Source organism: Podarcis cretensis (genome assembly GCF_951804945.1).
Source record: "Podarcis cretensis genome assembly, chromosome: 4".
NCBI lineage: Eukaryota > Metazoa > Chordata > Lepidosauria > Squamata > Lacertidae > Podarcis > Podarcis cretensis.
Genome location: NC_137173.1, coordinates 104909941 through 104982029, shown reverse-complemented (window position 1 = coordinate 104982029; position 72089 = coordinate 104909941). Strand labels below are relative to the sequence as shown.

General features: G+C 42.3%; 1 protein-coding gene across 5 annotated transcripts; it reads right to left on the bottom strand.

Annotated features, from left to right (window-relative positions):
- Positions 1 to 20497: 20497 nt before the first annotated feature.
- Positions 20498 to 67889, bottom strand: LOC307214292 (uncharacterized protein). Of its 5 annotated transcripts, XR_013837876.1 has the most exons (5): positions 67388 to 67889; positions 64215 to 64422; positions 24369 to 24510; positions 22496 to 22660; positions 20498 to 21048 (listed from the first exon to the last, which is right to left on the bottom strand). XR_013837876.1 is itself a non-coding variant. In XM_079973115.1 (4 exons), the coding sequence occupies exons 1-4, from the start codon at positions 67534 to 67536 to the stop codon at positions 21011 to 21013; spliced, it is 537 nt and encodes a 178-aa protein (XP_079829241.1). In that variant the 5' UTR covers positions 67537 to 67889; the 3' UTR covers positions 20498 to 21010. The 5 variants fall into 5 exon arrangements, 1 of the variants encoding a protein (XP_079829241.1); XM_079973115.1 differs by lacking the exon at positions 22496 to 22660; XR_013837877.1 differs by lacking the exons at positions 20498 to 21048; positions 22496 to 22660; positions 24369 to 24510 and adding an exon at positions 39825 to 40247.
- Between the last annotated feature and the right edge of the window lie 4200 nt (positions 67890 to 72089).

The following is a 72089-nucleotide window of genomic DNA, read 5'->3' as shown; positions in this document are numbered from 1 at the left end:
TTCACCTCAAAATGCATATAGCAGAGTTGGAAAAGGTTCAGACAAGGGCAACCAAAATGGTCAAGCGATGGAACAAGTTTCCTATCAGGACTTAGTTTAGAGAACAAGTGTGTAAGAGGCAGCATGACAAAAGTTTACAAAATTATCACTGGCATAGAAGAAGTGGATAGAGAAAAGTCCCAACCCCCCTCATAACACCAGAACACCGTGACATCCAGTGAAGCTGACTTGTGAAAGCTTCAGGACTGATAAAAGAAAGTACTTTTTACACAGCATACCCTCCAACATTTCCCCAATGAAAATAGGTATGTCCTAAGGAAAAGCAGGATGTTCTGGCATCAGATCAGAAACCAGGGGGCTTCTCTAAATCTGGGGTCATCCCTGGAAAATAGAGATGCTTGGAGGGTGACATAGCACCTAGTTAAACTATGGAACTCACTCCCACTGGAGGTAGTGATGGTCACCAACTTAGATGACTTTAAAAGAGGAGCAGACAAATGAATGGAGAAGGTGTCAAGAAAGGCATGAGACTCTGCCTCCATGGTTGAAGGCAGTAGAGCTTCTGAACACTAGCTGCTGGAAATTCTCCTTATGTCCCTATGTTCAGTGCCCAAAGTGAGGAGGAATGGGGTAGGGTGCCATCCCACATCTTTGCAGGCAGCTCTATAAATATCCAACTTCTTTTCAGAAGGCCAGAACAGGCCCAAGTCTCCCATCCCCGCCCCCCAGTTAGATATGGGAGGTGCCCTTTATAGTCAATTTTCTCCTTGCAGGCCTCTTTTACACCTGTGCTTTGGAAAGACTTACCTCAGATTGCAAGAGATGTATTCTAGAAAGACTGAGTTGTTTACCTATGTGAAAGTTTGTATTGGCCTTTTTTGGAGGGGAAGGCGACAACTTTTTGCTGTTTGTAAAACTAATTTCAGTCATTTTAACAAGTCTGGAAGGGAATAACATGAAGAGGAATTTAAAGCAGAAAATGTACAAACCTAGTACATACCTCTTCCTTAAGCTCCCTTGGAAGACTTGTTGTGTGTGGTTGAAGAGGAAAGAAATGTCTTTCCTCCAACTAGTGTAACTGTTCTGGGAGAATTCAAAACCCTTTTCTGTGCTAAGAAATGAACAATGGTGATGTCATCATCAAAGATGATATCCTAATCTAACAAAACTGAAAAGAAATGCACCAGGAATGCCAAGGATCAAGATGAAAAAACGAGGGTGTATTTCAAATCCTGTGGCCTTGGAGCAGAGGTTGAGTTTGGCAAAGAGGAGGTCGGGTCCTGGAGAACTCTTAAAAGGAGTTGTCAGAGGAATGGACCGAATCAATAAATCCCCTCAAGAGGGAAACAAAAGAAACGTCTATTAAACTGGGTAACGTTAACAAAACAGTGGATACAGCTCTAAAATGGGGACGAGACACTGTGTCGGGATCAAGGTCTGCAGGAAAATTACACTAGAGCTCCAGTTCTGCGTGTTAGACTAGGAGGATAGAAACTGTCTCTGAATTCTGAGGATCCCAAGGTGTGTGTGTTCCTGAATCTTCAGGGAGCCAGGACTTACCCTGCCTTCCTGGTGAAGTGGCTTAAGGATATGTTCCTGGAAGAGACACACTGAGCACTTGCACCAGACCCTACACAAGGCCCACGTCACAGGGGAAAATATTCTCTAGATAGCCTGTAAAAGAAGCAGCTATGCAAAGAGCAAGAGCATCACTGAATGAGGGAAAGTCTATACCCATTTTTCAGCACCACACTTACAGCAACCACACACCCAGAAGCATGCAAGCCCTTGACAAGCCTGGATTCACAACTGGTAGGGAGAATACAGCTACAGATGAATCCAGCATCAATAGAGGGAGAAATCAACCTGATGACCTGTGTGATTAGAGACAGTCTCTCCATCTTCAGCACGGGGAGAACTCAGTTGAAAAGCACAGTGAAATGTTCAGTACTTGAATATAATGGCTCTGCAACATTATGGGTTGAAATTACATATATCCAGGGTTAAGACAGCTACTGTTCATGCTAGCTCTGTCTTGAGTCTAGGCTGCAAGTGGAGCTGTCCTCTGCATACAGTAAAAAAAAATGGTGGTAAGGAAAGCAAGAAGTTATATGTTATAGGGGAGCAGGCATGCCAGGTTCTGCCCCACATTGTGGGTGCCTGAAATACTCAGGTACTTTATAGCTCTTGGTTCATCTTGTCATGAATTCTGCTCAATATTGAACCAGAGCAGACTCCAATGTATAGTTAGCAGAGTAAAAACATAAACACGTTGCAGGAATTCCAAAAATAGATTAAGAGGCAATTAGATTCATCTAGACTACGACTTGCCAATCAGAAGGTTGGCGGTTCGAATCCCCACAACGGGGTGAGCTCCCATTGCTCAGTCCCTGCTCCTGCCAACCTAGCAGTTCAAAGTGCAAGAAGATAAATAGGTACCGCTCCGGCGGGAAGGTAAACAGCGTTTCTGTGTGCTGCTCTGGTTCGCCAGAAGCGGCTTGTCATGCTGGCCACATGACCCTCAGCCAATAAAGTGAGATGAGCGCCGCAACCCCAGAGTCGGTCACGACTGGACCTAATGGTCAGGGGTCCCTTTACCTTTACCTAGCAGAGCTTTAGTACTACTGAAGGCAAATGAGCATATCGGTCACAACTTGGATACATTTTCAGGATTGGCACAGTCCATAAGAAATCCAGTTGCAGCAGAGTTAACTTAAACTTACAGTAGGACTAAAACCTTAACACTTAAACATACTATGTACAGAACACCACACCAGATGAAGAGAGAGACAGAAAGTGAAACTCAGGTTCCTTCTGTCCTATTATTATAGACAGCATTACCTTGAAAGAAAGAGATAACAGAACCTGTTTGAACCACCTGTTCAGCTTCTCTGAAAGAATAACCCAAACACCAGGGACCTTCTGCTTGTTTCCAGGCATAATAGAAGCTTGCTTGTTAGCTAGAAACTTCTAGCTTGTATCACACAGAGAGAAGCTTCCAGAATACTCTTGAATCAAATAGAATAGGAAAGATCTCTACACTTTAGATCAGGAGTCCTCAAACTACAGCCCGTGGGCCAGATCTGGTCTGCCAGGGTCCTGAACCCGGCCTGCCTGGCAATTGCAGAACCTGCTGCTGTCTAAGATGAAAGGAAGTATGGCGTTGCTTGCGCAAGTGTGACCTTAAGCCTTATTGCAAGCAATATCAGCAACATGGGAGCAGTTGCGAAGCATGAAGCAGCGGAGGTGGTGGGAGAGTGCAGGACTGTTAATTGTGCGCCTCGCCAGGCTGTGCAAAGGTGGCCCCGGGGGTCTCCGATGACCCGGCTCCAATCGCAAGTATGGTGAAGGCACGGGAGCCAAAGCAATCAGCCCATGCGGTGGCAACGACCTGCCCCAGCCTGGGGCTACACCTGCTTGCGTTCAGCTGCCCGTGGGAATCCGCTACCACTGCCACCCCTGCCGTGGGCAACTCTAGGAGCAAGGAGCGCCATCCCGCCCTGTGGGTGAGGGGGCGGGAGTTGGTGGTGGTGGCAGCAGATTCCCTCCCAGCACCTATCTGTGGGCAGCTGCCCCTCCCACCTAAATCAAGTAAATCAATCAAAATATTTAACTGAGGTCCTGCCCCCCCCAACATGAAGCCTGCCCTCCCTTCCATAAATCCTGGCTATGCCCATGTAGCTATCCCTCCCTTGAAAAAACCATTTCCTCCTGTTCAGTCCATCCCTATAGCAATGATGTTCATGATATAAAATATCATATGTGCAGTGTGCATAGGAATTCATTCATATTTTTTTCAAACTATAGTCCGACCATCAACAGTGTCTGAGGGACTGTGAACTGGCCCCAAAAAATGCAACTGACACTTCTAAGGTGATAGGAGGCGGATAGTTCATTAAAGGGATAATTTGGGATGTCAGAATCACAAATGGTTCCTTGCATAGCTGAAACAAAGATGATTTCTTTCTTTTTCTTTTTTATAATATGCAGTCCAGAGTCTGAAAGGTTTTGATGGGAGGATATGAACTGGGTCAGAGGCCCAAAGTTGAAGGACCCATGACCGTGAAGGGTTAAGTTTGAGTGATATGCTACTAAAAGGAGAATTGGTTGGTGCTTGGAAGGAAGCTAATCCAAAGGTGGGCTTTACATTTTTCTCCAGGATAACATGTACCAAGTATGTGCCAAGTTCTATTGTCTGGCTTGTAAATACTTGTCCCTCATATATTGGTCTATTAAGGGTTCCATACCATGTCCCTGTCAATACAATACTAAAATTACAAAAGGCCTGATAAATTAATTACATGGAGATTAAACCCTATACTGTTACAAAGAATGTCCACAGTGGATAAAATTAAAGAGGAATCCCTAATTACTATTCCCGTCATGACTCAGATGAGCACTCTGAAGCCCTCACATGGGACACAGAGATGGCAGCAGTAAGGAGGGAGCTGGCAAAGTGTTATATGACGAGAAAGATAATGGTGGTTTGTCAGTACCAAATGTTAAAGTGCACTATATTGCTAGTTGTGTTAATTCTTTAACAGAAAGGATAGTAAAATATAATATGAAACAGATAGTTAAGAAACCATTACATAAGGTTCTTTGGTGGACCACAACTAATCAAACTAAGAATAATAAAGCTAAGAATAATTTTCTGGCATCTAATTGTTTACAAAAATAGGATTCTTATAAACTATTAGTAAGTCCAGAAGCCTCTCATCGTCATCTAGCCATAGATGAAATCCAGCAGGACTATGGTTTAAATATTGGGGGTGGGGGAGAGATGCATTCAGTTACAGCACTGATTAAAAACGGAACAATGATTCAATTTTCAGTGGTCAAAGAAGAATTGAGGAATGCTAAGATACATTGGTATGAATATTTACAAGTCCAAAATATAGTATTAAATTTTATAAGGGAGAATGTGGTACTGATAGAACTAACAGAATTTGAAAACATACTCATGAAGAAAGATAAACACCAATTATTTCTGATCTATCACCTGTTGTTAAAGTATGATTGTGAACAGGAACAAATGAAAGATTATATGATAAGGTGGACTCGGGAAGAACATAAGCATGGAGATGTGGGAGAAACTATGGAGAGAAGATCATAAATTTTCTCTGAATAAAAATGTAATAGAGAATTCTCTCAAGGTTATCTCTGAGAGGCTACTGAGGCTAGCAGAATTAGAAATATGCTGCACTAAATTAGAAATGCTTTGCATAAGAACACCCCATAACCTACAAGTCAACTAAAGCAAGGGCTAGGCTTCAAAATCTGCCCCAACTTCTTAAAGCATCTGGGAGTTATGGAACAGAAAAACTTTAAACTTTCAAAACTACATTTTGGATGTCTACTTAAATCTCAAATAGGACCGGACCTACGAAACTGGACCAGATCCATTTGGCATGGCTTGGCACGATAGCAGCAGTAAAAACGTTGATTACTTCCAAATTCTCATTTTTATTTCAGGTGATGACTATGTAATTAAAGATTAAGTTAAAGATTAAAATCCTACAGAAATTGCAAAAAAACCACACCTTTTAAACAGCTATATCCACCGAGCAAACATCAAGGCTTAGAGCAGCCATCAAGAAGTGGTTCAAGGAGGGCTGGACCCACCTAACCTCAAGAGGTATTTTGATGCTCTGTGCTTGAAAAGCACATTGTTATTGATGCAGAATTCATCTCAAGGCCCCTGAGTACGGAATGTGATCCTTTTGAGAGAAACAAGACACAAATCCTCTTTGACCCATCAAACCAAGGTGCTAGAGAGCCTTCTCGCAACCCATGTGCTCAAGCAAACCTGAGGATAGGGAATAGCTCCCTGCTCCTGCTCCCTGCTGTTCGTGTTTCTGCACCACTCCTTTATTTTTATTTTTTTAAAGGACACACTGGATTTTGTAGTCTGGGAGCAGAAAGGATTTTTTGTTTGTTTGTTTGTTTAGAGACTTGCATATAGGGGTTAAACCTATGATGGGGGTTCAGATAAACTGGGGACTGTTCTTCTTAATTAGCTACAACTTCATCAAGTAATAAATTTCACTTCAAATATGACAGGGAAGGGCCAGGCTGTCAGACCTCCCTGGTCCTAAGCATCACATATGCCTAAACAAACCAAGAACACAATCCTCTCAATGGTTTATAATCCTTTATACAAAGAAATGATGGGTAATTTGGAAGCACTGGGAAACTAATATTGGTTGTAAAATTAATCAGGAAGCATGGAAAAAGGTATGGATCAATTTGGGCTAAGATAAGGGAAAATAAAGATTCTTCATAGATGGTCACTCACACCCCACATACGCCATAAAGTTAATCTGCAAATAAGGTCCTATTGCTGGAGTGGGTGTGACCCAGGTGGTGCATTTTATCATATGTGGTGCGGTTCAGTGGTGTCCAAACTTTTTTCAAAGAGGGCCAGATTTGATGAAGTGAAGGGCCGTGAGGGCCGACCAAAGTTGACCCTTTTTTAGGATTTTACCCCAAAGTTGTTGAGCTTTCTTTAAAATTAAGGTTGTATTGTGGTTGTTGAGCTTTCTTTAGGATTAAACTTCCAGAGGGGGGCTGGATTAAACCAACCAGCAGACCCCAAAACAGACTTGTGACATGCCTGGGTTAGAAGGTTTTGCATTTTTAGCATTCATTTTTTTTTTTTTTATAATAATTTTTATTCATTTTTCAAACAGATAACAAAAATACCACAAAACAACATAATTTCCAACTGATCGTTTCATACCCTTCTTTCTTTTGACTTCCCCATACCTCCCCATCCCTGCATTCTTGTTTGGTGATTCTTTAGCAACCCTTAGGTCCATTATCTTAATTCCCTTTCATAAAAGTTCCTTTAGTTTTTTTGATTACTGCTGCAATTTCTTTACCTCTTACCCCCTGACATCTTAACATTCGTCAATTTTACAATTGTTCTTGAGATATATTTTAAATTTCTTCCAGTCCTCTTCCACTGTCTCTTTCCCCTGGTCACGGATTCTGCCCGTCATCTCGGCCAGTCCCATAAAGTCAATCACCTTTGTTTGCCATTCTTCCAGAGTAGGTAGTTCTTGCGTCTTCCAATACTTTGCCAGTAGAATTCTTGCTGCTGTGGTGGCATACATAAAGAAAATCCTATCCTTCTTTAACACCAATTGGCCAACCATGCCCAAGAGAAAAGCCTCTGGTTTCTTAGGAAAAGTCCACCTAAGGACCTTCTTAATTTCATTATAGATCATTTCCCAGAAAGCTTTAATCTTTGGGCAGGTCCACCAAAGGTGGTAAAAAGTGCCTTCAGTCTCATTACATTTCCAACACTTATTGTTAGGCAAATGATAAATTTTTGCAAGCTTGACTGGGGTCATGTACCACCGATAGATCATTTTCATAATATTTTCTTTTAAAGCATTACATGCAGTAAATTTGATACCGGTGGTCCATAACTGTTCCCAGTCAGCAAACATAATATCATGACCGATATCTTGTGCCCATTTAATCATAGCTGATTTCACCGTTTCATCCTGTGTATTCCATTTCAACAGCAAGTTATACATTTTTGATAGATTCTTAGTATTGGGTTCCAACAGTTCTGTTTCTAATTTTGACTTCTCTTTCTGAAATCCTATTTTTCTGTCCTGTTTAAATGTCTCATTTATCTGATGATAATGCAACCAATCTCGAACCTTAGGCTTTAGTTTCTCATAACTCTGAAGTTTCACCCTTTCACCATCATATTCTAAAATTTCATGATATTTTGGCCATTTAGAGTCCATATTAAGCTTTTTTACTTCCCTAGCTTCCATTGGTGACACCCACCTAGGGGTTTTACTTTCCAGCAGATCTTTATATCTAATCCAAACGTTATACAATGCTTTCCTCACAATATGGTTTTTAAAACTTTTATACACCTTTACCTTGTCATACCATAAATATGCATGCCAACCAAAACTATTGTCGTACCCTGCCAGGTCCAAAATGTCAGTGTTCTCAAGAAGTAGCCAGTGTTTCAACCAGCAGAAAGCTGCCGATTCATAGTAAAGTCTTAAGTCCGGCAGGGCAAACCCCCCTCTATCCTTTGCATCAGTTAAAATCTTAAATTTAATTCTGGGCTTTTTGCCCTGCCAGACAAATTTTGATATGTCTTTCTGCCACTTCTTGAAACAATCCATCCTGTCCAAAATCTGTAACGTCTGAAATAAAAACAGCATTCTAGGCAATACATTCATCTTAATAGTAGCAATTCGGCCTAACAAGGAAAGTTTCAACCTTGACCATATTTCCAGATCTTTCTTAACCTCTGCCCAAGTTTTTTCATAATTATCCTTAAATAAATTCACATTCTTGGATGTTAAGTTTAACCCCAGGTATTTTACCCTTTTTGTTATTTCCAGGCCTGTTTCATTCTGAAAACTCTCTCTTTCTTCCATTGTTAAGTTTTTTTCCAACACTTTCGTTTTTTGTTTGTTCAATTTAAAACCTGCTACTCGACCAAATATTTCAATTAATTCTAATACTCTTTTAGTACTAGTGTCTGGCTGTTGCAAGGTCAATACTAGGTCATCTGCAAATGCTCTTAACTTGTAATGTCTAACTCCGACCTGAACTCCTTTAACCAACTGGTCCTTTCTAATCATGTTTAACAAAACCTCCAGGACTGATATAAAAAGCAAAGGGGATATTGGGCATCCCTGCCGTGTACCTTTTTCTATGGGTATTTCTTCTGTAACCACATTGTTTACAATTAGCTTGGCTTTTTGTTGAGAATATATTGCACCTATACCGTTTTCAAAACCTTGGCCTACCCCCATCCCTTGGAGATTTTTTTTCATAAAAGTCCAGCAGATATTGTCAAAGGCTTTCTCCGCGTCTACAAAAATCAGGACTGCTTTCCTGTTAATGTCAACATCTAGCAATTCTAAAATGTCTATAATGTTCCTCACATTGTCTGACATATATCTCCCTGGGAGAAAGCCTGTTTGGTCCTTATGAATCTCCTCTATCAACACTCTTTTCAATCTTTTTGCCAAAATGTCTGCAAAAATTTTGTAATCCACATTAAGCAAAGATATAGGGCGGTAGTTTCTAACCTGATTCTTCTCAGCTTCTGTCTTCGGTATAAGTGAGATAAAAGCCTCTTTCCACGATTCAGGTGCCTTTTTCCCCTTCAGGATTTCATTGCAAACTTCCTTCAATGGTTGTATTAAACATTCTTTCAGCATCTTGTAGTATTTAGCCGTCAGGCCATCTGGTCCTGGTGATTTTCCCAATTTCATATTCTGAATGGCACCCTCTATTTCTTGTTCTGTTATTTCCTCATTTAGGGTCCTTTTACTTTGTTCTGGAATTTTTGGTAAGCCGTATTTTCTGGTGAATTCTTCTATTTCTTGTTCATTAATTGGCCCTTGTGCATACAATTTCTTAAAGAAGCTTTGAAAGCAATTGTTTATCTCATTAGGTTTGTGGATAATTTTCCCATCCATTTCTAAACTGGTTACCGTGTTCATTTTCTGCCTTTTCTTCAATTGCCATGACAGAAGTTTCCCACACTTGTCCGCTGATTCGAAGGTTCTTTGTCTCATTTGCTTTATCTTCCATTCCATTTGTTGGTTCATGAGCTCCATGTACTGCATCTGATAAAACTTTATTTCTCTCAGAATCTCATGAGACTTTGGTTTGGACCTCAATTTCTTCTCTCCTTCTTTTATTTTTTCTAGGATTTTTTCCTTCCTCTCATTTTGTTGCTTCCTCTTTATAGAGTTCTGTTGAATTAGGAAACCTCGCATCACGGCTTTGCTTGCGTCCCAAATTATTCTTTTCTCCACATCTGTTTTCCTGTTAATCTCGAAATAATCTTTTAATGTTTTGAGGGCCTTCTTATGGATCTCTTCATCCTTAAATAGGGTGTCATTCATTCTCCATCTAAAGGATCCAGTTGTTGTTAGTTTCATCTCCATCTTCACCGCATTATGGTCGGAGCAAGTTTTTGGGCATATTTCTACTTTTTTTGTTCTTGACGCCAGACTACTAGAAATCCAAATTTGGTCTATTCTTGTCCATGTGCATTTTTAGCATTCAGTTGGGGGGGGGGGAGGAGGGATGGGATAATCACAGAACAAACTGTTCCCTATAACCCTCAGCTGAAATTACAATATTTTCTAATTACTGAGTCCTTCTCCTTCAGTTAACATTTTATTCAATAAATAAGGAGCATAAATGGAATCCTCCAAAAACTCATAAAAATCTGGGGCGGGGGGGGGGGGAGATCCCTTGGGATAAGACGAAGACAGGGCAATCACTTTGAGTAGTGGGGATTTTATTCCTCTTTCTGTTTTGCTGGTACATTGAAGTTTACTTTGTATCCTCTGTTCCTTGTTTTCAAAGCTTAAATAAAACTGTTGTTGTTGTTGTTGTTGTTGTTGTTGTTGTTGTTGCCAGCCTTTCCAGAAGTAAATCAATGGCAAATTGTTTACATGAAAGCAATTTGGGTAGATTTACATTTCAGTAACCTACAAACCAATTCAGAATTGCTTAAGCAAACAGCACTCTGCTGTTTCACTGTGTTTGAGCTTTTTCCATTTAATAAATATCACTTAGGAGAAAAATGCCATTCATGGATTATCATGTGAGTGACAAAGACATTAAACTGACAAGATCTGCTTGGGAGGCCCACAGTGAAATTGCATAACTCTTTTTGTTGTTGTTAGCTTTCTCACTCATAATTTTATGAAGCTTAGAGTAATTAACACAGTTCATGGGGTTTAGTTTGTTGTTTCTCTGTAAGAATGCAAATCTGAGACTGATATGTATCTCTGCAGAAGACAGCACCAACTGTTCACTGAGTCTTAACTTGCACATTGCCTCCCTATTCTACAAAGAGGTGACAGACAAAGGGAATCTCTGATTTTATTAGGAGCTAAGCATATGCTTTGTAACCGTTTCATACAGTAAAACCTGATTTATAATTAAATTAACAAAAAGTAAAAAGTAAATTATATACCAAACCCTAATCTGTGCTGCTGAGTGTGTGTGCGTGCATTTGGATGTGGTGGAGAACATATTGATGGTAGAAAAAAGTAAGTTGGTAAAGCCCCACTTCTCTCATTGAAGCTTTGGATATGAACAGTTCACAGAATCATAGAATTGTAGAGTTGAAAGGGTCTCAGTGGGTCATCTTGTCCAACCCCTGCAATGCAGGAATGTCAACCAGATCTTCCATGACAGATGGCCATCCAACATCTGCTTAAAAACCTCCAAGGAAGGAGAGTCCACCACCTTCCAAGGAAGTCTGTTCCACTGTTGACAAAAAGTTGTTCCTGATGTTTAGTTAGAATCTCATCTCTTGTAACTTGAAGCCATTGGTTCAGGCCCTACCCTCCAGAGCAGGAGAAAACAAGCTTGCTCCAACTTCCATGTGACAGTCCTTTAGATATTTGAAACTGGCTATCATAACTCCTCTCAGTCTCCCATCATCCAGGCTAAACATACCCAACTCCCTTAACTGTTCCTCATAAGGCTTGTTTCCCAGACCCTTGATCATCTTGGTCACCCTCAGCTGCACACTTTCCAGTTTGTCAGAATCCTTCATAACTTGTGCATGCAGTGATACACTGAATATAAACTGGTTTTCAGGGAGTGAGCCTGAACCTGCTGCCGGTTGACTAACCTGTTGTGATGTCACTGAAACTCAGAGGAGATGTGCAGGACTGGAACAAAGCTGTTGGGCAGATGACCTTTGTGATGCCTTCCAACTCTACAATTCTATTATTCTGTGATTCTGTGAAAGGAAACTGTGGGGCTGAATGTCATTTTATGCTAGGGACCTGAGGGAGAATGGATAGAGAAGTTAGGGTCAAAGATGATTGGAGCATTCAGGGTCTTTAGAGAAAAGGGGCCTGGGGGCTAACAGGGTAAAAATCGTCATCGTCCCCCCTCAACACTGGGGCCCTGTTTCATACCATAGTTGTGTATAAAATTAATGTGGAGGAAAGGAATAGGATTGTGTCATCAAATGTCTTCTTTAAACTCCATATGTTCATTTGAAGGTATGCAAAGACTGAACCTATGGTTGTGCATGCGAGGGAGAATCTCTGTGCCACAGAGTCCATGGGAGTTAGAGCTCTGCTTTTTTAACCCAGTGTTATCTGAACAACCATTATGGTGTCATACAATGTGTCTGTGGGAAATTAAGAACAGGGCCCGGACCCAGGAGAAGATGTGAGCTCTTGGGGAGTCAGTTGTGAAATACTAAGGAGGGCTGGATTTTATATGAATATTCTACAATAGAAAATTCTCTCCCATCACAATTTATATAACAATTGATTTTTCCTGATCTTTATTTGCTGTTTACTTTTGCTAAACTCACATTTGTATGTGAGTGTCTGAGGGCCCTGCTCCTTCCTGCCACTCACCATCTGGCCTGGGGCGGGGCCTGAAGCCTCATAAGGACTGCGTGGTGCTTGCTGCCTGCTGCCCAGGAGGACTCTCCTGTGTGGGTGTCTGAGGGCCCTGCTCCTTCCTGCCACTCACCATCTGGCCTGGGGCGGGGCCTGAAGCCTCATAAGGACTGCTGGACTCTGCTGCCCAGGAGGACTCTCCTGTGTGGGTGTCTGAGGGCCCTGCTCCTTCCTGCCACTCACCATCTGGCCTGGGGTGGGGCCTGAAGCCTCATAAAGGACTGCTGGACTCTGCTGCCCAGGAGGACTCTCCTGTATGTGAGTGTCTGAGGGCCCTGCTCCTTCCTGCCACTCACCATCTGGCCTGGGGCGGGGCCTGAAGCCTCATAAGGACTGCTGGACTCTGCTGCCCAGGAGGACTCTCCTGTATGTGAGTGTCTGAGGGCCCTGCTCCTTCCTGCCACTCACCATCTGGCCTGGGGCGGGGCCTGACGGGCCTCACTAGGACAGTTGCTGTTACTGCTGGAGGGGTGCAGAGTGCTTTTAAAATGTTTTAAAAAATTTTATTTTGAATTTTTTGTATGTGGGGTGGGGTGGGGTGGGGTGGATGTTTATTGGGCCTGGGAATTTGTTTGATTTTATGTTTTTGTAATTTTTATAATTTTTATTGTTTTTTGTTTGTATTGTTTTATTTGTGTTGTTGCTTTTTTTGTTGTTGTTTTTTAAAGGGGTTATTTTGTTCTTAAGGGGAGGGGTCAGGGCTGCCGGGGAGTGGGCCCCAGCCCACAAAATGGCTGGGGCATGTTCCACAGGGGGGGATGCGTTGGGACAACCGATCTCAGTGATCACGGGTAGGAGGAGGAGTTACGCTAAGACCAGACCATGTCATTACAGAGGAGGCAGGTTTAGTCGTTGTCTGAGGACTATCCCTGCCTCCGGGTCTGGTCCTGACCGGATGAATACTAGAATCAGCAAGGGATACCCACATGACCTGAAAGTGTTGCTGTGCAATGCCAGGTCAATGATTCATAAGACCACTGCCATCCATGACTTGATCATGGATGGAGGACTTGACCTGGCATGTGTAACAGAGACTTGGTTGGATGAAGCAGATGGGCCTGTCCTTGCCGCTGCTTGTCCACCAGGTTTCTCTTACGCACAGCAACCCAGGTCATGTGGGCGGGGAGGGGGGGTTGCAGTGATTTTTAGGAAGTCATTAGTTTGCACCAGGCGTCCTATTGGGAAGACCCAGTTTTCTGAGTGCATGTTCTGGAAGTTGGGCAATAGGGGCAGTACAGGATTCCTTTTGGTGTACCGACCTCCCCGCTGCACCAAGGATTCCCTGCCCGAGCTGCTTCAGGTCGTGGCGGATGTTCTCCTGGAGACACCTAGCTTGGTCGTCCTAGGGGATTTTAACATCCATGCCGACACGACCTTACAAGGGGCCGCTCGGGACTTCGTGGAAAGCATGGCCTCCATGGGGCTGTCCCTGAATAAGTCTGGCCCAACCCATAGCCGCGGACATGCCTTGGACCTGGTGTTTACCTCTACGGATGTTGGTGATCTGACACTAAGTAAAAGTGAAACGAAAGAAGTGCCATGGTCAGATCACTTCCTGGTGCAACTGGACTTCTCTGCGACCCATCCCCTCTGCAGGGAGGTGGGACCGATTCGGATGGTCCGCCCCCGCCACTTAATGGATCCAAATGGTTTCCAGAGAGTGGTAGGGGATGCTTTATCCCATGTTGATGGCCTTTCAGCCGATTCCCTGGTGGCCCGCTGGAATGCGGAATTAACCAGGGCTATTGACTGTTTGGCTCCGAAGCGCCCTCTCCGATTGCATGGAGCCCGGAGAGCCCCGTGGTTTTCCACGGATCTGAGGGCAATGAAACAATCGTTGAGACGGCTAGAGCGCCGGTGGCGGATAACCCATTCTGAATCTGACCGGACACAGGTTAGAGCTCAACGTCGAGCCTACCAAGTGGCGATAGCGACGGCGAAGAAGACTTTCTTCACCGCCTCTATTGCATCTGCAGAAAACAGCAGCAGGAGACTCTTTCAGGTGGTTCACAATTTAGCGGAACCACCTGTAACATCGGGGCCCAGTACGGGCCACATGTTCTCCTGCAATGATTTTGCAAATTTTTTTGCAGATAAAATCGCTCAGATTCGGGAAGAAGTAGACTCCACCGTGGGAGCAGGGCCGGGGCGGGAGAGTGCTAGAGTCCTGTCTGGTCAAGTTGTGTGGGATCAATTCCAAGCTGTTACCTCCGAGGATGTGGACAGGCTGCTCGGACGAGTGAAGTCAACCACCTGTCTCCTGGATCCTTGCCCATCCTGGCTTATAAAAGCTAGCCGGGAAGGACTGGGCGATGGGCTTCGTGGGGTGGTGAATGCTTCCCTCCGTGAGGGAGCCTTCCCAGACCCGCTGAAAGAGGCGGTTATTAAACCGCTTCTTAAAAAACCATCTCTAGATGCGGCCACGATGGCCAATTATCGCCCAGTCTCAAACCTTCCATTCTTGGGCAAGGTGATTGAGCGAGTGGTTGCTGAACAACTCCAGGCACGCCTGGAAGAAGCGGACCATTTGGATCCCTTCCAGTCGGGATTCAGGCCTCATCATGGGACTGAAACTGCCTTGGTCGCACTGGTTGATGACCTCCGGCGGGCTAGGGACAAAGGTGAGAGCTGTTTCCTAGTTCTGCTGGATCTCTCAGCGGCGTTTGATACCATCGACCATGACATCCTTCTGGACCGTCTTGAGGGGCTGGGAGCTGGGGGCACTGTCATACAGTGGTTCCGCTCCTTCCTCCTGGGCCGTGTTCAGAAAGTGGTGGTGGGGGATGAGTGTTCAGACCCCTGGGCTCTCACTTGTGGGGTGCCTCAGGGTTCTGTCCTCTCCCCCATGCTTTTCAACATCTACATGCAGCCGCTGGGAGGGATCATCAGGAGGTTTGGGCTGGGTGTTCATCAGTATGCAGATGATACCCAGCTCTACCTCTCTTTTAAATCAGAACCAGTGAAGGCGGTGAAGGTCCTGTGTGAGTGCCTGGAGGCGGTTGGAGGATGGATGGCGGCTAACAGATTGAGGTTGAATCCTGACAAGACAGAAGTACTGTTTTTGGGGGACAGGAGGCGGGCAGGTGTGGAGGATTCCCTGGTCCTGAATGGGGTAACTGTGCCCCTGAAGGACCAGGTGCGCAGCCTGGGAGTCATTTTGGACTCACAGCTGTCCATGGAGGCACAGGTCAAATCTGTATCCAGGGCAGCTGTTTACCAGCTCCATCTGGTACGTAGGCTGAGACCCTATCTGCCTGCAGACTGTCTCGCCAGAGTGGTACATGCTCTGGTTATCTCCCGCTTGGACTACTGCAATGCGCTCTACGTGGGGCTACCTTTGAAGGTGACCCGGAAACTACAACTAATCCAGAATGCGGCAGCTAGACTGGTGACTGGGAGCGGCCGCCGAGACCATATAACACCGGTCTTGAAAGACCTACATTGGCTCCCAGTACGTTTCCGAGCACAATTCAAAGTGTTGGTGCTGACCTTTAAAGCCCTAAATGGCCTCGGTCCAGTATATCTGAAGGAGCGTCTCCTCCCCCATCGGTCTGCCCGGACACTGAGGTCCAGCTCCGAGGGCCTTCTGGCGGTTCCCTCCCTGCGAGAAGCAAAGCTACAGGGAACCAGGCAGAGGGCCTTCTCGGTGGTGGCGCCCGCCCTGTGGAATGCCCTCCCATCGGATGTCAAGGCGATGGACAACTACCTGACATTCAGAAAACATCTGAAGGCAGCCCTGTTCAGGGAAGTTTTTAATATGTGATATTTTAGTGTATTTTTCATCTCTGTTGGAAGCCGCCCAGAGTGGCTGGGGAAACCCAGCCAGATGGGCGGGGTACAAATAATAAATTATTATTATTATTATTATTATTATTATAATCATTAATACTGTATTTAACTTTTAACTTTGATGGTTGATATTACTTCTGTAATAGACGTGGGACGCGCTGTGGGTAAAACCTCAGTGCCTAGGACTTGCCGATCGCATGGTCGGCGGTTCGAATCCCCGCGGCGGGGTGATCTCCCGTCTTTCGGTCCCAGCTCCTGCCCACCTAGCAGTTCAAAAGCACCCCTAAGTGCAAGTAGATAAATAGGTACCGCTTTATAGCGGGAAGGTAAACGGCGTTTCTGTGTGCTGCGTTGGTGCTGGCTCACCAGAGCAGCTTCGTCACGCTGGCCACGTGACCCAGAAGTGTCTCCGAACAGCGCTGGCCCCCGGCCTCTTAAGTGAGATGGGCGCACAACCCTAGAGTCAGACACGACTGGCCCATATGGGCAGGGGTACCTTTACCTTTACCTATTACTTCTGTCTTTTGTTTTATTTGGTTTTAGTTTTATTTTACTGTTTTTCTTATGTATTTTCATTCTCTTGTAAAACTCTCTGAGGGTCTTGGGCTGGAGAGCAGCATAAACAGTAACAGTGACATAAGAGGAAGAACATAACAGCCCAGTGCTAGGGGTGATTAACTTATAAAGTGCCTGCCGGTTTTCTTTTTTTACAGATGTGCAGATGTGAAATTATAATTTGCATCCTAGTCGAAAACACACCACAAAACAGCATACAGATTACAAAATGAAATAACTACCAAAAGAAATTCAAAACACAATAAAAATCTTTTAAAATACCCAAACCTAAAAAAGAAAAACAAAAGGCCAGCATAAGGACATTTTGCAGTTTACATTCTAGACGAGCTTCTATTATTGTGGTTTTGAATAATTCCCAAGCATTCTGGAGAGATCTGACCCTCTTGACTTTGCATTTCAGCTTCCTTTTTACCAGTCCCCTCATTATTGTGAAGCTTCCTCTTTCGAAGTCAAATGTGACTATGTTGGCAATTTCTTGGCAATGGCCCACTTACATATTTATGTTGAATTTGATAGCACTATAATCAATGTAAGTGTTGTTCAACTGTTGGGGAACATCTCACAGCAGGCCCAGATGGCATCCATAGGCGAACTCAAATGGGAAATTGCTGATCTGCTCAGATTTCACACCTGAGAACTGGAAAGTGGCAACTGTAACACCAATAATATAATATAATATAATATAATATAATATAATATAATATAATATAATATAATATAATAATATAATATAATAATACAATATAATATCATATAATAATTCCATGGAACATCCAGGAAATTACACAGCAGTTACCTTAATGTCTGTTCCTGGGAAACTGGTGGAAACCAAAGATGGGATTATCAAACATGGAAGAACAAGACCTGGTGAAATAGAGCCAGCATGGCTTTGGCTCATTATCCTTTTACAGTTTCAACAAGCTTATGGGTGATCTAGTTAAAGCTATGTACTTGGATTTTCAAAAAGCATTTGGTAAAGTCCCTCACCAAAGATTCCTGAATAAGTGTAATCATGGATAAGAGTGGGTAAGTGTAGATCCATAACTGCTTGGGTTAGAGGATCTGCTTTGTTTATCTTTCTGCTGGCAGGCTAAGATTTTCCTACTGAGGCAGGATTTGAAAACCAGGTACAGTTTATGTTGGCAACGGGGCTGCTCTCAGTGTATTTGGTATTTTAATGCTGACTCTACATTTATTGTATTTAAACTATTGTATTTAAATGATTTTGTCAGGGAACTGCCATCAGTTCATAGGCGAGAGATGGAAGGGCAGTTGTGTTATAGGGAACCTCCGAAAATCTTGCGAAGCAGTTCCTCCTCCAGCAAGGAGGGAAGCCCCACCTCCAGTGGAGAGGAGGTGCAGGGACCAGGGGCACTGAGCCTGAGCAAACCAGAGAGGAGAGAAGTACCCCTTTTGCCAGCGCCCATTCTGCGCAGTAGGTTTCGGCGCAGGGAGGGGAGGAGAAGGCTGGGGGTCAAGCGACTGTTATGCTGGGGGAGGTAGAAGGACCGACCACTCCCAGATTCTGCTAGCGATTGAGCCAGACATGAACTTACGACGCTCTTCACTGTAAATAGTTTGCACTAAAAAGAAAGCCTCTCGAGCAACCACACCAGCACCTGACAGGTTTGGTTTTATTACTTTGTGTTTTATAATGATGTTCTCAAGATGCTGCAAGCTGCCTAGAATCCAAACTTGGGAGAAAGACAGGGTATTTATGCATTTAATAATAATAATAATAATAATAATAATAATAATAATAATAATGGTGATAGTAGCAGTGGTTGTACTATATCTCAGGTTTTGCACATTTGCTGATTCACTGCTCTGAAGGTGTAAGCTTCTCCTGTCGAAGTTGCATTTAAGGGGATTCTTCCATGATGTTTCATTCACACATGCAAGCACTAGTCAACAGGTGATTGACATGCATCTTTGAACGAAGCTCTAATTCTTAATGTGCAATGCAAACATTGTGTTGCATCTTGTGTATTGACCCCATGTATACCAAACTGGATAAAGCCATCCACTGAACTATGAGGATGATAATTCCTTGGAACTGCACTTTCATTTAGAATTATTTGTTCTGTCAATATATGCAATTAAAAGATATCTCAGGTCTTCCTGGCCTTCCAAAATCTGCTCCTGAAGTGGCAGGCTGATAAATTTTCGTTTGCTCCATGCTTTCTGCTGCCTGTTGCCCCACTGAAAGGATGCTGCAAGTAAGCAGCATCTTAGATTCCTGAACCCTTTTAACTTGATGTCCTACTTCATCAGAACAAAAGTGTGTCTTCCTTTCTGGTTATATAAAGGAAGAATGCCAAAGCAGGTGCCTGGGTGGCTTGGGGGGGGGCTGCACAAAAAAGATGCTTTCCCCATTATTATAAATATTTGAGTGGTAGCCTTTTCCCACCAGATCTTTCCCACACAGTCTGCATTTCCTTTGTTTCAAAGGTTGTTTGTTGAAATGTATTGCATTTGTTTTATTAAAGTGATGTTTGCACTGAGCAAATAATCTTTCTGATAAACATAGCTGTGGCTCAGTTATACTTATGGGTAGCAATAGCATATCTCCTAATAAGAGTTGAGAGATTACATTGTCTCAGAAAATGCTGCCATTGATTATGGTTATCATTTATTACTACAATTGTGACTACTATTGTCCACAACACAACACTTTATTATGGTTGTAGACCAGCATAAGGAGGGAGGGGTACAATCTTTTATAATCATTTAAAATCTAAAAACAACAACACTAAAAGGAGTTAAAACAGAATATATATATATATATATATAATCTCCATAAGAATACAAAAGAAGCTAATAACGCCTAAAAGAAGGGTTAGGAATATCAGACAAGAGTGAAAGCCTACTGTTACCCATTAACCTAAAGATTCTGGTTAGGTGAAATATAATATAGAGCTGTGTGTTAAACACGGCTGATACACTTTTGATAGTGGGGCAAAAACTGAGAAGTTCAATGGATAGAAATTGTTCCCAAATAAAGGCTTAGACTGTGCAAAGCTGCTATTTCTGTCACCCCTCCCTCCTAGCCCCTGCTCTTGCTTTTTCCTGGGTTAGTTAGTGAATGGGATGTTGCTGCAACACTTCCTAGCCAAATGAGGCTGTGGTCATGTTGCTGAAAGTAATTAGGGCAATGCGAATGTGAACATTTCCATAAGTAATGCTAAGTCTGTCTGAAAATGGGAAGCATTTTTCTGCCTATTGAAAATATCCTGAAACAATCTAAATAGCTTCAGTTTAGCTATTCTCTAGGTTAATATGTAGGGACACAGGTGGCGCTGTGGGTTAAAGCCTCAGCGCCTAGGACTTGCCAATCGAAAGGTCGGCGGTTCGAATCCCTGCGGCGGGGTGCGCTCCCGCTGCTCGGTCCCAGCGCCTGCCAACCTAGCAGTTCGAAAGCACCTCCGGGTGCAAGTAGATAAATAGGGACCGCTTACCAGCGGGAAGGTAAACGGCGTTTCCGTGTGCGGCTCTGGCTCGCCAGATGCAGCTTTGTCACGCTGGCCACGTGACCCGGAAGTGTCTCCGGACAGCGCTGGCCCCTGGCCTCTTAAGTGAGATGGGCGCACAACCCCAGAGTCTGTCAAGACTGGCCCGTACGGGCAGGGGTACCTTTACCTTTACTAGGTTAATATGTAAAAATGACAGCATCACAAAAAAGTATATTGTGTACATGTAACTTTACTGATGTTTAATATGTGGGGACGGCTAAGATACACTGTGCAGGCATCTTATTCTTGTAAGCAGCATGCACCCTTAATAAAGTATATTCTGGTCTGTTGCCCGTGAATGTAGCAGGAGGATTTCAAAGCGGGCTCTTGGGCTGGGGAGCAATGCAGCCTTGTCTTTTTGTATGATCTGATGTACTGTATGATGCCAGCATGAGATGTCCACACACAAATAAGATTCTCATTCTTCTTTGACAGTCTTTGGTTATCGTGTGCCAAAAGTGAGACAATCCTGCTCAAAATGCTTGCAAATCTATGTTGGATAAAAGGAGCAGGGGAGTCTTTCCTCTGATGGCTAATTAAAAATGGAAGTCAGGGAAGAGCCAGCTGGGCCAGGGAGTTGATCAATGTCTCTTTACCAGACACAGCAGCCTTGGGGCGCCTAGAAGAGGATGTGGTGAGATCACTTCTGAAGAAATCCTCTTTGGACCCAAAACAACATTCATTCAGTCATTCATTTATCTTGCCATGAGGTATCCCAATGCAATCTGCAAAGTGAAATAAAGTAACACATAAAAAACAATTGCTTATATAAAAAACAAAGTTAAAAAAGTCAAAACAGTCTAAAACAAGAACATCCAAGTACAGTGGTCCCTCGGGTTAAGTACTTAATTCGTTCTGGAGGTCCGTACTTAACCTGAAACTGTTCTGAACCTGAAGCACCACTTTAGCTAATGGGGCCTCCTGCTGCTGCCGTGCCACCGGAGCACGATTTCTGTTCTCATCCTGAAGCAAAGTTCTTAACCTGAAGCACTCTTTCTGGGTTAGCGGAGTCTGTAACCTGAAGTGTCTGTAACCTGAGGTACCACTGTACATGAAATCAATTCAAATCCATGGCAGATACCAACTGGGATAATTTTTTAAAGAAGGCTTTTAGAAAGAGAAACATTTTTCACCTACACCAGAAAGACAGTCAAGAAGGTGCCTGTCTGGTATGCAATGGCAGCCAGTGCCAAAAGGTGAGATGCCACTGTTGGTTTCTATTTCCCTCACTGAGCAGCAACTGCAGTCACAAGACATTGTTTTGCATTCCACAGTCAGAGTTACTGTTGGATTCCCACGGGAATGGGAGACTGGATGTGACGTTCACTGGTTTCCTGTTTTTCACTGTTCTCTCGGTGTTCTTTGTTTCCGAGAGGAGTTGCTTCTCTGCTCTCACAGAGGCAAGATGCATGTTTGTATTCTGTCAGCACAGAAGTGTAAATAAAGTTAAGAATGTGGCACATACTGCTTATCCTTCTGCTGTGTGGACTACTCTGTTTGGGCTCAAGATAAGACAAGCCTGTATCAGCTTCAGATGGGCAGAAGCTGGTCAAAATCTCACATTTTTGGTTATGGGCCCAGGAAAACGGAATCGGACTGAACTAATGGCTGCTGGCAGAGGAACAAAGAAACAGAGGATCGGAATGCCAGCAAAGGCAGAGGGACGGATCGGACGTTATCTGCTCTGTGCGTCAAGAAGATTGATGAGAGGTATGTGCTCATGCTCCGGGCAGCCTGCCAACTCCTAATTAATGGCTTCAAGGTGGACTTTGAACTTTTAAGCCATCTGCTCGGCTTGGGAAAAGAGTGCTTTTAAAAGTGCTTTTGGAATGAAGCTGCAGTAAACACAGACGCAGCTTGTTTAAAGCAGCTTGTTTAAAGTCAGTCTCAAGGGCAGCTCCATGTAGACCACATTGCATTGATCCAATCTGGAGCTTACAAGTAAGTGAATGACAGTGGTCAACCTTTTCTACTCTAGAAATAGCTGTAGCTATTTTACCATCCAATGCACGTAAAAGGTACTCCTAGCCACTGAGATCACCTAGACCTCTAGCAACAGAGTTTCTTTGTTTCTTTGTTTGTTTTCTACACTGCCATTCATAGGGATCACAGGGCAGTTTACAAGATAAAAGCACATATACAATATAACATAGTAACAAACAAAAACAATACCTCCAGTTAAAAATGTGATAGATTGTTTAAGGCCAGAATCACCCCTGGACTTTGGAAGTCTTCAAACTATTGCTGTAAGTTCACAGCACAGCTCTTCAGCAATAATATCTTTGTTTCTGTTGCACATCAGTGGTTTCTCCAAATTCTTTCAGGCCTTAAGTACATCTTCAACAGATTTTATGTTAATACTGTATATACCACATAGGAAGCCAAATAGGAAATTATATTGTAGCTGTTGGAATGTCTCTCTTCAGCAGATTGTATGGTCCTGTCTAAGACAGTATAGTTTGAATACTTTAATTTCTACTTTGGATCTTGTGGTGTTTTTTCTTGGGCCTCATACTCAAACTGCCATTTCTTTCTCCCTTTTCTAACTTGTTATGTCTCAAAGTTTGGTAGTATTTCTAGCTCCTTTACAACCCCAGTAGCATCTATCAAAACTTGTTGAAAACACTCATCACACCTTCAACCCACAAAGTAATTCTTGGCCACTTGCAATTGACTTGTAGCTAAATTTAAATCAGCTTCCTTGTTTTGTAATAGCTTGCTTGTAAGCTTGACTTCCAAAAGGATGTTGTGCCATGTTACAAAAGATACCACAAACTAACATCAGCAATTCGGGAAGTATTTCCATATAAACCTTTTAGACTTGTGTCATTAAAGAACTCTGTTAAAGCATCATATCTACTACCAAGATGATATCTCAGTGATTTCAAAAGTGCTCCTCTCCGAAGTCAGTATTGCACCCCTTTGAAGACTGCGCCCTAAGTAGCTGCCTCGTTGGCCTAATGATAGCCCCAGCACTGCTGACAAGCCAAATAAATGTCTCCACCATACCTTATCCTTTATTTCTCCTAAAGAGGCAATGGTATATGGCTTAGAATATTTGTAGCAAGAGCTACTGATCAGGGAGCTATTACACAGGATTTCATATGTGTGCTGTCAATATGGCACATGCCACCTCTATGTTATGTGCATAGTTGTTAATGCAGGGATGTTTTATTTTGAGTATTATGTGCTTTTCAAAGCATGGCTTTTATTATATCAAGAAAAGTCCTGGTTTAACTACAGTGGTGGTGACATCACGCTTACACAGTTTCCCAGATGTTTTAATTGCTGAAAGCATAAAGGCTCATTCAGTCATGCATGTTAATTGCTCATTATCTGTGACAACTTGCACATGTGTGAATCAGCCATCCAAGATTAATTATCATGCATAGAACATTTATGCCATCAAAACTCACTCTAACATGCTGTTTTTCAATTCTGATAGTTCACAATTTTGTCTGAAATATACCAAATACTGAGTAACCAAGTGATGAAAGATTAGTGAGTGATGAATGATGGGAAATTGGCATGTGTGGATCAGTCCTAAATTAGGTGTGCATCAAGGTTGTACTGCTGCTGCTGCTGAAAAGGGCAAAATAATATATTTGTATATTCTCATTTACTATATAATTGCATTTTGAATAATATTCTCTTTGTACCGTCAGGATTGAGTTCACTTGTTCTTCTCAATAACATAATTGTGGTCCTGTTTACTACATATTTTCATCTAGTGCAGAATATACCCCATTAACATGCCTTGCCATAGCACAGAGTTTTAATCTAATGTGAATGCATGATGAATTGTATCAAATTGGCTCTAGGTATTTCAGTCTTGCTGACAATTTTCTTTGTATTAAACTTACATTTACTTTCTAATTAAAACTGCACTTGCAACGCCTGCAGCGACGGCAGCTTTAACGTAGGTTTCATCAGGCAGGCAAACTAAGGTAAGTAATCGTTTCTCCAAGCATTTCTGTTTAACTCTAGTTAAAACTTGGCTAGCCTAGCTCATCAGCCTGAAAAGGAGTGGTAATTGCCTGATTACCAATGCCAGGTTTGTCATCACTGACTCTCGGTCCGCTTCTGCAAGGATGTTTCACACAAACAGAGCAAGGTTGTTTCACACGTGGCTTCACATTGATTGCTGTGTCATCTGGTCGCTGTTTCCCAGAAGAGCTCATCTCATGCTGTGATACAGGCAAGGACAGATGATTTAACAATTATTATTTGTGTAGCACACACATATCTATACACACATCCCTATAGGATGCCTATATTCCCTATATAGGAATGTGGATGCTAGGATTGGAATCCATATTCCAAGAAAATTTAAAACCTTAAAGGAGGTGAGATCTAGCCTATCTAGCCTGAGCCAGGCAATTGATTGTTCCAGCGTGAACTTTCCACATGAACCCAAACATGCATTATTATTGCAGGCTGTGCAGCTAAAGGGGCAGTGGAGGTACAGTTTTCTCACTGCCCCCAATATCATGCAGGCTCTTTTGGCTCTGCCCATGATGTCCTCATGTTAGATAGTGGAGCCAAGGAAGTTTACTTGCATGAAATGCTATATGCCTTGGCTTCTACAGATTGGAGCAGATTGGGGAGCGGGGAATAAATAACAATCCAGATTTATTTCATTGTTCATCACTTGCTTTTTTTGCAGTGGAGATCCTTGGATTGCAATCATACAACAGTACTTCAGGAAGTATCCTATCACTAGAAGCAAAGACCTTGAGGTCTATATACACATTGTATATAAACATTGGCAAAACACAAAGTATGTGGGGATGGCTGTTACAATGCAGGGAAGAAGATCATTTAGAGAAGATGGCTAACTGACCCCTTATCTCTACCCCCAATCCCCCATGACTCATAGCTAGTATACAGTATATAGGCTAGCCTTTAACTGCTGGGCATGTCTGCTTGCTAGTGGCAAGAGGGGAGAGAATTTACATTTGGTTTGTTATTTTTAGCCAAGTCTTCTGTCTGGATGAGGGCAGGAGGAGCAGATGACCTGCAGTTCATTTGTTCTCAAATTATTCCACCTTGGGGGCAGAGGCAGGTGGTAGAGAATCACCCCCCCCCAAAAAAAAGCAACTGTGTTCAGCAAATGCAACCTCCCAGGAGTGCTGATGAACATTTATGGCTTATGGCTGGGTTAGGTTATCTCTGGTTCTGCCTTATTTCTAGCAAGGGAATAAAAATAACTGAAGCCTTGCCACAGGGTTCAATTCTTTTCTGATCTATCCAGAACTCCTTCCCTTCTTGCACCCATGAATAAAGCATGTTGGTTCCTACCATCATGAAACCACTTTGCTACTGCTGAAAGACCACCAAACCCCAAGAACAACCAATGTTGAGTTGAGTGTGCTCATGAGAAAGCTGGCCAGCCTACAATGAAGTCTGGCAGCAGTGAGAGAAAACAAGCACCAATTTTTGCAAGTTTCTACTCTATAGAAAAATGGGGGGGGGTTTAGCAGATTCTAACAAAACTATTGAGGATGTTTCATAACCCTGCACTTTCTTTGATCCATGTGGATATGTATGGTTTGGGGTTTTTTGGGGTTTTTTTAAAAAATAAATGTTTTATTACATGGCTTTGGTTCCCCCCCCCCCCATCTAAGGCTACAGCAGGCGAGCAGGAGTCAGGAGATTGCAAAAGGATGCACAGGCTACACATATATAATGAAAAATTCCTGCTTTGAGAATATGGGCATTGTGATGCAGTGCACTACTATCAAATATAGTGAGAAAAACCCACTGCTACTTCACCACAGCACACCTGATACACACTGGCATGTCTCCTAATTAGCTCAAAATGTGTCTAAGAAGGACATCTTGCAAAAAGAAGAAGAACTATTTTCTAAGGTAGTTATAGCCACAAAAAGATGACAGTGCCACCTTTCTCTTGCTGAGTAAAATATCCATCATTTAAGTCACCTAAGATATTGAAAGGTTTCTTTTATGTGTGGTTGATTGGGGGGTATTTTAAAGTGAAGGGTCTCTTTCTATTAGTCTCTCTTTGTTTCATTTAGTTTTCCCCAAAAGATCAAATGAAACACATATGGAACACAAATAAAAACAGAGGAATGTGCATACTCTAGCCAATTTTTTCTTCCATTGATTACCGTAAAGGAAGACTTGTCCATATGGAAGTATGTGTACAACATATAGCTGCCAGGTGCTGTACAGGAAGAACAGCCCTAGTTCAGTGGCAGAATATAGGACTTGCACATGAGATTCTAGTCAGGTTTCTTCCATCCCTAGCTTCTTTCCAGCCAAAGACTTCCAAGCAGCAGATCAGAGAAGATTAAGTGATCTGATCCCACATAAAACAAGTTTCATATCTTTAGGAAAGATCCATCTGCCATTTAACTCTGCGTCATTATGCTTTCATTGGGAACTCATTGAATTTCTCCATTGATGCACATCCCATCTCATTCACTGCTCATAACTAGAACCATCAAATATTCCTCTTCCTCATAAATAGACAGACTTGAAGGGAAGTAGAAGTTGAGTTAGGAATGATCAATGAATTCCCTCTCACCAATTATTTTTCAACTTGTGTGATGCAAAGTGCTTTGATTGTTTCCAGTAATGGGTAAAGTGGGTAATGCCAGCCTCTTTCAAGAGTTCTAATGAAAGTTCCTGGAAGGGAAGTGTGAGCACAATCGTGGTGGAAGATTTTGCCCCAGCCTCTATGCATTCATGGGAACAGCCTTCACAAATCAGGTCCCCAGATCTAGCCAGGATGGCCAATGGTCAGGGATGATGGAAGCTGTGCAGTTCAAAACATCTGGAGGTCACCAGGGTGGGAAAGTCTGCATTTGAACATCTGTAGAGAGGCAGCATGGATACTGTTGCTTCCACTGTTGCTTTGGAACTCTGGAACGATAGGGATTCTGATGAGAGGGAGCGAGAAAGCCTTTCCTACATGCAGGGGGATCTAGTGAAGCCCTTCTGTTAGCCCAAGCATTTTCACCTGAACAATGGGACTTCCTCTCCCTCTCCTCATGTGCCCCCAGTCTGTTTTGGAGTCTCCCTAGGTGGTTGCACCTAGAGCAGATTTGTGGGTGCATTGGAGACATGTAGGAGAGTGAAAGGAGTACCACTGTCCAAGAAGATGTCCTTGAGCAAACAGGACAGCTTTGTTGGGTATAACCCAAAGAATGGGAAGAATTTTTGTATTATTGAAATTGTTCTCTCCCTGCACCACAAGATACCTTGGTGAAAGTGTACGGATGGGATGGTCAGTAAAAGAGACAAAACCATCATTCCCTAATATTTATATATCTGCCAGCATTCCACTTTTGCCATTCAAATTATGAATGCAAAATTCTGATTTTCTTAAGTGTCACTGCATATTAACAATCAGAAACTGTCAAAATACCGAATACCATTGTATGTCCTCTATTATACACTTTCATTTGCTAAATACAATTGCATTTCAATTTTTGATTACTTTCAGATATCATGCCAGGTACCAATAGCAAATAGGCAAAAATCAAAATTCACAGAAGAGGATTGAGAAGAGTGAAGTCTGTATTTCACTCTGATTAGCTTATAAAAAATGCAGAGTGTCTTTGCTGAATTTTGTTAGATGAATCTATTGCACACAGTGAGTGGTATTCAACTAATTTTTACTCAGAATGGACTCACTGAAATGAATGAGCGCTCCATTAATGAATAAGAATGTATGAGCCTGACTAAGAAAGGTCCATTAATTTCAGTAGACCTGTTCAGAGCAAAACTTTGTTGACTACCACCCAATAGTCATAACAGTTTATTCTGTTCCAAAAGAAAGAAAGTGATAATTCTGGATGCAGTCACCTGGAAAACAAACATTGGGAGTGTGACCTTGCTGCCCGCCAAGCTGGAGGCAATCAATCGGCAATGTGGCCAAGGAAGTACACCAAAGGTTCAATAAACTTCATGGTTTTGCTGTCGGCCTAACACTATAAAACAACTGTGTGGTTGTGCATGCGGGGTGGAGCTGCAAACACTTCCATGATCTGCATTTGGTTTAGTGGTGCACAGACTATGGAGGCTTGCCTATTCCACTGCAACAACCAACGTCTTAATCAGAGGGGTGGGGATGAAATTCCACACTAGGGGGAAAATCATGTTCCTTTCCTTCTTCCAACTGAATGCTGAACCATTAAGAATTGATATTTTGTCCTTTTTGAGTTCAAATTTATTTCGCCTGCTGGGTATGCATCTTAGAGCTGTTGCGGCTAATCATCACTTCTTCGTTTTCCTGTGAGAATGTCATGCTGAACTGCATCAAATACTTTATTAAAATCAAGACATTGTATGTCCACTGCATATCCTTTATACGCTAAGCTTGTTATCTGATCGGAACAAGAAATTAAGTTCGTTCAGCTTGATTTGTTTTTGATGAACTCATGTCGCTTACTTATTTACTGCTAGGCACTAGCCAATGTCTGCTTTATTAATTACTGTAGCCATATATCAAGTACTGAAGTGAAACATAGCACTCCCTAAGTCTTTGTCAAACAATGGAAAGGCAAATATGATTATTATTTTAATGCTAACTAAAAAAAATTACAACCAGAACCAAATGAATTATCTTTTTATCTAAACTGCAGCTGCTGATAATGTTAAACTTCTGTAATAATAAATTCATTAAGAAAACACACAGAGAGACACACCAAAACAGACTGTTTCCTGCAATACTACTAAAAATTATTATGTATAATTATGTCCTAGTGAAATTGATTTACAACATATAGTAGTGGATCATCCAAATATTGTGCCTACATATAAAATGTTGAGGTACTTAAAAAGCCCTGCTGGAAGCAATAGCCAATCTATGGGTTGTATCTTCTCTGGGGGGTCCTCCAATCCCGCAGAACTGATTTTGAGGACATGTGGGGGGCTGGAGAGGAGAGGGAGCTCCATGGCTCAACCAGAAGTTTGTTGTGCCATCAAAGCTGCAACACTGGATAAGTCCCCATATCTTCAAGAGAGAGAGGAGGCCTAGATGTTCTGCTACACTGAAACTCCAAAGGGTTGCTATTTCTAGGCACTACAGTCTTGATGGGGGGGGGGTCACACCTCCCTGCTAGAGCTCATGCTTGACATGTAGAAATTCCTAGGTTCTAGTCATATGATATCTGGGAAGAGGGCTGGGAAGTTCCTCTGCTGCTTGAGATTCAGGAGAGCTGCTACCACCAAAGAACATGTGTACCTATCTATCTGTCAGAAGAGCATGCCAACTTTCTACAAATATGAAAAAAGGTCTGGAAACCAAGCTTTATGAGGTTGAGGGAGTTAGAATCATAGAACTGTAGAGTTGGAAGGGCCCTGAGGGTCATTTAGACCAACCCCCTGCAAGGCAGGAATATCAGCTAAAGCAACCATGACAGATAGCCACACAATTCCTGCTTAAAAACCTCTAAGGAAGAAAAGTCCACAACCTCTCATGGGAGTCTGTTTCACTGTTGAACAGAAAATTCTTGCTGATGTTTAGCCGGACGCCCCTTTTCTATAACTTGACTCCATTGGCTCAGGTCATACCCTTTAGATTAGGAGAAAATTTGGAGTAGGAGAAAACAAGCTTGCTCCATCTTCCAGGTGACAGCCCTTGAGATATTTGAAGATAGCTATCATTACTCCTCTCAGTCTCCTCTTATCCAGGCTAAGCGTATCTAACTCCCTCAACCATTCAGCATAAGGCTTGGTTTCCAGACCCTTGATCATCTTGGTTTCCTCCTCTGCACACTTTCCAGCTTGTTAATCTCCTTCTTAAATTGTGGTGCCCAGAACTGGACACAGGACTCCAGGTGTGGTCTGATCAAGGCAGAAGAGAGCAGGGCTATCACTTCACTTAACTGGGAGACGAGTGTTGCTGCGGCCTAGAGCAGCATTGCCTTTAAAATATGCTAATATACTAGGAACTTTTAGAATTATTTCACAACTAGATGGGCTGGAGGGAGATGGGAATTACGTTATTCACTTTGATGGATTGCTTTGTCAATGCCTGCTGCTTGTTAATCCATATGCAAATCATATTCAATTGCTAATCATTTAAACAATTTTTACCTATTTTGTATCAATTCCCATATATTCAATTTTCTGTTTTCCCTTTTTCTACATGCATTCTCATTTTATTTCATATCATCAACATTTTTCATTCCTATTAAGCTTTGTATATCAATAAACTGAGTAATTCATTTCAGTTACGTTCAGCAGTCTTTGGGGGTTTTTCTCGATGTGTGTGAGATTCACTCCCTGTTCCACTAGGTTGCTACTGGGCAAAACAGAACCTCAGCTGGGATCCAGTGAGTGCTATTGCATGCACCAGGATTTGGCATGGTATATGCTGATGTTGTCTAGATCACCAGATTAACAAGCATGACATGTTGCTGCAGACACCCACAACTTCTGAGTTCTTTCTAGCTCTGCTCGTCTTTTGATACAAGAAGAAGTGCATAGTGGAAGGTACTCAGATGGCTGCGGGGACAGAAAGTCCCACTTGTGCATTTTTTGTTGCTTGCCTAACAGCTGTCACAGCAAGATCCATTGAGAAGAGGACGGCTAAAAGAGGGAGTGACCCCACATGCTCCTCTGAAGTAAGGAGTGAGCTACTAAGGGTTCCTCAGAGAAATGGAAGTGGAAGAGAAGTAGAAGTGATTTCCACTAGCTGCAATACCCTCTTTTAAAAAATTAAAATTAGAGGCAGTCTTATATCCAGAGCAGTTTATTTTTAGTTTTCTTCCCAGGAAGGAGCCCACATTCTGGGCATGCCTCCTAATCAAAACAAGGCAGAGCAGTGACTCATTTAGAAACAACAAATGTCTCATCCCAGGGCAGGCCATTTAGCTGCATCTCTGCATGGGAGTGCTTAATTTGCCCCCAGTTGAGGCTGATTGGCAGGAGGCAGAGCCAGAGCAGCAAATCATGCAGAGATACATAGAGCAGTCTCGGTTGGGTGTGTACTTTTGGCTCATGGGAGCCCTTACATTATTTAATTAATGTATTTCTTGTGGCACACTGGCCGTTCTCTCATGTTAAACTGACATGCTCTGGCAGCGAATATGCTCTAGTTCATCAAGGTATTTTGTGGTTCCCTATGACATTTGGCAATGTTAATCTGGTATCTGTTCTTTCATCCTCATGTGATTCCAAGACATTATGGCTCCAGATGTGCAGTTACAAAGTATAATAATTGGTGTCTACTGAACTATTGTTGCTGCAAAGCCACAATTATTTGAGAACACTGAAAGCTCCCACCTACTACCAGAGCTGGCAGATGTTACATGGACCCCTGAGGGGGTTTTTCACGTGTTATGCTGTGGAGTTCAAAGTAGGGTTGGGGGGGGTTGTACACCTGTAAACTTGGGAATTTGTTGTTGTTGTTCATCAAAAGGGCTGAACTGTGTCCCCACAGCTCAGATGATTCTGTTTTACAGCCAAATTTCAGCACAGTGAAACTTGCACATTGTGAATGTACCGGTAATTCAAAATCAGCATTCTCCAAAGGTTCTCTGAATGGATAAAAATCTATGAAAATTAATCATAAACATGTCTGACTTGCATATTGTGGAGAAACAGAGGTGCATCTCAGCATACTGGTGTCACTTTGCCTTAAAATTCCTTTGATCCCAATGTTAGGATCCTAAGTTACTTAGAGTTTCTACATGTTGGGGATCTTAGAAATTCTGCTTCACAACTAGGTGGACTGGAGGAAGTTAGAAGGCTATATTGATTGCTTCAGTTATTATGACAATTTCAAGCAATGTTATGCTATATATTTTTTATATTTTTTTTCTATATTTTCCTTATATTTTGCTTTGGTTTCTTCAAAATTCATGTCCTCATTTTCTCCTGTATTATAATATATGTCTTAAATGAAACATTGCTCACCAATTGATTTGTTTCAGTCATAATCTTGAGTTTGTGGTCTTCTATCACTGGTCATACTTTATTCCCTGTCCCACTGGCTTGCTAATGAGCAAATCTGAATCCTGATTACAAAACCCAAATGATTCTTAATCACGGGGACCATATGTTAAGGCATCAACCTTAGTTTTCAATTTCCTGATTTTATAGTTCTTGAGCCAACACAAGCCTTTACTCTGATCAGGCAGGGTTTTTTATCATTGAATTCCCCTGATTTTTTTAAAGGGTGGAATATCAGGTTCAATTAAACATGAAGGTAGCTGTTTTGTGACTATTAATTTTTGAATATAATTGGTATTCTCAATTATATGTGCACTTCTGCTCACACTTCAAAATCGACACTGCATGCAATCTGTTGCAAAGGTTGTATGCCACAGACTGAAATGCCATTAAACTAGTAACTTCAGGGCATCTCCTTTTTGATAGAAAGAAAGAAGACTTTAAATTCCATTACTTTCACTTGGCAAGCACAGATAAATCTGGTTGAGCTCTTGGAGCCACCTCAGAAAGCTAGGAACCCAGGTCAGTCATAGTAGGGCTTAGTTCTGAGTAACCTGAATATGATTATAGTTTAAAGCAGCTGCAGTTCCACATCATGTCTTCTTATAGTGACACTTTCACTGCTACCTCTACTCACATAGTAAAACCTCCCTGGCTAACTTTAGGATGGGCAAGGATCGAGAGTGTGTGTGGATGGATGCCTATCAGAAAAAACACTGTCCATGTCCTTGAGCTGCATCAGCTGAAACTGATTCCATAAAACTTGCCTCGATGGGGTTTTGGATACCACATCAGGATTCTCTGTAATAGTATCAAGATAATAGAGCAGCTAAGTTGTTTTACCCTCAAAGCTCCTTGCAAACAAATCATGACTGGCAACTGATGGATCTAATTGCTCCATTAACTGAGGCTCATAGACCTCACTGAGTGGAGCTTTGTAAAGGTTGTCCAGTGTGTTTTGACATCTGCCTCAGTTGAGGATGGCAGTGAAAATATACATTCTTAGCTATCCATGCAGACATGCAGTAGGCACAAGTAGAGCATCAACAGGATCACCAGCTCTGTTTGGTAGAAAATGCCCCACAGTGTTTAGAAATCCATTGGATTCCATTTATTTTCCTAAACAGACCATTTAGATTCGTCTCCCAGTTCTGCAGGGAGGTCTAGGAGCTGTAATTCTAAACTCAGTTGGAAGTGGTTGGACCATGAAAACAGGCAAATATTTCCCCTGCCCCAATATCCAGACCTTCCTCCTCCGTACATGGGACAATGCCCTGCTTTAAACTGCCCCATGAAGACCATGAGGTCCTAAGCTGACCTATCACAGTGGACTCAGCACGAATGTTGAAAACACCAAGGACTACAGTCTTCTGCTCTTCTAACACTGCAGCTGAGAACACCTTAGTTGGGTGGTTAGTGGGCAGGACACCAAAGGCAACCCCAGTCTCTCTCTGTCCCAGCACCAGAAGCAGCCTCTGAAGAGCCATCCCAAAACAAGAGGCTTCCTCGTGGGACAGGTGCTCTGCCTCAGTTAATCCAGCACTAGACCTGTTTTTTAAAATTCCAAATCGGACATGGGGGGGTGGTCCAGCAATCACTAGTAATTAGCAACAGAAAGATTTGCCTGCGAATATGACCTTGTCATAGTACACATTTATAGTAACAAAATAATAAAAATGTGGAACTTAACAATGCAGAAAAGCATGTTTGCCCCCAAAGAATGCATCATAAACACTTTTAATGAACACATGTCACGCTTACCATATTGATGCTGCATATGTTTCCTAAGCCTCCCTTGTCACCTTGAATAGGGAAAAATCGCTTGGGGTGGAGATTTCTTTTCTGCTTAATGCAGACAGAGAAAAAAGATGCTGCTTTTGCTCTAAGATGTTGTGGCAGAGACAGATGCTATTTCAGAGAGAAAATAACTCCATGAGTCGTTATTCAAAATAAATCCCCGTTGGCTTCCGTGGAACCTTGTACAAATGAGAGACTGTGGGTCTTGATCCACAGAGAGGGGAAGGCATCCCATTGGTATGTAGTCGGAAGCTATAAAGGTACCAAGCACAGCAAAGTGAATATGAGAGTGAAAAACTTAAGTGGCCTTTGAAGTTACTCCCAAGACATTTCTTTGTGTGATTACTTTATCAATAAATAATAAAACTTGTATCTATGAGTGTTTATATTACATGATTACCTCTCTGCCTTCCATTGGACAGTTGCCTTTTTTTTCCACCAAAGGGAAATGCTTTATTACAATTTGATGAAAATTCTGCTGCCAAAAATAGTCATTTTAAAAACTGCAACCCACAAGTCGGCATGTTGGATGCCCTGCTCAGAAAGAGGGGAGTCCCTGTAGTCATTTTGCAACATTATGGCAGTATTTTTCACTGCAAAATGCCCATTTGAGTATTTGTTAATGCTCTAATAAGCATTCCCCACTGGAAGTGGAGCTCTTAAAGCTTACTAAAACATTAATGGAAGGTTCTTATACAGAGGCCCAGAGTTCTGACTTCAGCTCAAGGGACTGTATGCCTTATTTTTGATTTACACTAAATTCAATAAACAGGGAGCCTAAAATGAAATGTTTTTGCTCACATGGGGTTGTTACCAAAACAGCAGCCCAAGTATATTTTACTCAAAAGTAAGTCCTATTAAGTTCAATGAGGCTTACTGCTCTGGCCTTCTGCATGAGCAATGAAGTAAAAATTATGCCTCTAATACATTCTCTCTCTCTCTAATACACCCTTTTCTGCCCCCCTTCCATTACCAGTTCAGTGATTTTATCTTTTGGTGAATTAGAAATATTTTATATTAGTTTGAATGTTGAAAATCTTCTTCACTTACTAATTCAATATGCTTCACTTTTAGGAAGCAGTTTTTAAAAAAGGAGAAGTCAATGATAATTAAATGCTTATTTCCATTTAGCATTTTTACAGATATTATGTGTTTTGTATTTCTAAATAATATGCAAAAGTAGGCAGATTATTCTGATTCTGCCATTATTTTCTTTTCCAATACAGCATGGTAAATTAAGAATTTTGTTAGGTCAAAATTAAATCTGGTTGAAAAGTCTGATATGCCATTTGCCTCTGTTTAGACTCCTGCTCGTCCTCCAAATATCGTATTTGCTTAGAATACCAACTTTACTAATAAAATTTATTAAATAAAATGCTAATTTTATTTTATTGTTAAATGAAATACCTGAAAAACTCAGGGAAATACAGTTTTTAACAGATTAAGTTCCAGGGGAGGTGGGGGTAGGCTTTTTAGGTAATCCTATCAAATAAGAAAAGGCTAAATTGAAGAAGAATGAATGTTCTTTGTTTAGATATCTATGCCCTGAAGGCAAAGGAAGGATCTTGTGGGGAGGTTCTTGGTTTGAGGTGAAATGGACTGTTGGGTGAGGAATGTAAATGATACTGTAGAATATCAAATTGCGAGGAGGGGGAATGGCAAAGCAATACTACTTATTTTGTGGAGGGGGCATCAACAGACATAAAGGGGCTACACAGATTCAATCTACAATCTAGAAAGAACTTTTTTTAAAAAAACGAATCATTGTTTCATTCTTTGTCTCTTAGAGGTAGATGATTTGCATCTGAGTCGACATCAGTCATGGCATTTGTGAGCCATCTGTGACAGCAGAGGCAAGTTCACTCTTGATTCATCTACAAGTCTGTACTGCTAAAGTGGACTAAGTATTGGCATAAACCAAGCTAGTATGATTGGAACCACAAGCACTGCCAAGCAGTGAGTTCCTTCCCTCATGTTTACTCACAAGTAAGTCCCACTTGTTGTGTTTAGTGGAGCTCCCAGGTAGGTCTATATAGGGCTGCAGCATAAAAAAATTCCTCCTAATTCATGCAGATGGAAGGGTGAATCTGCCTGCCATTGTATATGCCTGAATCATATTGTTTCACTATGTAAGTCACATTGCTTTCTCCTGCTCTGGAGGGTAGGACTCGAACCTATGGCTTCAAGTTACAAGAAAGGAGATTCCAATGAAACACCAGGAAAAGCTTTCCAACAGTAAGAGCTGTTCAACAGTGGGACTCCCTCAGGAGGTGGTGAACTCTCCTTCCTTGGAGATTTTTAAGACAAAGATTGGATGTCCATCTGTCATGGATGCTTTGGTGATATTCCTGCATTGCAGGGGGTTGGACTAGATGACCCTTGGAGTCCCTTCCAAAAACATAGAGAAAGTCTATCTATGTTTAATTTTTTGCCAGAATCAGAGACAAATTGTAGGCATGGTCTGCCTTTCTGAGGGGATGATGCCTGCTGAATTTCAGAATGATAGCTGAGATGGTTCTCCCAGGAAGGAAGACTTTACCATTTTGGGTGGGTGCAATAGGAATCAGGGGGCGTATGAGGGAGAGACAATGCATTCCCAATGAAGACTGGAATGGGTAGCAAGAGCTACCATACACAATCCAAGATATGGGGCCAACAGCTAGTGAACTACCCTTATGAATTCAAATAACTCATTATATTAAGAAGTACTTTGGATTCATTCCTTGTCCTCTGAAATTCACTATTTTTGCATTTTTACTAAAAAGATAGCCTGGATAGAAGCCAGGGGGGTTGAGTTAACTGCCTTTCTTCTCTCTGGTAGTGCACATAAGTTCATAGCACTGGATACCAGAAAAGCATTTCTGGCAAGAGCAGATTTAGCACCCAACTTGCCCAGCTTGGTTTCATTATACGGGAGGTGAGGTTCAGCTACACCAATCCTCTCATTAGGTGAAGTGGCTCTTTTTTAACTCTTCCCATTATGTATGTAGTACTTGCAAATATATGAAATTCATTATGAAGAGTGTGCCAAGCCCTTAGAGACAAAGCGATAGGTTCCTGACCCCCACCATTTATCCCAAAGGAGTCTGAGGTGGCCACACAACATCTGAATTTAAAACAATATAAAACAAATTTCACAACAGTCCCCAAAAGAACATTTTCAAAGTTGATAAAAACCATTATATTTCAGTCACCAAATGCCTGGGTGAACAGAAACTTTTTCCTGATTTTTTCTGAATGATAGAAATGAGAGAGACGAATGTACAGCACTAGGAAGGAAGTCCTATAATCAGGAGACCACCACTGATAAAGCCTTGCCTTGGGTCACTGCCCCTTACAGAGTGTCCCACAGTAGCACCAGTGGCAGCAGGACTTCATCTAGACTTCATGGTTAATACCAACTTCCTAAATTGGGCCCATTAGCTCACTGGTAGCAGGTGCAGTGTATCCAGGACCAGCGAGACATAGTCCCATTGCCATGCTCTGTGCATGAGGCAGCTTCTGAACCATCTTCAAGAGCATTGCAATAGTTCAGACAGTAGGCCACTAGAGCACGGACTACGGATGCCAGGCTATCTCAATCCAGGAACAGCTGCAGCTGGTGAGCTAGCTGGAGTTGGGCATAAGCACTGCTTGCTACAGAGGTTTGGCCTGCAGTAATAGTTGGAATCATATGGGACGCAGGTGGCGCTGTGGGTTAAAGCCTCAGCGCCTAGGGCTTGCCGATCGAAAGGTCGGCGGTTCGAATCCCTGCGGCGGGGTGCGCTCCCGCTACTCGGTCCCAGCGCCTGCCAACCTAGCAGTTCGAAAGCACCTCTGGGTGCAAGTAGATAAATAGGGACCGCTTACCAGCGGGAAGGTAAACGGCATTTCCGTGTGCGGCTCTGGCTCTGGCTCTGGCTCTGGCCAGAGCAGCGATGTCACGCTGGCCACGTGACCCGGAAGTGTCTCCGGACAGCGCTGGCCCCTGGCCTCTTAAGTGAGATGGGCGCACAACCCCAGAGTCTGTCAAGACTGGCCCGTACGGGCAGGGGTACCTTTACCTTTACCTTTAATAGTTGGAATCAAGGTGCACTCCCAGAAAGTGCAGCTGCTCCATCAGGGAAAGTGCAACCTCTGCACTGAATTCGAGACCACCCATCCAAAGCTCCTCCATCTTATTAGCCTCAGTTTCTTGGGTCTCATAGTGAAATTATCCCCTGCAGGGATGGCAACCAGTTACAGTCACCCATCCTTGGAGACTGATAGAATCTGAGGGATTTTCTAGCGGATAGAGCAGGTGATCCTGTCAAAGTTCTAGTCTTGGTATGGAATGTGCTATTGACACTATTGCTGCTGAGGGCCCCCTCCAGAACTGTGGAGCCCATTTTGCTCCTTGGTACACCAAGGTTGATGACATGGGTTGAGCAAAGAGCGTAAGCTACGTAAGTGGCATAATTCTTTTGGAGACAACACAAAAACCTACTTTGCTGCCTCCATCAGTTAGTGGTAGCATGTTCAGGTATGTGTTGGCAGGAAGTTGGGCAAAGGTTTCCTGCATTGCAGAGGGGTGGAGCAGATGACCCTAGGGGTCCCTTCCAACTCTACAATTCTATTATATGATCACATCCTCAAACAGTCTCCCATTGCTTCTTCAAAGAATAATTCTGTGTGGTCCAGGGGTTGGTTAATGACTATGTGGTAGACCTCTGGAGCACACACTGTCTAGCTGCAATCAGCTTGCAAGACACATTGAAGATACAGTTGTTCATTTTTGCAGCGAATTGTAGCAGTGCCAGCTGATCAGACCCAGTGTTATGGGATCCATTTTAGTTAATGTGGCATGATGATGTGGACAGGAAACTTGCAGTGATGTGTCCAGACAAGCGCTTGTTATATCATTGTCCATCCTGGCTTACTAATACTAGCCAGAGTGGGTAACTGGATGGGTCTACTAAATAAAATATCATGCAATTAAGTGTTACCAGCTGTCCTTAGTGTGGTACATCCATCTTGATCAGAGGCAGTTGAAGGGTGGCCCAACCGGTGAAGCCGCACTGGGCACCATGCTGCAGGAGGCACTCCAACAATGCTGTAGTGCAAGAGGTAAGGGGTGCCAAATTTTAGTGTCACACAGGGTGCTGCTGAAATTTGATATCCCAAATTTATTTTATAAATAAATCCCATCTTTACTGAGAGAGAGATGGGAGAAGCACAATCTCAGCCATGTTTGATACCCCACACCTGCCTGCCCCCTGTCCCCCAGAAACAGCACTTCTGTCTTGTCAGGACTCAACCTCAAGCTGTTGACCTCAATCCAGGATGTTCACTGTGGGGAATATATAGGATAGAATTCATAGCCTCTTCCAGTAGTTGCATCTGCCCAAGCTTTTCAGCTTGCCAGACAGAGAGAACCCTGCTCCTCCTCCCCTGGGTGCTCTTCTGGGGGTTCTTCTGACCTCCTCAAGCCCATTTTGGGATGTGCACATGCGGAGGGAGAGGAAAGGGAGGAAGCCCTCTGATGAAAGTGGAAATCCTTACACAGGGCTGCCATGGACAGGGCTCCTTCAGTGAATTCTGCCCATAACGTTTAATTCTAATTCACTTGCCACCTAGATCATTGTTTTGCAGATGGAACTTTTCTTTCAATGGTTTCTGAAGCTGTATTTATGGATCCCCACCCCCAATATGTGCAGGAAAGAGCTGACAGCACCACACGTTTTTTACAGCATAAGACTACAGAAATGCATTTCCCTGAAGAGAAACATCTCTCTAAACATAATTAAGATCACAGTCATAAATAGAGCAGATTTATTAAGAAACAAAAAACAAACAATTTCTTCCCATCCGAGTATGACAGGAACTGGAACAGACGGAGTTGTGATGATGCAGGAGTTTTTGTCTAATCTCAAAGATATGTTACAGAAGAAAGCAAAGATATAAAATGTCTTAAGAGAGCCAGCTAAAGATTGTATTTCAGACCTCATTCAAAGCAAAATAGCTGCCAGACAAGCCCAGATAAACCTAGGAATTTGGGTTTAAACTGATGTAGACTTCTTGACTTCAGGCAGCAAAATGTCTTGGGCTAGCACTGGGAGAGAGAAAGTCCAATAACCTGGTCTTCACATGCAGCAGAATAAGATGGTTGGGTTTAAGTGGGTTGCATCGTTCTAGACTTCAGGTGACGGTGTCTTTCAAACGTTTTCCCATATTAAGACAACTGAAAGAAAATATATACACAAGTGATTCAAGCCCAGCAACTCCTCCACACCAGCAGTCTGAAATGATATCTATTCTACCAACTCAGGACCATTCTCCATAATTTCCTACTTTAGTTTGTTTTGAGATCCAGCCTGAGCTGACATTATTTGGTTGGAATGGAATGTCTCTTGCCTTGGCTCAGTATATAGTCACATCACATAGCTAAGCATCTAGCCATTAAAAAGAACAGCACTGCATAACGATGGATCAAAGAACTCACTCTTTGGTGGTATTAACTAAAGAGTCTAAGATTATGGAAGAAATAAAAATAGTTAAAAGGAAGAAGAAGAAGAAATAAAATACGTTTCATCAATAGCCTTTTCATTAGAAAAAAATCAAGCAAGCCCTGGGATTTAAAGAGCAGAGCTACAAACAGAAATTGCTTAGCACATTAAAGATAATTTGAAAAGCTATACACCACAAGATATTTTCTACATGCCACTGCTTATTACCAATTTTGTCTTTTTATATTACATTTACTGTTGCTTTCCCCCCTTCCCACAGCTATCGAGCTGATGTGTCACACACAAAATAATGATCTTTTTCAGATTCTCCCCTCTTTCTCCCTCCTTTTCTTTCTAGTGATTTTCAATTTGATTCTTACCCCCACCCCCGTTTTCTGCCTCTTCCTTAGTGTCCTTGGTGACACACCATCAATTAGGTTTAATTTTTTCCTCCTTAAACAAGCAATACATTGATTTCTCAATCCTTTAGGAAAATTATACTCATAATATAGACCAAAGTATCTCTATTGAACAGATTTCTATAGAGGAATCACTTAAGACAAATGACATCCTAATAATAGATCATCTTTTCCCTCACAGAACAATAGAGATATTGAAGTGCATGTAGAAATGGTCCTCTTTGAAACTGCAATGTCTATTTAAAGGAGGATAGCAACTCTACAACACCATAAGCCAATTGTGCACCCTGTCTTCCAGAGTGATTCTTATGCTCCCTTCCATCTATGGAAGAATATAACATCTTCTCCTTTTATTGGTAGTATTTTCTCTTCCTGATGTTTGTGGAAATTGAATCAGGCTCAGGGTGGGAGGGGTGGGAGCAACTCATTTACATATATCTACTTTAAGGGGAGGGACTATAATTGAATAAGAGTAAGTGGTGGTAGCAATAATTAGCATTAGAATGCACGTAGTGAATTCCATGCATTTAAACTGCCTTGCACATATCATTTCAGTCATTCATACATGCCTCCACTGTATTGTTGACCTGGAACCTGGCTTGGTAGTGGAGGGGCAGCCAGTGCAGCTGTTTCAACAATGGGATCACATGTTTTGACCAGATGAACTTGGGCCTCTCAATGACAAAGATGTGTCCAGGAGAACCCCCAAGCTATGCACTTGCTCCTTGCACAAGATGCGCCCTGCAACCCTGCACCTTCCATGCTCATAATCCCCTCCTCCTCTTGAGGCCAGAACAATTCTCCCCCACCTCTGTGCTCCCTCTCACCGCTGAGCCCCCGAGACAGAGGTTAATGGGGAGAGGGAGGGCAGAAGTGCAGACTCCTCCCCCTGAGAGTCTAGGCAATAACTTCAACTCCTGCCAGGCTGAAGCTTGCAAGTTGCATGAACTGTCATCTTATTTTTTTAATAAAAAAATTAAGGTGTTCCAGCCCACCTTAAAAAATTAAAGTGTTCCAGGAAAATTAAAGTCCTCCACCTGCCATTTGGAGGGAGCAGGCAAACCTGGGGACTCCATGTCAGCCTTGGAGGTCTGGCAACCTTACACCTAAACAAACAAGGGTTGCTTATGCATAGTCAAGGTGAGTCAACTGCTGGTTCTCCCATGTGTTCACATCACTTGATTGCTCTATGTTTGTACATTTGGGACTGGTTTTCCATATTCCTGTCCAGTGTTGGCATTACGGGTCACCATTATAGGGTACCCATTGAGGTCCACATTCTTCCCTGCTGACTCCCAGTATTCCATAAATATGTTGTTCTTTTTTTTTAAAATGATATTTATTAAGATTTTCCATAAAATCTTTTTCCCAATAACATCTTTCCAGGACTTCCCCTCCCCTCCCCCTCCTGTATTCCAATTATTACAAATAAACAAAAAAAAAATTCAACAAGTTCTTATCCCAAATTTAAACTTATTATCATTGACTCAATTTTAAAAATATTTTCCCATCCCCTAAAATCGACCTATTCCCTTCCGCGAGTTCCCCCCTTTAATATGCAATACAGATTACAATAGAAGAAAAATAAAAAGATAATTTTACGCCCTTTGGTTTCCAAATTTCCCTCCCCCCTTTCCCGGTTGCGTTCCCAATGTTCCTCGACGTCTGATATCTTCCTGGAGTTCCCACATCTCTCTAAACCATAGTCCTTTCCCAGTCATCTTTAGTTTCGAATGTCCAATCTTGGAAGGAGTCTATCTCAAAAAAGGCCCATTTCTTCCATCCAGATTTTTATATCTAGGGGTGAAAGCTCCAATTTTGTTCCTTTAAACCTGTCAAATCTGGATGTCCCAAATGTTCCCACTTCCAACTTTGTCCAGTTCTTATTATTTTTGTTGTTCTTGTTGATCTCACTCCTCCTTTTTTTTTTCTTTTTCCCTGCTCTCCTGCACAAATGTTCCAATTCCAAAAGCTTCTAATTCCTCTGCAGAGGCTTGTTATTCAAGAACAAAACATTACGTCAAGTCCTTTTCATTCTTCAATAGATAAATCTATTGTCTCCTTTAGTGCGGAGACCTCTGTAGACAAAATAGTGTTCCATTTCTGCAGTTTCCCAGGAGATAGAAAGTTCTGGTCAAATTCCATGCCAACAATACTTGTAATGTCCCTCGGCTCCTCTAGGTGGATTGCAATAACTAAATTCCCTTCCAGATCACGTCCACCAGTCAAAATAACTTGTTTTTCCTTGTTTGTAACAATTTGTATCCAATTTATAACAAATGTAACCGGCAAAGTCCTCGTAACAAAAATCTCTATTTTATTCTTCCGCTTTGACAGCTCTTTGACAGCTGTCAAAACCTCTATTTCTCTTCTCCCGGCGCTCTCACAAATCGCTCCCAGGGTTGCTTTTTAATTCAATTCCACTTTTCTCCTCCAGCTCAGTCTTATGATTTTCCCTCGTGAAGTTAATAACTTTGTCAAAATAGGGTTGCACTCGATCTTAGTTGTCAAATCCTTTGCTTTAACTCTTCTACAACAGGGGGGGGCTGACTTCCTTTTTGCACCTCCCCCGCTCGCTCCGAATTTTTTTAAAAAAATTATCCCCCTTTTTAGTCCAAGTTCCGATTACTCACGGGTTATTCTTTAAGTCCAGATTTTCAATAGAAGAAGTCAGCGCTCTCCGTCGAATGGCATGCGGCTTCGCTCGGCAGGGGAAGCGAAGGACTCAAAGCACCCCCCCCCCTGTCACCCGCTCCGCAGCCTTTAAAAAGGCTCCTTCGCGGGTCGGGGGGGCGCAAAAGGTGCCAGCCGAGTCACCATGTCCATGGGTTTCAGCGCCCATGGTTTTTGAGGGTCCCCGCGTCGCCGGTGCGGTAGGACCCAGCCCCTGCCGAGCAGGCTCCCTCCAGAGCTCGGAGGGAGTCCGCCATTCGGCGATGGCGCCAACCCGGAAGTCCTATGTTGTTCTTGCCTACTCACTTTCTGTCTCCAAGCCTGCAAATAGTGACAAGATCAGGTAGCTTCTATTTGCTCTTTCCTTTAGTTAGCAGTATGGCATTAGGCTTAGACAATGAGATGAACTGCAAATCAGTGGTGGACTTTGTACTCTCAAATTTCAGAGGCACCCTGTGCAACACTAACATTTGGCAACACTAACATCTCTTGGACTTAGTTCTACAGCTTTTTGTGGTGCCTTCTGCAGTGTGGTGCCCACTGTGTCCAAACCTGTTGCACTACCCTAAAACTGCTTCTGTTGAGAAAAAATTCTAGAGACTAAACCAATCTTGACAAATGGAAAATTTTGGCTAAAAGCCATTAAATGGCAATGGAAAGAACAAGTGCAGCAAACATTCCATTTAAGTAAGGAAACAATCACCACCAGATATGAACAAGTGTATTATAAGATTGACTAGCATGATGGGTTTAGGGGGTGTAGTAGATGAGTAACTGGATATATGTCAAGGTGACATCATTACACAAATGCATCTTTTGCCTGGATCCATAGAGGCTAATGGATCTAAACATCAGGGAATAATTAACACTGCAATCCAGCCCCTAGGAACTCATGCCCATCATATCACTTGCTGTTCTCATTACTTTCCATTTCCCCATCAGGAAAGAAAAGTTGCAGAGGAATCTTCCATATATATGTGAACATAACTACCCAAAGCACAGACATACTGTATATTTAAACATTCTAAATGAACAATACCATTGCAAATTTAATTATGCAAGGAACCCATACAACCCCTAGCCATCATGCTCTAAAAAAAATTCTCTACCATTCCCTAGTTCATATTTCAGGTTGTTCCAAAAAACTCTTTGAAATACAGACTTTTTGTGATTGTTGTGGCTTCATCTTTAAGTGGTATGCAGAATAAGGGAGCAATTCAACACCCAAGAAGCTATCATAAAGTTCTAAGTTAACATGGTGTAAACGGACCCCAGATCCTAACAACATTTAGCAGCAGGGCTACTGCTGGTCCCATCCCCACTGCACCCCTTTTTCAGGGCATACACCTGCTTAAGATCCACCAGGCTTAGCTCAGCCAGCTGGTTTTTGGCTGGGCTGGGCTGGGCTGGTGGAGATAAACCGGCATATTACCTGCTGAACTGGGAATGAGGGAGTTAAGCCAGGGCAGCCTGGTTGTACTGGGTACCTCCCAGCTCAGCTGGAGATTCCTAGACCCTAACCCACTCATCACAGCAGATCTTGCTTATAGGATTGCTCCCATAGTGTTACATATAGTGTAGAGATTTATTGTTATACGCAGGAATTGACTCTCAAGTAGAAAAATAATTCCGAAAAAAATAATTCAAAAATAAATGCATGTTTCAAGAAAAGTTTAATGAAAACAAAGCAGTTCTGAAAACAAATTGCAGCTCTAATGAACAGCAAGTTCAATGCTACAGTTTATATTGTGTTACTCAAACATGAAGTTTGAATGGACTTGTATTGTCAGTTATCCAGTCATTCCTAGTAATGCACATACTTCAGTAGGAGAAAAAAAAAAGTAAAGAAGAACATCTGTGACATTTACTGCAAGTGGCATGGATGCATTCTTTTGGCAAAAGGGAATGTCAGTGATAGACTTCTGAGAGGTCAAAGAATGCTTTCCTTGTTTAGTGCAGAAAGCCTTTCAGCAGTCTCTCCCCCCCCCCCACCAGCAAGTCAGCATCCATGCTACACTAACTGTGTCATTTTTAAAAGAACGCTTGGTGCTGACCACTTTTTTATTTTATTTTTGGATAAAAATCTGCCTAAATGTATGCCTTCAAAACAGAGTTTGATATCTTTGGTTGTGTAGTTGTGAGCATGGGAAAATGTATGCGGGTGAAATAAATTGTTAATGCAGCCAAGTGGAGTTGGACCTCTGCTATAACAAAAGCAAGTGTCATCCATAAGTCTTCACATTTTGGAGATAAATGGGACAACAGATTGAAAGAAGAGTGAACACTCAGCACATTATATTGTGCACAAACCCCTCCGATGATGCCAATAGAATTAAAAAACAAATAAACCAAGAAACAACACCCCCCCACACACACACAGCTATATGAGTCTTAAGAAAGATGTTTCAAGCTTTTAAATGGTTCCATATGGTAACAGAGATGGGGAATAATATGCAGCAACTCAGAAGTAAATCAGATTTTGTGCATGACATATACAGCTTTAATGCAAAGTGGGCAATTCACTCTTGTCACATAACTTAATTCAACCAATGGAGGCCATGATGCTGCTACTAAAGAGTGTCTCTCGGATCAATGCAAACAGAATACAGCTCTGACTTTAGCTGAGTGGGGGCACAATGGCTTCACCTGCTCTGGTTCTTCCAGAGCCTCAGACAAAGGTCTTCTTTCCCTGCTCTGCTGCTTGAGAGCCTTTCACAGCCTAGAAATGGCAGAGACTGAACCTGGGACTTTTCAGCACTTGAACAATGGACAGCCAATTGCCCCATGGAGATCAGGCACATTCACAGGTACTGTGTCCAGGGCTGAGAATTGCCTAAAGAGCCCCATAGACGTCTATAGCCATGATTGCCACCAACAGTTCATGAGCAAGGAAGTAATGATCTAATTGTGTCATTACACACACACACACACACACACACACACACACACATATATCCCACCCTTTCCCCCAACAGCACTCTATGGGGTCACATTTTCATGCTTACAGAGGGGGTGGAGGTAGGGAATAGCAGGGTGAGGAGCAGACTCTTTCAGTAATATCACATTTTCCTTTGGCTGCTCATTGTCTGTGTCATTATTCATCTCTTTTTAAGGACACGGCTGATTCTGTATGAGTGAATAGTTTATATGGCCTACAAGAGAGTCACTGAGGCCAAATTGATTTTTCTTTACTGAATATATATCATGTGCCCTTGGGCAGTTACAGAGGTTAGAGATGTAATGCAAGTGATTATGAAAATAGCATGCTTAAAATGCAGGTCTGCATAATACGTGCTAAAAATAAGAATTTAAAAGTATATTATGATGAGACCAGGCAAAATTCCCTTACCCATAATATTCAAATGAATGCACAACAGAGTTATGCACAATATATTGATAATTATACACCTGTTTATTGAACCACAGTTGTGGGCCCCTTGCAATTCATAGCAATATGAATTGTAAGATTTTCTATTACCTGGTTGTAATCCTGAGAGAAAGTAAATAGTCATTTCAGATAAATGAGTGGGGTAGGAAGTATCTTGTTTCTGATATTAAATTGGGATTTGATAAATGATGGAAGCAACTGAGGAAGCAGTCTTCTGCTGCATGTGAGCTCCAAAAGCACAACCGCCAGATTGTGAGAGGGTAGCTAATCCAAGAAATCCACATATTCTTCCTTCTCCTCCACTTTAAATAACTACTGCTTGAAGGGATTAGCAAGCAAGAGATTGAACTATCAAGTGCTGGAACCAATTTCAATTGAAACAATCAAATATTATGCTTGAAAATAAATCCCAATTTGACCTTTTCTTGCCCAATCAGTGGCCGGGGGGGGGGGGAGGGAGGGGATCAAGTGTCAAATACCAAAAGACAAAAGAATCATAGCAGGCTCAATTATTGCTGGGACATGTAGACTTCTGCTAATTTTCTGAATGTGTTTGGTGCAGGTATGAGTGACTTTCAGGGTTGCATGTGCGCAAGGCCAATCCTACAGCAAGATCTGCTGCAATAAGCATGCTTAGATTCCAGCTACACCAGTTTAACTCCCTCATCCCTGGCTTAGCCAGAGATACAAAGGTGTGTCTTCCCATCCTGACTTACCTGGGATCCAGCTAGCTGAGCAGAGCCTAGCAGATCACAAGCTATCCTAAAGCCTGAAAAGGGGGTGTTTGGGGGGGCATGGTGGGGACGGGACCAGTGGAAGTATTTGGGATGGATCCTGAGCCCATTCAGCTCAGTCATGTGAACTGGCAACCTGGAGTAAGTTAAACAGGCAAAAAGGGTGCTGTACCCCGAAACCTCTTTGAAAGGCTTGCTTTTCCTCTGCCGGCTCAACCACCAGTAGCTCCACTGCTGAATGGAGTTTGAATCTGGTGAAACTTGACACTAGCTCAGTTTACATCCGTGTGCTTTAGGCCTGGTATTGGACTGATCCCAATATGTGATTGTGCAATATTATTTATTTGATACTCAAATGCTAATGAAGTTTTGCATTCTGGTATCCTGTGTGTGTGTAGGGGGGGTGTCCAATTAGGGGTGGGAGAGAAATCAATTATGTTTTCAAAATTTGTGCTTTTCTGAATTTTCTGATTAACTTCTCCAACCAATAATATGCACAGAAATTCATATATTTGGGGAGAGTGTGCATAAAATTAATATATTTGTGAAACTAACATACAAAATGCATCATATTAGTGAAAATTGTTTTAAAGTTGTGTACATTGGCCAAAACTGCAAAAAAACAGAGGGCTTATTAGAATAAATTCACACTGAAATGCTGATGAATTTTTATGAGTTTTCTTCACACTTAAACTGCTACAGACATGTGGAGAACTTGTTTTAAGGCTGGAAAATGAGAAACTAGGGGAAATGAAATTGACTGATTCATCCATTTCTACTTCCAGGGCTCCAAGACTATGTTTCCCCGCCCCCTTCCTGTAAGAAGGTAACATGCCTACAATTTTAATCAGAAAACAAATGTGCCTCAGGTATTAGAAGCTTGGGAAGTAATAATTTAATCAATGATTTAATAAGCAGCAATAAAGTAAGACAAACAATAAACATAATTAAGAGGCTGATGCTATGCATGCTTAATCCAAAATAAGTTTTCTGAGTTCAGTGGGACTCTGATACATACTCTTTCTTTGGAACAGACTCAAGTAAACATGCCTAAGCATGGCTTACAGCACTGTTATGCTATGTACTCTTACTTGTAAGTCCTATTAATACCTGAGGTCTGCCAGTTATGTGCCTGCACTGCTACAGGATCAGTCCACTTCTAGAACATGTGTGGGTGTGTAATTTGATTCATTTTTATTCCACTTTTCACAATATGATAACCGTAAAAAGGATATTAAAATACCAGGAGCCCAGGAAGTTCTGGGCAAACAAATCTTTTGTAATTAGCAAAATGATAACACAGTTTGTACCTTCCGGATCTCTGACAGGAGACCATTGCACAAAATGGCACCACCAATATTATATCCAGATATCCCTCCCCACCATTTAGTGAGCCTGTGGCTAGGTGAACAAACCTGAACCTGAAGTAGCTGCAGCCTCTCGGGCAATGAAGCAGTTGAGCCTCAAGGGTGTGAGTGATGCATTTTTATACTTTAAGCCAAAACTTACATCAGAACATTTGGAATGTGCAAAAGCCAGTAGATGATTGAAGGGATGTTCATGGTAGTGGCTTTAAGCACAGCAAGGCTAGTCACACTTCTCTGAAGTCTCTCAGCCTCACTCACCTCACAGAGTGTTGGTTGTGGGGGAGGAAGGGAAAGGAGAATGTTAGCCGCTTTGAGATTCCTTAAGGGGAGTGAAAACGGATGCGGGTGGTGCTGTGGTCTAAACCACTGAGCCTAGGGCTTGCCGATCAAAAAAAGGTCAGCGGTTCGAATCCCCGCAACGGGGTGAGCTCCCGTTGTTCGGTCCCTGCTCCTGCCAACCGAACAGTTTGAAAGCACGCCAAAAGTGCAAGTAGACTAATAGGTACTACTCTGGCGGGAAGGTAAAGGTCATTTCCGTGTGCTGCTCTGGTGTCGGTGTTCCATTGCACCAGAAGTGGCTTAGTCATGCTGGCCACATGACCCGGAAAAATTGTCTGTGGAGCGGACACATGTGGGCTCCCTCAGCCTATAAAGCAAGATGAGCACCACAACCCCAGAGTCATTTGCGACTGGACTTAACTGTCAGGGATCCCTTTACCTTTACCTCTAAGGGGAGTGAAAGGCGGGATACCAAGTCCAAACTCTTCTTCTTCTTCTTCCCCCGCTAAATTTAAGCTGCATGTTCACAGTGTTGTTCATATCAGATAGGGGTGTAGAGATGTCTTCACCTGACACACATGACATTGTGGGTTTCTTTCCTCTGCAATGCCTCAACCCCCAAAGTCCTGTTTATTAAGCTGTGATTTGTGCAAGAGTGCTCATCTGTGCATCGGTAATGGCTATTAAGGTATATTCACATTGCCATTTACTCCACATCTAGTTTTTTAGTTGGATTGAAGCTGGTTTGGGGTGGGGGAGGGAAGCATCGGCAATATGACCCTATATGACTGACATGGAATTGTAGCTGACCTTGTGTGAATGCAGATTCAAAAACTAGCAGTGGGGCAACTTCGGATGCAGAGTAAGTGGCAATGTGAGCACTCCCTAAGAGTGTGTTTTGCACATTTGCCTGGAAGACTTTGCTTGTTTCTGTCAGAGCCATCAAATAATGCATTCTCAAGTGTCCTTAAAGGTAAAGGGACCCCTGACTATTAGGTCCAGTCACAGACGACTCTGGGGTTGCGGTGCTCATCTCGCTTTACTGGCCGAGGGAGCCGGCGTACAGCTTCCGGGTCATGTGGCCAGCATGACTAAGCCACTTCTGGTGAACCAGAGCAGCCCACAGAAATGCTGTTTACCTTCCCGCCGGAGTGGTACCTATTTACCTACTTGCACTTGACGTGCTTTCAAACTGCTAGGTTGGCAGGAGCAGGGACCAAGCAACAGGAGCTCACCCAGATTTAAACCACCGACCTTCTGATCGGCAAGCCCTCCGCTCTGTGGTTTAACCCACAGCACCACCCACGTCCTCAAGTGTCCTTAAATGAGCTCTATCATGGCATGAAATTTGGGTCTTTATTCCTTCAATGTGCACATGAATAAATATTCTGGGCAGGAAGAGCTTCTGCTAGGCTACATCCATAATGCTTCTTTTGCTGACAGGTAAAGTTTTTCCTGTTTTTAAAGAGCTTTCATTCACTGTTGATGGTAGCAGTTGTGTTTTTAGCTCCAAGCTTTAAAGCATTTTGATTGATTTTTATGTTTTTTAATTGCTCTGTAATTTTTATTATATGATTATTAGGTAATTTGGAATCTTTGCAATGAGACAACGGACAAATTCATATATGAGAAGGTGCAGAAAAAATGTAAAAGACAGTTACAAACAGATCCTGAAGTATTTTCCTTCAGCATACAGATGCTGAAGTATTTTTCTTCAGCACTACTGACTTTTCTAGCTATGTTATTCCCTTTTAATATCCTGGGGGGGGGGGGGCAGGACATTCTGTTGTTGTTCTGTTACGAGTGAACAGCAGCCATTTTGGTTGCCGTGATCTCAAGCAATTTCATAGGGCAATTCCCTTCCCTCCCCAATTTTTTTTCCAGGGCTGTGATCTCATGTGGTGCCCCAAAGTGTGACTTTTTGGGTGCTGTGCCCAAAAAGACCACCAGGGTTGGGGGCACGGCTCAGCAACCAAAATGGCTCTTGTGAATAAAAATGGGAATTTGGCATTCAGGACGATGCAGTCCCAGATGTTGGCTTCAAAGTGTGGGAGGGTATGGGTGGCGGGAAGCACTCAGTTTAAATTAATAGGGTGGTACACTAGATCCCAGAGCAAATTGGGCTGATTTGGGTCAACCCAAATTTAGCAACCCCCAATTGTCCCAGGTCTGATCAGGTCCGTTTCAATGTAATTGGGGTTTAAGCCATAATTAAATGCTGTGCAAGGTACTGAATTGATTTGGGCCCTGGACCTAGGTTAGAATGGCAGCCGTGTTGTATTGAGGCACGGAGGGTGAAAAGAGCCTGCTGGGCCAGCCTAGCAACCAGATACTGTGTAAATTAGGCTTCAGTCTTACCAAAAGAATTTCTTAGCATAAAATCCCAGGGAAGGTGGTTTGCCATAGACTCTTAAGGACCTGTAGACACCAGCAACCCACAATTCTTAGATGCAGTTGCTCTGAAAAGATTTGGTTGTAGGGCTTCCACGCCTAATCAAAGTCCAATAAGAAGCCCTCAAATGTGTGGGGGTGTGTATATATAAGGCCATTGCAAGGAAGGCTGGGAATAATGGAAGGAAAGCAGTGAAGCATTTGCGAATGAGTCTGGCAAGAACAGACAACCATTCTCCAAAAAAGCTTGGACTGAGGTGATTGGTGTTTGTCCATCCCTGATTTGAAACTGGGACAATTGTACCAATATATTAGGAGATGTCTACTCCCTAACAATCTATTCCAGGACCTGATGTTCTCTTACAAGAGGACTGGAATAGGGTGGGGATCCCAGAATATGAATATATATGTATGTGTATGTGTATGTGTATGTGTATATGTATATGTATATGTATATGTATATGTATTGATAAAGTGAATGAAATTCATTATTTTAGGTCAATCAGGCTTCTTTAACTGCAGCCCGAGTTTAGACACTTTTCTTTTGGTCTCATATTCATTAATATAGTTTCCTGTCTAAGGAGAGTTAGTCCATCACAGGTTCATTGCTTCCACTCACCATCACAGAGAAGATGAGCTTACACTTTGCTGCATGAGTGAGAGATGCACTCAATTTTGCCTCCAGTGCACCTCCATCAATTTTAAAAATAGCAACATCGAAAACAACCTATTTTGCAAAACAGGCCAATGTTTCAAGGTATTTTTTTTTTTTAAAAAAAGAGATAGGTCTTTGAAATTCAGCATCCCTGTTCAACTTGATGAAGAAGTCTGTTTACTCATCTGGGAGGACATCTTTAAAAGACAATTCTGTGGTAAGCCTGAGGTCCTAGAATGACTCATTTGGGACTAGCTGGTAGTGCAAGATAAAGATTTATGTGTGTTGAAAATTCAAGATTACTTAGGGTGATATGTGTGAAGTTACAAAAGGCTAGGAGCTTAAGTCAGTATTAAGTGCAGGTGAGGTAACATAAGGGAGAGAAAAAATAGCAAGGTGGACTGTGCTGGGAGAAAGGAAGTGAGTGTGCCACGGATTCAGGTCCCCGTCCTTCTCAAACAGGGGATGTCCAGCACCGATTGCCCAGCCAGGCAGATAATGTGCAGCAGCAGTATGCAGGCAACTTGCTGGAGCTGAATGTTTTAATTTGGACCCATTTTAAACATGTGAATATATAATTATAAATATATACATTGTCCTGATGCTATAGCAGTGTTTCTCAGATGTATTGCAGGGAAACTTCTGTCTTGAAGCTAAAATATTTACATTTGATGTGTGAAATAATTAGAATGACACTCTCGTGAAAGCCTTCCACTCTCCTTGGTTTTTATGTATAAATCATAGATCCAATCATTCCTCCTGGTTGCATGGAGGAAAGTCCAGAGCAGTGGTTCACGTGGGGACGAACAGACAGCTTCCTCTGAAATTGGGCAATTTTGCCATGTCTCCATATGAGGAGTGACTGAAGGATCCACTCACACCAAAATGCAGAGAGATGACGCAGAATTATCAACCCCCATGATGACTGATTGGAAAGGTCATGAAGCCTGTATCATCATGCAGAGATACAGTGGGATACCTCTTCTATGGGAGGAAACGTGGGATTAATTTCCTATTCAGTCACAAGTTTATTGAGTATGTTTGGGCCGGTCTTTATTTCTCAGTCTAATGTACCACCAAGATAGTTGTGAGGATAAAACGGATCAGGGAGCAAAGAATGACATATACAGCCCTGAGCTCCTTAGAATAATGTGGAAGGGGAAATACACAAACAAAATATATATTCTGTTGCTACAAAGAAGGGTCAGAAAAGTAAAATTAAAATAATATGTAGATAGGTTAAAAATCCTTTGCTAATCAGTAATCCATTTTTAAAAATGCATCTGGAGGATGATACTATTATCTGTTTCTGTGTACTAATGTCTCATGAGCGTACAAATGAAGAAAATTCATGCAATCTTGGATGGAGCAACACCTTCATACCAGAAGCCAAATAGAGATATCATGAAATATCAATCTATCCCGTGCTTAGCAACTTGATTGTGAAAATATTTTTTTTTAACTGTACATCAGTGAAGCTTTAAAGGGCAATAACTAAAATAATGTGGGGAAGCTTTACAAAGGTGCATTGGCTGCTAGTCTTTCGAAGTAATTTTGTCACCTAATCCTCTGCACCATATTGATATAGAAGCATGAGCTTGCCTTTGGCTAGGATTTGCGGGTGCACACACAGACATCACTGCCACCACCAAAGGGATAAGGTGTAAGAGTTACATATGCTAGACTAATGGCAAATGAGCTTTGCAAGGTTTAAACTATTACTATCTGTTTACAGTGGTACCTCAGGATAAGTACTTAATTCATTCCGGAGGTCCGTTCTTAACCTGAAACTGTTCTTAACCTGAAGACCACTTTAGCTAATGGGGCCTCCTGCTACCGCTGCAGGATTTCTGTTCTCATTCTGAAGCAAAGTTCATAACCCGAGGTAATATTTCTGGGTCTGTAACCTGAAGCGTATGTAACCTGAAGCATATGTAACCCGAGGTACCACTGTATTTATTTCCTGGTATCATAGGTTAGGCTGACCTTTCTGGACTGTCATCTAAATGAGACTTTAGCATTACTTAATATCCTGTTAGAGAAGGCAAGGCAGAACTCAGCGTCCAGGTTGCTCACTGGAACAAGACTGTTTGAGCATCTTTCAGCGATCCTGGTCCAACTGCACTGGCTACCGATTAGTTTCCAGGCCCAATTCAAAGTGCTGGTTTTGACCCATAAAGCCTTTAACAGCTCGGGACTGCAATAGCTTAAGGACCACCATTCCCATATGAACCTACCCGGACCCTGAGATATCTTCTGAGGCCCTTCTTCGTGTGCCTCCTCCTTGAGAGGTCTGAAGGGTGGCAACACAAGAACAGGGCCTTCTCTGCAGTGGCTCCCTGTCTGTGGGATGCTCTCCCCAGGGAAGCTTGCCTGGCGCCTTCATTATACACCTTTAGGCGCCAGGCAAAAACATTCCTCTTCAACCAGGCCTTTGCCTGACCTGACATCCTATACCCTTTTTAAAATGCTGGCTCTTTTCGGGGCGTGGGGGGGGGAATGGTTTTTGTTTTGCTTTTATGTAAGTGATTGTTAATGTGAACCACCCTGAGACCTTTGGGTATAGGGTGGTATAGAAATACAACAACAACAACAATTTAGGTATTAGATAAGAAAGAAAAAAACACATTTTATTACAAGTTAATCCTCCCTGCCAATGCAAGTAAGCATGAGTTCCAATTTATAATATGTCAGAATTTATAATAAGTCCTGTGATGCAAATACCACTCCTATGTGCTTGAGATTCCAGTGCCCAGAGCTCTCCCCACCTTGAAGAAAGAAGATTGGCATAGAACTCCCCCACCCGCTGTGCCTGTTCTGGCTGTGATTTGAAATCTCTCAGCTATGAACTTGCCATACTTTTGTCTTGGCATGGTGATGTGCCAGGTTAAACAGACCCCCATCACTCCTTCAGTTGACCTGAAGGCATTGGAGAACACCAAGCCGAAAAATATGCAGTTGGGGTGAGAACACAGCCCTGCTTCACACCGCTCTCTATAGGGAAGGTGTCCGAGGATGAACCATGTGCATGTTCTTGTGGAAAGGCACCGTCATCTTGTGGCACTTAGGTGGGCATCCTATCTTGTTGAGCAGTGTGAAGAGTCCTTTTCAGCTGATGAGGTCAAAGACCTTCATCAGGTCTATGAAGGCAACAGACAAGGGGTGTCTCTGCTCTCAGCATTTGTTCTGCAGCTGGTGCAATGAGCAATCATGTCAACTGTTGAGCTCTGAGCTCTAAAACTGCACTGTGACCCTGGATAGACCCTGTCAGTGAGTGACTGTAATCTGTTGAGAACTACATGGGCAAAGGCTTTCCCCGCAGGACTCAGCAGAGAGGTTGCTTGATGGTTGTAGCAATCATGGCGGTCCTAGAATCACAGAATCATAGAGTTGGAAGAGACCACAAGGGCCATCGAGTCCAACCCCTTGCCAAGCAGGAAACACCATCAGAGCACTCCTGACATATGGTTGTCAAGCCTCTGCTTAAAGACCTCCAAAGAAGGAGACTCCACCACACTCCTTGGCAGCAAATTCCACTGTCAAACAGCTCTTACTGTCAGGAAGTTCTTCCTAATGTTTAGGTGGAATCTTCTTTCTTGTAGTTTGGATCCATTGCTCCGTGTCCGCTTCTCTGGAGCAGCAGAAAACAACCTTTCTCCCTCCTCTATGTGACATCCTTTTATATATTTGAACATGGCTATCATATCACCCCTTAACCTCCTCTTCTCCAGGCTAAACATGCCCAGCTCCCTTAGCCGTTCCTCATAAGGCATCGTTTCCAGGCCTTTGACCATTTTGGTTGCCCTCCTCTGGACACGTTCCAAACTTCTAAACTTACAACACGTTCCAAACTTCTAAACTTACAACATTTTCCAAAGGTAGCTTCATGAACACTGCCTTGCTGTAATTTATCCTGGAGATTAGCAACACATGAGTTACTATGGACAGGCTGTCTGTGGTTTAAGATGGTGTGCTAGTCTCTTTATGCTATGTAAGACACTTGTGCATTCAGTGAAAGAGCTACAGCAGCCTGCAGTCCTGTCCATTCAGGTGGAAGATCCCAGGTGGAACTAGCTTGTGCACCTAATGTCTCTATCCGGCCTTGACTGAGCTTCAGCTTGTTGGCCGTTATGTAGCCTATGACCAAGTCCAGGCAGGGGTTCAGTTCTTCCACCGTAAAAGAGAGATAGAACTGGGTGTTGCCACCATACTGATGGCACCAAGCTCCAAGGCCGCTGTTTTGATGTAGGCTTTGAAAAAACAATTGGGGGTGGTTGGGAAGAGACATCCTTGTAGGGCTCCATAGCTTAAATGCCAAGAAACCCTTAGCCGTTCCTCATAAGGCATCGTATCCAGGCCTTTGACCATTTTGGTTGCCCTCCTCTGGACACGTTCCAGTTTGTTCCTGATGCCTTCCTCTGCCCCACCTGCAGTAAGAGAGGCCTCTCCCATATCTGTCTCTACAGCCACAGCAGGTGCTGTAACTCTCCAACAGTTTGACTTAACTCCCACAAGGGTAATGGAGTATGCTCCTGCAGGGGCAGAAAGAGCCAGCACTTGTGGGACTAGTAATAAGGAAGGTTATTGTTGGGCTTGCATTTGATGTGAGGTAGAGTAAAATGAAAGAGTCTGTGGTATATTATAATTGCATATTCTGTCTGTCTGAATGTATGTATCTGTCATTGTTGATCCATACTGGAAAAGAATTCAGATAAATTTATGTTCTACTGTCCTAAGTTGACCAACTCACAGTATGGGTTCTCTCTCTATGGAAGAACAAACTCATACAGACTTCCAGAGCCACTGAGTTTTATTTAGAGGGTTATATAGTGGAATAATACAACATACACTTTTCCTTGTTTCTAACACGTTTACAGTTCTATTTTGATTTGGATTAGGTTTGTCAGGTTTTAGCTTGTATATTTTAATTACAAACACAAGCTTGTAAGAAACAACAGTAATCTTGAAAAACAATGCTCAGCAAATACTCTCGTTTATACAGATACATTACCTTTAATTTTAAATTTTTAAATTAGGACTTCCGGGAGAGGCGTCATGGCTGACTAACTGCTTTCTGCCAGCATGCTGTTGACAGAGATAATTATGTGGTGATTAATTATAGCTAGGCTATAAATCCTAGCTATTGAATTATCTCTGAGGGACAGAGAGAACAGGGATTAACTTTCAATATTCTGAAAGCACTGATCCCATGTTGCGGGATCAAGAAATCTGCGGAGGACCCGGATGGACAGGCTAAGTGATGGGAAGGATTGTAACTGTGTTCAACACTGCATAATAACCCTAGACATAAGTCCTTAGGGCAAAGGTCAGATTAACCTCCCTTTCTTCAATTATCTTCAAAACCCTTATAAATCACGATCAAAACTATCTCTCTGACAGTTAAAATGTTTGCATGAAATATGTCCCAACTGCTGGCTTAAGAAAAGATGCTATTCAGGGGCTGAAATAAAAATAAACAAAAAGCCACCTTGGAAGAATGGCAGATGCAAGTAATGGACTATATGGAAATGGCGGAAATGACTGGCAGAATCCGAGACCAGGGAGAAGAGTTGGTGGAAGAAGATTGGAAGAAATTTTAAATTTATTTACAGAAACACTGTAAAGTTTTTGAATGTTAATGACATTGAAATGAAATGAAGGGGTTCTAGTAACAAGGTATAAGAATATGTAAGAATGGATTGACATTTGATGAAAATTTGAAGCTATAATATGTGAGGAAAAATAATTAAGGATAAATTAACAGGATATGAATTTGTTGAACCAATTGTTAAATGGAATACAAAAAAGGGAGGCATGAGGAAGTCAGGAAAATAAGTTAATCAAAGACGAGAAACTAAAAAAGAGGGATTTTTGTTTTTTGTTTTTTCTTTTTGTTCTATGTTAAATGTTTGCATTTTTGTATTTTGTATTTTGGTATTTTTGTGTTTTTGTATTCTTCCTGTGTTTTTTCTTTCATATATTGTCTTATAACTTTTTTACTGTTAAATGCAATAAAATATTATTAAAAAAATAAAAATAAAAATAAACAAAAAGCATGCAACAAAAAAGATTTTAAACAGAGATTTTCCACTGCTGTTAAGTTTTTAATTTGCTTTGTTCTGCTTTTAATCCTCTGCTTCATTGATGAATCTGCGGATTGTAATGAGAAACTACATGGCTGTGTGCTGTGAGAGTAAATAAAGATTGTGTGGAACGGAGCAATAGGAGTCAGCACAGTTGAAATTATGGGAAACATCTCACTGATTGTTGGGGGAATATGGTGGCCCTTGGACTTAGAGCAGAACTGCATGGAATGCACAAGAATGGACTGGATAAAGCTGAGTCTGAAGAAGTTAAAGAGTATTTGGAAGGACTCTTGGGGGGGCGGGGATACTGATGGAGTATTCCCAGAACAGAACAATGAGAGAACTTTCACAAGAGTGCTGGGAGGAGTGGAACTAGAGGAAGTGAAACAGTCAGTGGAATTATGGTGTGGGAAACCATGTTTAACAAGAAATAAGTTAGAAAATTTGAATAAGTGTGTGAACTAATGAATAAATAATAATCAATGATTGTGGATTATGGTCTCAATATATGATCACAGTGAAGAGACACCTGAAGGAATGCTTGAGGGTGTCTTGTTGCTCAGGACCAGAGGCAAAGCTGGTATGCTGAACTGGAGGAAGACTGTTATTGACATTTATCAATAACAGGATTTGGAGAGCATCTTTTGGACTTTTTGTTTGGAAGGAAAATGAACTTGGGATGAACTTGGGATCCAACTGTAGATGGAAAAACACAGTCTAGCAGATGGAAGAACAACTTGATATTATTTGGGATTGAACATTGTAAGTATTTTGAAGAAATCTTGTATATACCACTGACAGACAGACAGCTGAATATTGTTTTTATTTTTATTTCTTTCCATCTAGTTCTATTTATTTTTTATTATCTTCTTATCTTTTTCTGATTCTTATTTGGTTTGTTTTTGTTTTTGTTTTGTTTGTTTGTTTGTTTTGGTTTTGATCGGTCTTTTGTTGCTATTGTCCTATACTCTGGGTTAAAGAGAGAACTGTACGTAGATGAAGGTTATGATCAGTTGGTGAAGGATCCTGTGTGAGACAAAGAGATGGGGAGATCTTCCAGGGTGAGAGGCTGGGGGATGCTCCCAGGTGAGGGGGGCTCTCCTTTTTCCTCCTTGGGACAAAAGTTGAGATATAACTTTAAGAGAAGACTTTACATTCTTCTATATTTTTTTCTTTTTTCTTTCTTTGTTTTCTTGGTTTTTGCATGTTGTTTTTATTATTTTTGTTCTTAGATTAATTTGTTTTTTATTGTATTATGAAAAGTCTTAATAGATTTTTTTTAAATTAATTTTTAAATTAAACCACTGTTCAAAAGTTGAGAAGCCTTTTTCCTACTGGAGCAACTTCTTTGTTAGTTTTGCCCCCTCCCCCCAAAACGTCTCAGTTTATCAGCATGTATTCTCTCCACTTATAGCACCTTTTTAAATAACAGCTAGAGTATTCTGTCTTTGGTAGAAATAAGGCCTTGCGTGTCGAGGTCCCCAGGGCCACCCCAATAACTCACACATCACACAGAATTTTTTGTTTAAGGTTTTTGGCATAATTTTGGCCACAACTTTATTAAAATACAAATTTGTGAGTGGTTGCGTAGGCATTGGTTGCGACTATCTGCCCCCACCATGGGGGACAGACTGACATTCCACACGATGCGAAAGTCAGAATAGGGGAATACACTTGGGGGTAACGACGGAGCAGGGAACCTGCCCTCAGCCCTCCCCAAAGGCAACCAGGAGCTCATTGCTATGGCCCGAGCCCCCTTGACAGAGTGGACAAGCAATAGTTAGCCCCCAATTCCTTTAATGAAATCCCTTGCAGCAGCAGCATTAGAGGGGCAGGCACAGCCAATCCATGCCCCTCAACCAACCAAACCATAAACCAATGCCTAACTGCAACCTTACAAGTTCTCACGATTTGCCACGCAGTAGGCAAAAACCAAATGGCCCCAGCCAATCAGCCAGATGGACAAAATTCATACCGGGCTCCTGCCCCAAGAGCATACGACCCCATGACAGGCATAGTAAGGTCAAAGCGAACAACCCTAATTCTAGGGAGAGGGGGACGGGCAATCCAATGCATGGGCGAAAAGAGGAAGCCCTAACCTCATGCAAGGAGTTTTAGCATTCCTGGCTGTCAATCAACAAATGGCAACATTAACTTCTTCCCAACAACAAGGGAAGCCCCAATCGCATCAGTGGCCAACGATCAATTAGCCCACCCCCAACTTCGGAGAGTACTGGTGGCCCCCACCGCAACACGTGCTCTCCATGAAGGAGAACACGCTTTATCTACTTGATGCAACCTGCAGCTTGAAGCACCACTTTGTTTATAGCAATATGTACACTTGCAAAAAAAACCCCAAAACCTGTGGACTTGTGGATTTAGGTCAGGATGAAGTTAGGAGGTGACAGGTTTAATTGAGATTCCTGCATTGTATGTGGTCGGACTTGATGGCCCTCAGGGCCCCTTCCAACTTTACAATTCTATGATTCTATGAATTGTTCAATATCAAATAAAATATTGATATGTGTCAAAGAGGTATAAATTCAGATCTGCACTCTGCAGTAAACACATGCAATGAGTCTTCGAATGCTGCAGGAACCAAGAGATGAATATGCATGTGCAACCCAGTCCTTAATAACAGAGGTTGTTAAAATGAAATCACTGTTCCTGTAAATTTGCACAGGCGATTCTGGGATGTTAACTGGGTTATGGGTTCCAGCAAATATTCATCACACCTCTGTTGCTGCCATGAAAATGACAGAAGGACAGCAGAAAATGTGAGTGTCATCCATTTAATGGTACTGGCTTCCAACACATGATGGGGGGAAGATGTCTGGATAACTGACACTGATATGACCATGACGCTCGGTTGCAATGTCTGTTAATCTGGTATTTGATGGCACTTTGAAGATTTAAAAATAATAATGAGGCAGTCTCCATGCTCACATTGACTGAAAATTAAATACACCCCGCCTATTCTATGGAAATGGTCTTAATTTCACAACATCACTTAATTTATTAATTTATAAGAGAAGCTGGGAAGGTCATTTTATTGAAATAAATGTTGGGCCAGTTTACATTGGATATAACCATGAGCCGGGGGTGGGCACACAACACAATGATATTATGAAGCACATTTTCATCTACTACATGTTACAACAACAGCACCAAGATTATTGCCAAATCTACTTTTGCCCGCAGCGGAACACTGCACCTAATTTTATGAGGTTGCTTTTACTGCAACAGTTGCCATTTCAGGAACATAAACATTTTCAGACAAAACCTTGCCGTCCACTATTTCATTCCTGTTCAAAACCAATGACACCCCCCCCCATCTACTGCACCAGAGTCAACAGTCCCCAGATTTTGTGGGGTATGTTGACTGCTAGGCATGAGAAAAGGTTTTGAGATAAGCACGAGGATTGCTGTAAAGCCTGATGATGATCCAAAGACAATAGCCACATGCAGGTGTTCACAGAATGCTGAAGGGAAATGAGCAATGCACGAACCATGTGCACTAGACCTGCCCCACCACCCCTGACCTTGCTGCTTCTTACATCTGAGAGGGAATTATTCATGTGTTTAGAACAAGCTTGGAATCTTCCCCAGCTAGGAAGCTTGCAAACCGACAAAGAATTCCCCTTCAGACTTTCCTGCTCATGTATGGGAAGCTCTGGAGTGGGCGTGGGGCCTTTGGAGGTGGTGTGCGAGCATCCAAGTCTACCCAGCTGCTTAGAAATTTGAGGTATTTTTAATCCATTATAGTATTTTAACTTTTGTATGTTTTAAGGTAGGATTGGGAAAACACCCTTGATGTTTTCCCCCCTTGATGTTACTGTTTTATCTTTTGCAAACCGCTTTGAGAGGTTTTTTTTTTTTTTACAATTAGATTCTAGAAGGAAGAGCCATTTGGGGACTCCTCTGCAGGTTAACTGTTCAGGTTCTTAAAAGAACAGTGGCCCCCTCTTTCACAGCTTTCAGGTGATAGCCTTTCTGCTGATACCATGCAAGTGGTTCAGGTGCAAAAGGCCAACAACCTGGTGCATGGCACATTAGGACTGGTGCAACAATGCTTTGACAGTATTACATAGAATCATAGAATCATAGAGTTGGAAGAGACCACAAGGGCCATCAAGTCCAACCCCCTGCCAAGCAGGAAACACCATCAGAGCACTCCTGACATATGGTTGTCAAGTCTCTGCTTAAAGACCTCCAAAGAAGGAGACTCCACCACACTCCTTGGCAGCAAATTCCACTGTCGAACAGCTCTTACTGTCAGGATGTTCTTCCTAATGTTTAGGTGGAATCTTCTTTCTTTCCCATTCATGTGAATGGGTCCCCAAGATTTAAAGTTTTGGGCCAGCATGTGCCAGCCCATGGATTTGTAGATACAAATATGACCAGAAATTTGCATAATCTTAATCATCCTTGAAATTCCTTTTATCTAAATCTTTTTATCCTATGAATCAGAAATTCTACATGAATATAGTTTCTGCATTTTTAGTATACACATTATTATGCAAACTTTGTACTAAGCAGGGTAAATATTTACATGTAAAGGGTTGCTCAGTGACTTGTGGTAGCTTTGACTATATTATATAAACTGCAGATTTCATGAGGTTGTGAGAAAGAGGAAGAAAAGGAGAGGCATGGTGCCACTGAACCTTAAGGCATTGTGGATTTAAAAGCAAATCAGGCTGAGCAAACAAGTTCTCATAGTACAAAATTATTATTATTATTATTATTATTATTATTATTATTATTATTATTATTATTTTAAAAATTCAGCCATTTAATATTTTTACAAGTCTTTAAGGTAGCTTATGAAGACCAAACAATACAATATTAAATATATTAAAACCAAAAATGTATATGTAAACAGAAGTACAGCAGAATTTGCAGCTTTGGCAAATGAAAGAGACTTGAGAAGCTGTAATAATATAGCCCGAATATTACCAGTCTCTGGAACAATCACCGCTTTTCAGGAGGAGGCACAGCTGGGGGTATCCACTAAATGCTATAGATGCCATTTCTGTGACCAACAGCAAAACGTAAGGAAGTACAAGCCCATCCAATACAGGCCAACTACCATTCTCATGGGTGTTGACTCATCTAACCACCACACTCGTCTCTTGTCTGGACAGGGTTAAGCATTCGTTTATTATCCTTTATGTAGATCGCTGCAGACTACAAATCCCTATTCTGGACATGCATAGCTACTTTTGGATAAGATTAAAAATAGATTTAGTGTTTGGTATTGTCCACATATTGATGGTACTTCCTCTTAGTAGATGGCCTCTCCTAGTGGTTTCATGTAGCATGGTTGAATAAAACCAGATGGAATCCCATAAGATAAATTCCACAGAGTCAATGAATAGTCATCCAGGTCTACCTGCTGGAATCTGCCTGTCAAGTCAGGTGAAGCCACTGCAACATAGTGTTTTCTATTTGCATTCCAAATAGGCAAAGCAGGAGGATACCATGACTGATGGAATGGTGTAAAAGCTGCTGAGAACAACAAGTTAATCAAGTATCTCATCCTAGTGCAGACTGCCCACAAAGGTTTCAGTTCCCAAAACTGCCAGAATTGGGTTCAGAAATGACATCCAGAAATGTCTGGTGTTACCTGCCATCACACAAAAAGCTTTCCCAATAAGGGGAGTTTTGCTACCAAGTCCATTGATGTTTCTGCAGGAGCAGTCTCACTTACCACCTCTTGGATCCAACTGGACACATCCTTGCTGCTAGTGATCAACCATGATGAGGAAAGGTCAGGCATAGGGATTGTTGACTGTACTCCTCCAAGTGTCTTATGCACATCTATTGGCTGCTGTAGTGGAAACTCATACAAGAAACTGAGGCGAAGGAAACACCACACATCAGTTATTTGTCCCACTATTAGGGGAAGAAATATTTTCCTAAGAGAAAATCATGCAAGCAGAAAGTTAGTGCGATGACCCCACTGTCCATGAATGGGTTACCCAAAATAATTGATAGTTTTGGTACAGCCAACCCATATTTAAAGTTCTTATATAAGAAAACAAGAAAATAATAATCTGTTTGATAAAATCAACCTGAAATGCAATATTACTAGCATTAGTTTCCATTTTAAGTTGAAAAAACAATGTCTATCACAATGGCAAACACACATATAAAAAGAGATGAAGGCCCCAATCCAGGATGGGGCACCTGCATTAACAGCTTCTGGGTGCAAAGCTAATACCAGACATGTGTATCCAGCATTCAAATGGCTGGGTGCATCTTTTCATGCAGGGTGGGGTGCCCTTGTTTTTGTCCACAGCAAATTATTTCCCATGACCAGACCTGGACTGGGGCCTGGATCTGCTGGTTTCGAGATTGATAGCCACTTGTTAATTTCATACAAACACTTGCAACTTTTTCAAATATCTGTTTGATCTTTACAGATAGGTAGCCGTGTTGGTCTGCCATAGTCAAAACAAAATAAAAAAATTCCTTCCAGTAGCACCTTAAAGACCAACTAAGTTAGTTCTTGGTATACCAAGAACTAACTTAGTTGGTCTTTAAGGTGCTACTGGAAGGATTTTTTTTATTTTGTTTGATCTTTGTTATCAAGGTGAAGGACAACCCAAAGACATCTAGCCAAAATCACAGCATGAGAGCAGCATTTCCTATAACTATTCCTGACAGCTGTTTATCCCATCTATTTTTAAAACTTCCAGTGAAAGAGATTCTGCAGCTTCCCTTGTGAATTCTTGTCATTGCTCACCTTTTCTGAAAGTTTTTTTCTAATTAGAATAAATTTAAGCCAGCAACTAAAACGGACTGGTCCCTATTCATAGAAAGTTACAACTTACTGAGCCCTATTAATTTCAGAGGACTTATTCATGATGAACTATGTCATGAGCAAGACTATAGAGCTGAAACGAAAATGTTCCATATGTATGGGCTTCTCATTCTTTTCTATAAGGTACCACTGATGATGTTTCAGGGAGTGCTCAAGTGTAATAGTGCAGTTAGTACTGCAGCATCAGGACCAGTGTGTTGTAATAAATCTACATGAAGCCTGTAATTGCTAAGTAATACTTAATTTTGTCTCCTACCTCTGAAGAGCCTAGACCTGCTTAGATATAGTTCCTAAAAGGAACTCAGTCAATGAGTCGCCAGGGGGAGCAAGGTCCTGCAAGCCTTGGTGGAATCTATCAGGGTCCATCAGCCTCCATGAACGAGCCCAAATTGGCTTGCAATCTAAGCAGGGTGGGGGTGGAAAGTCAATCCTGGCTTTCAGAGCATAGTGATCAGACCATGGCACCTTCATCGAAGGAGACATGATCACATCTATGCCTGCACCAAAGATCAAATCCAGCATGTGGCCTGCTTGGTGTGTGGGGCCCGAAACAAACTGGGAGAGCCCTAGTGTCACCATGGAAGACACCAGGTCCAGAGCCTATGCAGAGGGAGTGGCATCAGCATGGATGTTGAAGTCCCCCAATACCAATAGGTTAGGGAACTCCAAGGTCCAGCCGACCACTACCTCCAGTAGGCCTGACAGGGTGGCTGCTGGTGCACTAGGTGGCCAGTACACTAGACAGACAGCCAAGCTCTCCTCGGAACCCCACACTAGGCCAACACATTCAATGCCAAGGATCGATGGTGATGGAAGAGCCCTGAAAGAACAATCTTCCCAGATTAACAATGCCACCCCTCCCCCCCCCGGCCCTTGCAACTGGTGGAGGACGGAGAAACCCAGGGGCGCCATCTCTCGTAAGGTAACTGTTTTCCCTTCATGCCCCCAGGTCTCTGTCACACAAGCCAGGTCAACCCCCTGCGAGGTAAAGAAATCTCGCAGGGTGGCGGTTTTGTTGCCTATAGACATGGTGTTGGACCATACCAGTGACAGAGGTGAGTAATCCTTGCTCACCCTACCCTCGTCTCTCGGGATGGGGCGCAGATTGGAAGGGGTATGAGCATATCCGTATCTCGATCCCCTTCGCCTATAACATCTGCCCCCACCGCCATACCTCCCTCGCCCCTCCACGGTAGCAATCCCAAACCTCATTCTTGCCTCCATTGATGGCATTGATGTTATTCTTTCCCAGCCCAGTTATTCTGCTTATAATATCAACAACTTGATATACTCTAATTAGTCGAGTAGGACAAACCAGCTAACCATCAGCTACCTATCTGATTATATGAAAACTATTATATTATTTGTCAACCAATAATATTAAACTAATTAATTAAATTAGAAAATAAACCACAAAACATTCCACGGCTAAACAAAGCTACCATATAACATACATTCAGGGAAGAAAAACCACCTAACTAGCAGGAAAACAACAATCAAGTATCTAACAATAGACAAGCAAAACTTAAATATAATCATGAAGTAACGGACTATAAAGAACTAAAACAGCTGGCAAAGGAGGGGGGAAGGGAAAACAGTTCCTCCCACCCTTAATATTGGACCCAGAATTCTGCATAAGATGCTATTAATGGACAACAAGGGAGGTGATATATCACATTTTCCTCTAAAATTAAGAGCTAAACAAGGAAACCTGATCGATTCTTCCCCCTGTGCTATCGACAATTCTGGGCCCCGGAGGTTTTTGTAGCATCATGTGCCAGCTTGAGTCTACTCGAATGATCTCTGAATCTGCCAACCTGGACAACCAAGAGACATCAGGGGACGGGCAAAGGAAGGAGGGGCAGGCTCAGTAAATTCCCTGTTTGGTGTTGATGCCATGCTCAATGGTCTCAGGGGGCCCTCCCCTTGCTGTTGCGCTAGCACTTGTAGCAACAGAGAAAGTGTTCCTCTTAGCATCAGGAGTCCTCGGGTTTTCCCCCGCAGCTGGTGTTCTCAGGGGCCACGGGGTGATACCTTGGGGGGGGAGCCTCCGTTACCTCATCGTTCTCCATGCCAGGGTGGGAGCCACCAGTGTTGCTGCCTCCGGGACCGACCGTCCCCCAGCTGCCACCTGGGTAGGTTCAATCTCAGGTGCCTTGAGACCTGGGAGGGTCAGGATTGGCCTCGTCCTAAACTCCAGCTGCATCTGAAGAAAGGATGTCAACTCACCCCCAGGTGGAAGGCCCTCATCACAAAGGCCCTGGAGAGCCTTGACCTCACGTAAGTTCTGTTGGTTACCCCCTCTGCTATGGCCAGCTGCCAGCCCTGTGGCTTAAGAATCTCTGGCGTCTTGAGAGCGGAACCGTCTGACAATCACTGACAATCATTCTCAAAGAACTAAGAAGCAGGAACCAAGAAGCTGCAGAAGGGGCTTCCAGTTCCACTCTGCCTTAATGGAGGCAGCCCCCATGACAGCGGGAGATCGTTGGTGAAGGAAAAACAAGGATGAATCATCCTTGCAAATTCTCCCCAGGGATGGGGGAACGGGCTTCCCTCGCAGTTCATCTCAACACCTGGCTCTGGCATGGAATGTGGGGGGCAGGGAGGCGCTGAGTGCAAAAGCCTTTCACCTGGTGTAAACCCTCCAACACTGCCATTAAGAAGCAGAGGTTCTGTTAATTAGAGCTTAATTGGACTAAAGTACAGGCCCGTGCTAGAAGAGATGAGATCACAAACTTCAGAACAAACCAACTGCAAGGACTTCAAGGTTTGAATTTGAGATAAGACTTCGTTCAGTGCAAAAGACGGGGCGGTGGGGAGCTTACGCTTTCTTTATTTAAAGTTTTCTTCTCTACATTTATGATTCAGCAACTCTCCTCTGAATGTTAGTTCAAATTATATTTCTACAAGAGAGGATGGAAGAAATTGGATTATAATATCAAATGAACTGTGTGTGTAAAAAAAAAGAAAAAAGGGAATAAAGTTCTATATTGCAAAAGGTTTATGATGGAAACTTAGAACTTGCTGTTCCCCATCCTTTATTATATATGAAGTGAACTGAATAACACTAAGAGGGCTTGGAATTTAATTTAATTGGAAGGATAATTTGCCATATATCTTCAGCTGGAAGGAAGGATGAAAGGAGTCTGTGAGCTGCCAAGGAACTAATAAGATTCCTTATTGAGTCATCTGCAGTTCAACAGATCACTCTTCTTCCAGGTTGAGAAGAAAAATGGTGATAACAGGACTTCCGGAGGAGGCGCGTCCGGCAATGGCTGCCCTCTTCTAACTGCGAAGAGGGAGCTTCGCAGGAACAGGTCGTCCGCTACGGCGCAGCGGAGACCCACATCGGAAAACCACAGGCAGCGTAAGCCTGTGGCCGTGGGACTCGGCGGGCACCAGGAGCGCTCCCCGAAACACAGAAGGGACCTCGTAAGAGGCTCCGGAACGTAGAAGGGGGTGCGGTGCTGTGAGTCAATCGCTCTTTCTGTGGAGTGAAGCCGCGTAGCTGCTGTCGGCGAGCGCTGTCCTCTTTTCCTGGAATCATTCGGCTTGAAACCAACAACTCGTGAGTAAGATAAGAAAAGACAAGATTTGGGACCAAAATTTCTGTTAATTCGGCTAAAAGCGAGAGACGTAACCAGGAAGTCCGTCTCTTGCCACTGCCTAAGATCTAAAGCAAAGGCTTTGATGTCTGGAGTCTTTGAAGAGGTGTCAAAAGACAATCAACTCTTACATCTATTTAAGCTACTTTAGGACTTAACTTTTTAAAGCCTTATTTTAATTCATGAACTATGTGATACCTCCACTGCTGGATTTACAAATTAACAAAAAATCCCAGGCAGTCGGACTGCCTAGACACCAGAACTGTCAGATTGCAAGACTTTGATATTTTGTTGCTGGAGCCAGTATTAGCTGAGCCTAAATGGAACTGTTGCTTGGAACTGTTACATTCTGCACTTATTGAGACATTGTTATATATTGAGACCAACTCTGCCAAATATAATTGCTGAAGGTTTTCTAGGAAATTAAAGGCTGTTTGGACATTCTTTTTAAAGTATTGAAGTTTGGAAAATTTTAATAATTGATATTAACTAATTTGACTCCTTCCCTAAAATACAAGTGGGCTCCCCCTAGAGGATTTTTGGATTTACAACTATACGTGACTTTTCTTTTGGTTTCCTTTCCTCCTGTTTGGTTGTTTATCTTACGGGCTTGTGGATTCCCATGAGAACATACTCAGTTTGACCTTGACTCGTAGACAGAAGTGGAATGAGCGGCACTGGGAGACAAACAAGAGCGGGTAGAGGAAAAAAGCAAACAACTTTGAATTTACTTTCCCAGCCGCGTAGATCATCAGTCCCTGATGTTTTGGAACTAGAAGAAAGTGAGCAGCTGTTGGGTGAAGATATGGCAGCAGGTGGAACTGCTTCAGTATTAGACAAAATACTTGAAAAATTGGAAGGCTTAGATAAAAAGGTGGATGAACAAACGTCAAAGATTGACCAGACTAGAGAATCTGTTAACAAGTTAACTGAACAAGTCACTTTGAACGCGCAAGCAATTAGCAACTTATCTGAATCCACGGTAGAAAATCGGAAATTGGCAGAGGAAGCCATCCAGAAAACTGCGGTATTGGAGCAGGAGGTGAGAGCACTCCACAAGAAGGTTGGGGAACAACAGGCCTATCTGTCTATGACTGAACTTCGGGCCAGGGAAAATAATTTAAAATTGAGGTTTATACCAGAACTTGAACATGAACAAGGGAACTTAACGGAGTTTTTAACAAAAGAATTTTCCAAGTGGTGGCCTTTGGAGGAAGAAAAGGACTTTAAAATTGTGACTGCTTTCAGGCTTGGGAAATTTATAAGGAAGGACAAGCCCAGAGATTGTTTGATTACCCTGAGATCCAAGGAGGAAAGGGACAAAATACTAGGACTACACTACGGAAAGTCACTTGAAATTTTGGACAAAAGAGCAGAGATTTACAAGGATATTCCTAAACAACTTTTGGATCTTAGATCCACCTACCTTGAAGTAGTCAAGCTCTTGAGGAGCAACTTGATTATCTTTAGGTGGGAATTTCCACAAGGACTATCTTTTACGTTCAGGGGGAAGAAGGTGAAAATTAAAACAGCTGAAGACAGAGACAAATTTTTGAATACCTACGGGGAGGACCTTCAGAAAGGAATTGAAAGACCCTCAGGGGCTGGATTACAGCTTGTACCTACACCTACACCTCCGGGGTCTGTAGACCAGGATAAAAAGATACCACCACCAGAACTATAACAGATTTTACCAGGATGTCTCTGCAACTTCTGAGCTGGAACATAAATGGCACCAACATTCCGGAGAAAAGGAGAAGGATATTTCATATTTTGAAAAAAGAACAATTGGACATTATTTGCTTGCAAGAAACACATGTGACTAGGCTACATAGAAAAGTGTTAATAAATAAAAGATTAGGCCAAGAATTTATTTCATCGGATCGAGTAAAGAAATGAGGGGTGGTGATATATGTAAAAGAGAGCCTGTCACCAAAATTTTTATTTAAAGATGAACAAGGACAAATTTTGGCAATTGAGATCCAGACCCAAGGAGAAAAGTTTTTGTTATTAGGAATTTATGCGCCAAATGAGGGAAAATCGGAATTTTACAAGAAGCTGCATGAGATTATGCTGGACTATCTGGACTATGATAACATCATCATGATGGGAGATATGAATGGAGTGGTATCAACCAACATGGACAAGTCACATAGTCAAAACGTGACAAAAGACGGCAGACTACCGAAATCATTCTTTGAAATGACTGACAACATGGACTTGATTGACATTTGGAGAACAAAGAACCCTCTAGGAAGAGAAGGAACATTCTTTTCTGAAGCCCAACTGACATGGACAAGAATTGACCAAATATGGATAACTAGAGGACTGGCACCAAAGACTAGAAAAGTGGAAATCTGCCCAAAAACATGCTCCGACCATAACGCCGTTAAGATGGAAATGAGATTAACTACAACTGGTTCCTTTAGATGGAGAATGAATGACAATTTGTTTAGAGATCAGGACATTATTAAAAAGGCCCAAAAAGCTTTGAAGGACTACTTTGAGATAAACCTGAACACTACGGTGAAAAAAAGAACTGTATGGGACGCAAGTAAGGCGGTCATGAGGGGGTTTCTGATACAACAGAATACTATTAAGAAAAAAGTACAGAACGATAAGAAAGATAAGATTCTGGAGAAAATTAAAGAAGGAGAGAAGTTAAGATCGAGACCGAAATCAAAGGAGATAGTAAGAGAAATCAAACATTATCAAGCACAATATTCAAAACTGATAAACCAGGAAGTGGAATGGAAAGTTAAGTTAATGAAACAAAGATCCTTTGAATCGGCAAATAAATGTGGAAAGCTGCTAGCATGGCAGCTGAAAAAGAGACAAAAGCTGAACACAGTAACAAGTTTAGAAATTGAGGGAAGAAATATTCAGAACCCAGTGGAAATCAGAAAGTGCTTCCAGAGATATTTCAAACAACTATACACTCAAGGGCCGCAAAATGAATCAGAGATAGAACAGTTTCTAAAGAAGAATGGTTTACCAAAGTTGTCTCTGCGGAACAGAACAATCCTGAATTATAAAATAACACAATTAGAGATCGAGGAGGCCATTCAGAATATGCAACTGGGCAAGTCTCCAGGGCCAGATGGGCTTACCTCCAAATATTATAAGACATTGAAAGACTATTTGATACATCCAT

Excerpts from the sequence above, each read along its gene's own strand:
- LOC307214292 (XM_079973115.1), bottom strand. The coding sequence starts at position 67,536 with ATGCAGCTGGAGTTTAGGACGAGGCCAATCCTGACCCTCCCAGGTCTC. Across the intron at positions 64,423-67,387 it reads CTGGCATGGAGAACGATGAG|GAAAATATTTCTTCCCCTAA; the intron begins GTAACGGAGGCT and ends ATTTTCTCTTAG. Across the intron at positions 21,049-24,368 it reads TGATGACAAACCTGGCATTG|ATTGCATTGGGATACCTCAT; the intron begins GTAATCAGGCAA and ends TTCACTTTGCAG.